Here is a 72,089-nt window from a genome sequence, read left to right on the forward strand (position 1 = left end):
GGTGAGTTCCAGGGCCACGCTCTCTGCTGGAGACGTGGTGTAGCTTTGCATTCCAGGGGAAGGTCTCCCACCTCGTTGCCCTCTGTTATAGGGAAAGCATAAGAGGAACCAGCTCAACAAAGGGATGTGCAAACCACTTGGGCACCAGTATGGATTTGGGTGCCAGAGTTATATGGGAAAGGCAACTGCCCAACACCTAGGGACCTTGGGAAGTTGTAGCCATTCCAACCAGTAGAGGGGAAGAGGCTAAGGATCCTGTGGGAGACTAAGTTTGATGCAGCACCTCCTGCCAGGAGAGGAGAGATCCCAGAGAGCTCATTCTCCAGGCAAAGCAGAGCAGAGTCTTAGGGTCACTTTGAAAAATTCTGCAACTTGTGCCAGGTGGAAGAGGAGAGAAGACCACGGAGATGCTTCAACTGTCTTATTTCCCTTAATTCTACAGTCTGTGTGGGGCAAATTCACTGCTTAACCTTACAAATGTCCTCATTCTCCTTATACAACAACATCCCCTAGACCTATCTGAAATAAAATAAATTAGAATTAAAAGAATAAGGACTATTAAACGTAAAAAGAATAAATAAAGTCTTCTAATCTAGTAGTCCACGCTTTAAGTCATTATCGAACAAGCAGGGAACAATCGGGCAAAAGAAAAAGAGGAAGATGTTGATGAGTCAATAGCAATAGAACAAGCTGAGTGTTATTAGCTAAGAATCATCTCCAAAAAACATATGCTGGCCCAGACAGTTTCAGAGGCAAGTTCTTTCAAACCTTCAAGGAATTGAAAATGCCTTTGGTTTTTAAACTGTCCTGTAGGATAAAAACAAATGAAAAATTTCCCGCTTCATTTTACTAAATGAACACAATCCTGATGCCATGGCTGGTGGGAGGATTAATTAGCAGACATGTGCTGGAGCAACCAGGGAGGTAAAAGAAAACTAGGGTGTGGTGTCATAAAGTCACATAAAGAAAGTGTTCCGAGAAGAGTATATGGGTGACAATCACAATAAGAAATTGAACACTGGATTAGCAACATAAGGGTCAATGCTGTCCTTGACAAGCATAGTCTCATTGGAGAGGTGAGAACAAAGGCTGATTGGAATGGGTTGAAGGGAAAATGTGAGGTGAGGAAGCGGAGACAGTGACAAAGGAAAACTCTTTTGAGAAGTTCTGTGAAAGGGGACAGAGAGAGGAGGCAGCAGCCAAAGGATGACATAGAGACAAGGAAGAAACATTTTTTAATGGCACATGCTAGAGCTTGTTTGTATACTGATGAGAGTGATCCAGGAGTGGGAGATTAACTGACGGTAAAGAAAGGAGTGGAGATAATTATAGGAAAGGTGGGAGGGAAACCAGAGGACCAGTGGTCTTGGATAAGAGCAGGGACCTTTCATTCATAGTAAAAGGAGGAAAATAGAGAGTGTGAACATTTAGGAGGGTGCAACTATGAAATGCATAAAGATTTGCAGTAAGAATATTTATTGAAATATTGTTTATAATAGCAAAAAATAAAAAACAAGCTAAATGCCAAAAGAAGCATTGGCTAAATGTACCAGAATGTTATGCAGACATTAGAAAAGATGTTATATACCCACAGCTAACATTTTACTTAATGATAAAGACTGAATTTTCCACCTAAGATCAGAAATAAGGCAAGGATGTCTGCTTTCATCACTCCTATTCAGTATAGTATCAGAAGTCCTAGACAGTACAATAATGCAAGAAAAAGAAAGTCATACAGACTAGAAAAGAAGAAATAAAACTGTTATTTCCAAATGACATGACTGTCTTTGTAGAAAATACCAAAGAATCTACAAAAACATTATTAGTACCAATAAGCGGCTTTAGCAAATCTGCAGGATACAAGATCGGCACACAAAAATTAATTGCATTTCTCTATACTAGCAATGGATGATTGGAAACAAATTCAAACATAAGACCATTTATAATTGGTGGAGGGAAAAGAGAAAGAAGGAGAGAGTTAGGTATAAATCTAAAAACAAATGTACAGGATCTGTATGCTGAAAACTGCCCAACTGTAATGAAAGAAATCAAAGAAGATCTAAATAATTGGAAAGACATAACATGTTCATAGATTATTAAGACTCAACTCAGTAAAGATGTCAATTCTTAAACTGATCTACGAGTTTAACACAATTCCTATTAAAAAATCCTAACAGGATTCTTTGTAGATACAGACAAGCTAAATCTAAAATTTATATGAAGAGGCAAAGTAACTAAATCACTAAAATGATTTTTTTAAGTATTACCTGATTTTAAGACTTAATTGGGGACTTCCCTGGTAGTCCAGTGGTAAAGAATCTGCTTTCCAATGCAGGGGATGTGGGTTCGATCCCTGGTCAGGGAACTAAGATCTCACATGCCTTGGGGCAACCAAGCCCGCACGCCACAACTACTGAGCTCGCGCACCTCAAGGAGAGAGCCCGTGTGCCGCAAACTACAGAGCCCATGCACCCTGGAGCCTGCATGCCACATCTAGGGGGAGAAAAATCTGCAAGCCACAACTAGAGAGAAGCCTGCACACCACAGACAAAAAAAGAAAAGAAAAGAAAAAGACTTACTATGGCTATAGCAACAAAGATAATGTGGTATTGGCAGAGGCATAGACACATAAATCAATGAAACAGAATAAAATTTTCAGAAATAGATCCACAGAAGGATGGCAAACTGATTTTTGACAAAGATGCAATAGCAGCTCAATGGAAAAGGGTCTTTTCAACAAATGTTATTTGAACAATTGGACATTCATAGGCAAAAACATGAATTTCAACCTAAACTTCACACATCATACAAAAATTAACTGAAAATAGACAATAAATTGAGATGTAAAACTGCAAAACTTCTAAAGGAAAACAGGATAAAATGTTTGTGACCTAGGATTAGGCATAAAATTTTTAGATATGACACCAAAGGCACAATTCACAAAAGAAAGTTTTGATCCATTGGACTTCACCAAAATCAAAAATACTTGCTGGGCTTCCCTGGTGGCGCAGTGGTTGAGAGTCCGCCTGCCGATGCAGGGGACACGGGTTCGTGCCCCGGTCTGAGAAGATCCCACATGCCGCGGAGCGGCTGGGCCCATGAGCCATGGCCGCTGAGCCTGCGCGTCCGGAGCCTGTGCTCCACAACGGGAGAGGCCACAACAGTGAGAGGCCCGCGTAACACACACACACACACACACACACACACACACAAAAAAAAAAAAATACTTGCTCTGCAAAAGACCCTGTTAAGAGGATTAAAAGACAAGACACAGACTTGGGGAACGGGGTTGCAAGTCACAGCTGCAAATGTCAGACTTGCACGCAGACTACATAGAAAACTCTCTAGACTCTATAATAAGAAAAAAATCCAATTAGAAAATGGGTAAAAGACTGGAACAGACACTGCACCAAAGAAGATACATAGATGGTCAAAAAAGTCCATAAAGAGACGTTCAATATCATCTATTTGTAATGAACAAAAGTAACTCTACACTAGATCAAAAAACACGAAAACAAAAAGCAATGCCTATTCTACAAATTCACTGGGACACTGTTGAAACCCTAAGTTGCCAAGCAAGATCTCTGTGCTGTGAGGAAGCTCAAGCCACATGGGGAGGCTTCAACTTACAGCCCCAGCCGAGGTCCTAGCCAATTGCTAGACGCTGTCACTTCCATCCATCAAACCGTCCAGGTGAGGCTTCATGCATCTTGAAGCAGATAAAAGTCTTTTCCACTATATCCTGTCTCAATTCAAAACCTGCAAAATCCACGAGCATAATAGTTTTATGCTAAGTTGTGGGGTACTCATTACACAGCAATAGTAACCAGAGCAAACGGGTACTCTTAGTTCTCTCTGAAAAACATACTGACTGCAAATCAGTGAGTATGCTTACTAAACATTTACTACCAAGTATAAAGCTCCTCTCTGTTAAGTACCCTTTCATTTCTTCCTACCAGTTGAGTTTAGTGCTTATGAAGACGCATTGTGTTGTTCCCAAACCTGTTTATGTCAGTTGTATTTATTATTATAATTATGCTATTGAATTAAAAATTATATAAACCAACAAAATCTTGGTATAAAAAGAAAGAGAATTATTATTATTATGAAACTAAGGTTAATGCTTTGAAAAGACTCAATAAGAGGAAATCAGTAAAAATTACTACAGTAGAATTCGTTGTGGATAACTGTAAAATATCGTTGGGGGGATTTTGATACTCCAAAAGGATTCTGCATTCAGATTGCTTTTAAATGTCAAGTTCTCATTTCCCTTTAAAGAAATAAAATATATATGCTGTAATTGACGCATTATATTGTGTGATTTATGTAAGAAAGTAAAGTTGCAATTCCAATCAGTGGACCCATATTTAAAGGAAAGGACTTGGCCCTACATCAAAAGATTGGCAAAGAAATACACTTTTATATGTTTTAAGTTAAAATAAAATGTTTAATACAGCAACCCTTTGACCCAATAAATTCACTCCTGGACATAAACCAAGGAGAAATGAAAACATATGTTCACAAAAGTACTTAGGCAAAGATGTTCATAGCAGCATTTGTCATGATAACCCAAACTGGAAAACCAAATGTCCGTCAAGAGAAGAGTGGATAAACAAATTGTGATATGTTCCTACATGAAATAATACTCAAAAGTAAAAAGGAGTGAGTGAGATAACACGGGTGAACCTCACAGACATGATACTGAGTTAAAGAAGCCAGACACAAAGGAACCCAGACTGTATGATTTCACTTATATAAAATTCTAGCACAGACAAAACTAATCTATAGGGATGGAATTCCGGAAACTTTCTGGGGTAATGAAAATGTTTGATATCTTGATAAGATTGTGGATCACACACCTGCCATTTTCAAAATTGTACAGTTAAGATGTGTATATTTTAATTATGTAAATTTAACCTAAAGAAAATGGAATTTTAAAACTCAAGTAGGGGCTGGGAAGAAAATGAAGTTATAGATGAAGCAAGAAGAGCAAAATGTTGATAACTGTTGAAAAGTATAATGAGGGTGCCTTAAACTATTGTGATTGCTTTTGTGTGTGTTTGGAATTTTCCATAATAATTTTTTAAGTTAAAATGTTTAAGGTATGTGTTATCCTCCAGGATTCCCAGGTTTAACCAACTTTTTTGATGAGCTGCCCAACTCCCTGCCCCAGACAGGGGCCTCTGCTGCACAGATTCCTATGTGCTCTCTCCAAAGGCTGAGTCACAGCACCGGCATGAGGCTGGCACAGGGGAGCTTTTAAAACCACAGCCAGAACTGGGGGTCTACTGCTCTCTGACACATATTCTAACACTTTAAAAATATCTGCCTTGTTTTATAATTGATTCATGTCTTGATACATCATTAAAACTTTAAGTGAAAGGTGATATGATATAACAGAAAAAAAAACCCATGAATTTTGTTATCAGACAGAGCTAGGGTCAAATCTCAGGTCTGACATTTATGTATGTCCCTGAGCTTCCATATCCTTACCTGTAAAAAGAGGGCAAAAACTGTGCACAGACTGCTGTTGTCTCTCCGTTTCGGTTACCCTTTTTTCACAGTAATACAAGTCTTGAGATTTTCATGTGATGTCACAGAATGCCAGCCTTTCTTGTAGATAAGTGTGGCCCTGAAACTAAGGTCTGCCCATGAGAAAGAAAAGAATATATCATGTGACAGCTTCTAGGAATCTTCCTTAAAACAAAACGGGCATACACTTGTTCCTTTTTTGTCATCCCTTTCTTCCATTTTGCTACCTAAGTGTGGATGTGATGGCTGGAGATTCAGCCACCGTCTTGGACACCTTAGAAATAGAGTAGTAATAAGCTGGCAGGAACCTGGGTACATTGAGATAGACACCCTCATAAACCAAAGATCAGAGTTCCTCAGCATCAGCACTATTGACATTTGGGGCCAGGTAATTCTGTCTTGGGTGGAGGGAGGGGGCTATACCGTGCACTGTTAGGATGCTTAGAAGCACCCCTGCCTTCTACTCATGAGATATAGCAGGGGTATCCTCCTTCCCTGACTTCAGGCAACCAAAAATGTCTCCAAATATTGCAAAAGGTCCCTGGGGTAGAAAATCACACCCACGGTTGAGAACCACTGCTAAAGATGAAGGTATACATTTATACAACTTTTCTACAAACGACTTAGAAATAAGCATTAGGAGTTTTTTTTAATGTTTAGACCTTTTCCTCCAGAAACCCTACTTCAAAAAAATAATCAGTAAAGTTATACACACATGAATAAAAAAGACAACCTCATTAAAAAATGGGCAAACAAAAAAGAAGCTTCAATATGACATAAGAGTAAGACGCGGAGATCACGTTCCTCCTCACAAATACACCAGAAATACATCTACATATGGAACAACTCCTACAGAACACCTACTGAACGCTGGCAGAAGACCTCAGACCTCCCAAAAGGTAAGAAACTCCCCACGTACCTGGGTAGGGCAAAAAAAAAGAAGAAACAGAGACAAAACAATAGGGATGGGACCTGCACCAGTGGGAGGGAGCTGTGAAGGAGGAAAGGTTTCCACACACTAGGAAGCCCCTTCGCGGGCGGAGACTGGGGGTGGCGGAGGGGGAAGCTTCGGAGCCACGGAGGAGAGCGCAGCAACACGACTGCAGAGGGCAAAGCGGAGAGATTCCCGCACAGAGGATCGGTGCAGACCAGCACTCACCAGCCCGAGGGGCTTGTCTGCTCATCCGCCGGGGGGGACAGGGGCTGGGAGCTGAGACTCGTGCTTTGGTCGGATCCCAGGGAGAGGACTGGGGTTGGCTGCGTGGAAACAGCCTGAAGGGGGCTAGTGTGCCACAGCTAGCCGGGAGGGAGTCCAGGAAAAGGTCTGGAACTGCCAAAGAGGCAAGAGACTTTTTCTTGCCTCTTTGTTTCCTGATGTGCGAGGAGAGGGGATTAAGAGCACCGCGTAAAGGAACTCCAGAGACTGGCGCAAGCCGCAGCTATCAGCGCAGACCGCAGTGACGGGCATGAGATGGTAAGGCTGCTGCTGCAGCCACCAAGAAGCCTGTGTGCAAGCCCAGGTCACTCTCCACACCTCCCCTCCCGGGAGCCTGTGCAGCCCGCCACTGCCAGGGTCCCGTGATCCAGGGACAACTTCTCCAGGAGAACGCACAGCGTTCCTCAGCCTGGTGCAATGTCATGCTGGCCTCTGCGGCCACAGGCTCACCCCGCATCCGTACCCCTCCCTTCCCCCGGCCTGAGTGAGCCAAAGCCCCCGAATCAGCGGCTCCTTTAAAACCGTCCCGTCTGAGCGAAGAACATAGCGACCTCAGGCGACCTACATGCAGAGGCAGGGCCAAATCCAAAGCTGAACCCCAGGAGCTGTGCGAACAAAGAGAAAGGGAAATGTCTCCCAGCAGCCTCAGGAGCAGCAGATTAAATCCCCACAGTCAACTTGAGGTACCCTGCATCTTTGGAATACATGAATAGACAATGAATCATCCCAAATTGAGGAGGTGGACTCTGGGAACAATGATATATATTTTTTCTTCCCTTTTTCTCTTTTTGTGAGTGTGTATGTGTATGCTTCTGTGTGTGATTTTGCCTGTATAGCTTTACTTTTACCATTTGTCCTAGGGTTCTGTCTGCCCGTTTTTTTTTTTTTTTTCTTTCTCTCTTTTTTTCTTAGTATAGTTTTTAGCACTTGTTATCATTGGTGGATTTCTTTTTTGGTTTCGTTGCTCTCTTCTTTCTTTCTTTTTCATTACTTTAAATTTTTTTTAATAATTTTTTTTATTTTAATAACTTTACATCATTTCATTTTATCTTTTTCATTCTTTCTTTCATTTTTTCTCCCTTTTATCTGAGCCATGTGGATGATAGGCTCTTGGTGCTCCACCCAGGTCTCAGGGCTGTGCCTCTGAGGTGGAAGAGCCAAGTTCAGGACATTGGTCCACCGAGACCTCCCAGCTACACGTAATATCAAACGGCGAAAATCTACAGGAGATCTCCATCTCAACACTAAGACCCAGCTCCATTCAACGACCAGCAAGCTGCAGTGCTGGACACCCTATGGCAAACAACTAGCAACACAGGAACACAACCCCACCCATTAGCAGAGAGGTTGCCTAAAATCATTATAAGGTCACAGACACCCCAAAACACACCACAAGATGTGGACCTGCCCACCAGAAAGACAAGATCCAGCCTCATCCACCAGAACACAGGCACTAGTCCCCTCCACCAGGAAGCCAACACAACCCACTGAACCAACCTTACCCACTGAGGGTAGACACAAAAATTAACAGGAACTATGAACCTGGAGCCTGCGAAAGGAGACCCAAAACTCAGTAAGTTAAGCAAAATGAGAAGACAGAGAAACACACAGCAAATGAAGGAGCAAAGTAAAAACACACCAGACCTAACAAGTGAAGAGGAAATAGGCAGTCTACCTGAAAAAGAATTCAGAATAATGATAGTAAAGATGATCCAAATCTTGGAAACAGAATGGAAAAAATACAAGAAACGTTTAACAAGCACCTAGAAGAACTAAAGAGCAAACAAACAATGATGAACAATGCAATAAATGAAATTAAAAATTCTCTCGAAGGGATCAATAGCAGAATATCTGAGGCAGAAGGACGGATAAGTGACCTGGAAGATAAAATAATGGAAATAACTACTGCAGGGCAGAATAAAGAAAAAAGAATGAAAAGAACTGAGGACAGTCTCAGAGACCTCTGGGACAACATTAAATGCACCAACATTCGAATGATAGGGGTCCCAGAAGAAGAAGAGAAAAAGAAAGGGAATGAGAAAATATTTTAAGAGATTAGAGCTGAAAACTTCCCTAATATGGGAAAGGAAATAGTTAATCAATTCCAGGAAGCACAGAGAGTCCCATACAGGATAAATCCAACAAGAAACACGACAAGACACATACTAATCAAACTATCAAAAATTAAATACAAAGAAAATTAAATACAAAGAAAACATATTAAAAGCAGCAAGGGAAAAACAACAAATAACATAAAAGGGAATCCCCATAGGGTTAACAGCTGATATTTCAGCAGAAACTCTGCAAGCCAGAAGGGAGTGGCAGGACATATTTAAAGTTATGAAAGGGAAAAATCTACAACCAAGAATACTCTACCCAGCAAGGATCTCATTCAGATTCAATGGAGAAATTAAAACCTTTACAGACAAGCAAAAGCTAAGAGAATTCAGCACCACAAAAACACCTTTACAACAAATGCTAAAGGTACTTCTCTAGACGGGAAACACAAGAGAAGGAAAAGACCTACACAAAAAAATCCAAAACAGTTAAGAAAATGGTAATAGGAACATACATATCGATAATGACTGTGAATGTAAATGGATTAAATGCTCCAACCAAAAGACACAGAGTGGCTGAATGGATACAAAAACAAGACCCATATATATGCTGTCTACAAGAGACCCATTTCAGACCTAGGAACACATACAGACTGAAAGTGAGGGGATGGAAAAAGATATTCCATGAAAATGAAAATCAAAAGAAACCCGGAGTAGCAATTCTCATATCAGACAAGATAGACTTTAAAACAAAGACTATTACAAGAGACAAAGAAGGACACTACATAATGATCAAGGGATCAATCCAAGAAGAATATATAACAATTGTAAATATTTATGCAACCAACATAGGAGCACCTCAATACATAAGGCAAATACTAACAGCCATAAAAGGGGAAATTGACAGTAACACAATCATAGTAGGGGAATTTAACACCCCACTTTCACCAATGGACAGATCATCCAAAATGAAAATAAATAAGGAAACACAAGCTTTAAATGATACATTAAACAATATGGACTTAATTGATATTTATAGGACATTCCATCCAAAAACAACAGAATACACTTTCTTCTCAAGTGCTCATGGAACAATCTCCAGGATAGATCATATCTTGGTTCACAAATCAAGCCTTGGAAAATTTAAGAAAATTGAAATCGGATCAAGTATCTTTTCTGACCACAATGCTATGAGACTAGATATCATTTGCAGGAAAAAAATCTGTAAAAAATACAAACACATGGAGGCTAAACAATACACTACTTAATAACCAAGAGATCACTGAAGAAATCAAAGAGGAAATCAAAAAAAACCTAGAAAGAAATGACAATAAAGACACGATGACCCAAAACCTAGGGGATGCAGCAAAAGCAGTTCTAAGAGGGAAGTTTATAGCAATACAATCCTTCCTTAAGAAACAGGAAACATCTCAAATAAACAACCTAACCTTACACCTAAAGCAATTAGAGAGAGAAGAACAAAAAACCCCAAAGTTAGCAGAAGGAAAGAAATCATAAAGATCAGATCAGAAATAAATAAAAAAGAAATGAAGGAAACAGTAGCAAAGATCAATAAAACTAAAAGCTGGTTCTTTGAGAAGAAAAACAAAATTGATAAACCATTAGCTAGACTCATCAAGAAAACAAAGGGAGAAGACTCAAATCAATAGAATTAGAAATGAAAAAGGAGAAGTAACAACTGATACTGCAGAAATACAAAGGATCATGAGACATTACAACAAGCAACTATATGCCACTAAATTGGACAACCTGGAAGAAATGGACAAATTCTTAGAAATGCACAACCTTCCAAGACTGACCCAGGATGAAATAGAAAATATGAAGAGACCAATCACAAGCACTGAAATTGAAACTGTGATTAAAAATCTTCCAACAAACAAAACCCCAAGACTAGATGCCTTCACAGGCAAATTCTATCAAACATTTAGAGAAGAGCTAACACCTATTCTTCTCAAACTCTTCCAAACTATAGCAGAGGGGGGAACACTCCCAAACTCATTCTACGAGGCCACCATCACCCTGATACCAAAACCAGACAAAGATGTCACAAGGAAAGAAAACTACAGGCCAATATCACTGATGAATATAGATGCAACAATCCTCAACAAAATACTAGCAAACAGAATCCAACAGCACATTAAAATGATCATACACCATGATCAAGTGGGGTTTATCCCAGGAATGCAAGGATTCTTCAAATATGCAAATCAATCAATGTGTACACTATATTAACAAATTGAAGGAGAAAAACCATATGATCATCTCAATAGATGCAGAGAAAGCTTTTGACAAAATTCATCACCCATTTGTGATTTAAAAAGTACCCTCCAGAAAGTGGGCAGAGAGGGGACTTACCTCAACATAATAAAGGCCATATATGACAAACCCACAGCCAACATCGTCCTCAGTGGTGAAAAACTGAAACCATTTCCACTAAGATCAGGAACAAGACAAGCTTGCCCACTCTCACCATTATTATTCAACATAGTTTTGGAGGTTTTAGCCACAGCAATCAGAGAAGAAAAAGAAATAAAAGGAATCCAAATCAGAAAAGAAGTAAAGCTTTCACTCTTTGCAGGTGACATGATACTCTACATGGATACTCCTAAAGATGCTACCATAAAGATACTATAGCTAATCAATGAATTTAGTAAAGTAGCAGGATACAAAGTTAATGCACAGAAATCTCTGGCATTCCTATACACTAATGATGAAAAATCTGAAAGTGAAATCAAGAAAACACTCCCATTTACTATTGCAACAAAAAGAATAAAATATCTAGGAATAAACCTACCTAGGTAGACAAAAGACCTGTATGCAGAAAACTATAAGACACTGATGAAAGAAATTAAACATACCAACAGATGGAGAGATATACCATGTTTTTGGATTGGAATAATCAACATTGTGAAAATGACTATACTACCCAAAGCAATCTACAGATTCAATGCAATCCCTATCAAACTACCACTGGCATTTTGCACAGAACTAGAACAAAAAGTTTCACAATTTGTATGGAAACACAAAAGACCCCGAATAGCCAAAGCAATCTTGAGAAAGAAAAATGGAGCTGGAGGAATCAGGCTCCCTGACTTTAGACTATACTACAAAGCTACAGTAATCAAGACAGTATGGTACTGGCACAAAAACAGAAATATAGATCAATGGAACAGGATAGAAATCCCAGAGATAAACCCATGCACATATGGTCAACTTATCTTTGATAATGGAGGCAAAATATACAATGGATAAAAAACAGCCTCTTTAATAAGTGGTGCTCTGAAAACTGGACAGCTACATGTAAAAGAATGAAATTAGAACACTGCCTAACACTATACACAAAAATAAACTCAAAATGGATTAAAGACCTAAAAGTAAGGCCAGACGCTATCAAACGCTTAGAAGAAAACATAGACAGAACACTCTATGACATAAATCACAGCAAGATCCTTTTTGACCCACCTCCTAGAGAAGTGGAAATAAAAACACAAATAAACAAATGGGACCTAATGAAACTTAAAGGTTTTGCACAGCAAAGGAAACCATAAACAAGACCAAAAGGAAACTCTCAGAATGGGAGAAAATATTTGCAAACAAAGCAACTGACCAAGGATTAATCTCCAAAATTTACAAGCAGCTCATGCAGCTCAATATAAAAAAAACAAACAACCCAATCCAAAAATAGGCAGAGACCTAAATAGACATTTCTCCAAAGAAGATATGCAGATTGCCAACAAACACATGAAAGAATGCTCAACATCATTAATCATTAGAGAAATGCAAATCAAAACTACAATGAGATATCATTTCACACCAGTCAGAATGGCCATCATCAAAAAATCTAGAAATAATAAATGCTGGAGAGGGTGTGGAGAAAAGGGAACACTCTTGCACTGTTGGTGGGAATGTAAATTGATACACCCACTATGGAGAACAGTATGGAGGTTCCTTAAAAAACTACAAATAGAACTACCATAAGACCCAGCAATCCTACTACTGGGCCTGTACCCTGAGAAACCCATAATTCAAAAAGAGTCATGTACCACAATGTTCATTGCAGGTCTATTTACCATAGCCAGGACATGGAAGCAACCTAGGTGTCCATCAACAGATGAATAGATAAAGAAGATGTGGCACATATATACAATGGAATATTACTCAGCCATAAAAAGAAATGAAATTTTATTTATTTGTAATGAGTTGGATGGACCTAGAGTCTGTCATACAGAGTGAAGTAAGTCAGGAAGAGAAAAACAAATACTGTATGCTAACACATATATATGGAATCTAAAAAAAAATGGTCATGAAGAACCTAGGGGCAAGATGGGAGTAAAGATGCAGACCTACTCGAGAATGAACTTGAGGAAACAGGGAGGGGGAAGGGTAAGCTGGGACAAAGTGAGAGAGTGTCATGGACATATATACACTACCAAATGTAAAATAAATAGCTAGTGGGAAGCAGCCGCATAGCACAGGGAGATAAGCTCAGTGCTTTGTGAACACCTAGAGGGGTCGGATAGGGAGGGTGGGAGGGAGGGAGATGCAAGAGGGAAGAGATATGGGGATATATGTATATGTATAACTGATTCACTTTGTTATAAAGCAGAAACTAACACACCATTGTAAAGCAATTATACTCCAATAAAGTTGTTAAATTAAAAAAAAAAAGGGCGAACAATCTGAGTATATATTTCTCCAAAGAAAGTGAAGGGTCAGTAAGGACTTAAAAAGATTCTCAACATCATTAGCCACCAAGGAAATGAAAATCAAAACCACAGTGAGGTATCACTTCATATCCACTAGGATGGCTATAATTTAAAAGATAGACAATAACAAGTGCTGGTGAGGATGTAGAGGAATTGGAACCCTCATACACTTCTGGTGGTAATGTAAAAATGGTATCACCACTTTGGAAAACAGTGTGGCAGTTCCTCAAAAGGTCAAACATAGAGTCACCACACCACCCAGCAATTCCACTCCTAGGTATATACCCAAGAGAAATGAAAATATATGTCCACACAAAAATTTGTAAGCAAGTGTTCATAGTAGCATTATTTATAATAGCTAAAACGTAGAAATAACCTAAATGTCCATCAACTGATCAACTGACAAAATGTGATATTATTCATACAATAGAATATTATTCAGCATTAAAAAGTAATGAAGTACTGATATCTGCTACAACATGGATAAACCTTGAAAACATTATGCTAAGTGAAAGAAGCCAATAAAAAAACCCACATATTATATGACTCCAGTTATACTAAAAGTCCAAAATAGGCAAATCCATAGAGACAGAAAGTGGATTAGTGGTTGCGTGGGGCTGGGGAGGGGGCATGTGGAATGGGGAGTGACTGCTGATGGGCATGGCGTTCCTATGTGGGGTGATGAAATGTAAAACAATTGTTCTAAAATTAACTGTGCCAATGGCTGCACAAATTTTTGAATATACTAAAAACAATCAAAGTGTATGCTTTAAATGGGTGAATTGTATAGTATGTGAATTAGTAAAGCCATTATAAAAATACTCAAAACATCAACATCAACAACTGTAAAAAAGATGCATATAAAGGATGTATACTGGTGGGGCTTCCCTGGTGGTGCAGTGGTTGAGAGTCTGCCTGCCGATGCAGGGGACACGGGTTCATGCCCTGGTCCAGGAAGATCCCACATGCCGCAACGGGAGAGGCCACAGCAGTGAGAAGCCTGCATACTGCAAAAAAAAAAAAAAAAGGATGCATATAGGTGTAAGTTATTTTTAAGATTTTAAAAGTAAGAAAATACCTAAATGCAAAGCAAAAAAAAAGATGGTAAAATAAACGATGTTGAGTCATTTAAGTAACCATTGTAAATCATTTTCTGAATACTGATTAACACAAAGAAATCTCATGCTATAATCTTAAGGGGAGAGGCAGAATATAAAATCTGCACTTAGACACACACAGAGAGAAAATTTATAAAAGAAAATCCATAATCAATGAAGAATGGCTAATATTGGGTGGTGGGATAAATGGTGGTTTTTATTTTCTTCTCTTTCTTCTATAGTTTCTATATTTCCTATACTACATGTATTTTATAATCAGGAAAATTATTTTTTAAGGATTGAGAAAGAAAGTTTATTTGCAAAACTTACTTGAGATGCATAGACTATAAGAGCTGAATTGAAAATTATAGATCATGTGATAAAAACTTCTAACTTTACTGCTGAGGTAATTTTACTGAAGAGGCTAAGTGCCTTGGCCCATTGTCAGCCATCTTGTCAGAGTGTGTGAAACTGAAACAGTTTCTCTCCTCTTCTCTCCTCTTCTTTCTCTCTTGATGATGCCGTACACAGATACACAAACACACACACTCACAAAAGTAGCTCAAAAAAAGAAAGAATTGAAGGCTGGACCTTGAGGGCATTATGCTAAGATAAACAAGTCAGACAGAAAAGACAAATACAGTATGATCTCCTGTATATGTGGAATCTTTTTTAAAAACCCAAATTCATAGATACAGAGAGCAGATTGACGGTTAGCAGAGGCATGGTGTGGGGTGGGGGGGGTGAGGGTGGTCAAAAGGTTATGAAATAAGCAAGTCCTGGTGATATCATGTGCAGCATGGGGACTAAAGGTAACAATACTGTGTTGTATATTTGAAAGGGGTTAAGAGAGTAGACCTTAAAAGTTCTCATCACAAGAAAAAACTTTTGTAAACGTGTGATGATGGATGTTAACTAAACTTATTGTGCTGATCATTTTATATACACGTATCGAATTATGTTGTACACTTGAAACTAATATTATGTTATATGTCAAGTATACCTTAATTAAAAAAAAAAGAAGTAAAAATAATTTGAGAGATTTCTTTCCCCAAATTGAATTCTGTTCTAAACTCCTATAGGTTTATATATATAAAAAAAAAAAAAAAAAACCCAACAATCTCTGTCCTAGACCATTAGAGGGCAGTCACAAGTTAAAACAGACTGCACCCTAAGCACAGTGGATAAACTACAATGAGAATAATCATCTTTTTTGGCATCGGAAGCAGACAAACATGATTAAAATCATGCTGACCTTGGGATGACCGTCTTCAGCTTTCTCTGGCAAGCTCTGGCTAAAAAAGTCTTTTTGAAGTGGGGCGTTCTGGTTCCCATCCCACAAGAACAAGAAATGGATGATGCCTCAGGGAACTGCCCCAGCAACAGCTCCCAACTTTTCCGGAGCAGCAGCCCATAATCACCTCATTTTCCTGCTCCAAGTGTTGTCAGAGGGATTCTTCCGCCTTTGGCATCCAGGGAGGTAATACAGATGGAAGGCTGGAAGAATGACCAGCTGCTGATGCCGTTCCTCGGGCTCCCAAGACCTCCAAACAAAAAGAAGAGAATCAGGCAAGAAAGAAGAGCTCAGTACTCCTCAGCAGAAACAAAAGTTCTGTGAAGTTTGGCAAGCCTCGCTGTTCCCAAATGATTCCGAGATGATGGTGAATTTGGAAAATGGTCAGTGTTGAAATCGAGACACGTGGGCCTGGTTGCAAAGCCCAATTCCTCCCCTCTCTCCAGGACATGTGAAAGTGAAAACTACAAAGTTGGGGGCAATAGTGTTCACCCCTTGCCCTTACTCCCAATTAAAGAACCTTATCCAGACAGTTAGGGCTATACTATAGTGCTTTAGCCTACAGATGCTGGAAGAGGACGCACGTTCATATCCCAGCTCTGTCACTCACTGGTCAGGTGAATCGGTATGAGTTACTCAACTTTTCTGTGCCTCAGTTTCCTCATCTGTAAAATGAAGGCAATAATAATATGATTTCCTACCTACTTCCTAAGTTATTATATAGGAAGGATTTACATAGTCCCTGACACATTATTAGTACTCAACAAATGTTAGTTATTATCTAGTGCTAGTGGTGATGGGAATAAAGATCTTAAAATACAGAATTTTTCTACCCTCATTTCATCCAGTCCAACATCTTAGGGCTTTTCCTATGAGGAAATGTTCTCTTAAAGACCCTCAGAAAGCTTGTTAGATAATCAATCATTCAAATCTACCCAGAATTAATACATTGGAAAAACCCCTATATCACACAACTAAAAATTTATCTCTAACATCTGCCCCAGGTTTTATTAGCTGAACTGCATTCCTTTTCTCACCTAAGCTGCTGGTTGTAGAAGTTCTTCCCCAAAGGCCAATTTACCAGAGATTGAAGTAAAGGTTTTGAAACACAGTATCTACACTTTTATGAGTTGCTCCATCAGTAGTTGAAATGCCAAGTAACTCTCCGTAATTGATATAGGCCAGGACAAACAAGAATTAATTAGTGTGGCTCGTTGTATTTTCCAGAGATGGTCACAACAATATTTCCTATTACGTGTGATACTTCTCCCATCAAGAGGTGGCGTTTGTGTTCCCTCCCATTGAATCTGGGAGGGCTTTCAAATGATGCCATGTGACTTCCAAGGTTAAGTCATATAAACAGTATGGCTTCCTCCTAGTTTTCTCTGGGATGCTCATTCTTGGAACCCAGCAACCATGCTGTGAGGAAAACCAAGCTGCATTTAGAGAAGCCATGCGTAGGTTTCCATCCTGCAGCCCCATCTGGGGTCCCAGGCAGCAACTCCCATCCATTGCCAGACACGTAACTAAGCAACCCTTCAGATGATTCTAGCTCTGGAAGCTGAATCATTTCCAGTCATTGTGTCTTCCCAGCTGAGCCCCCAGATATCATGGAGCAAAACAAACCTTCCCACTGTGCCCTTTCTGATGCACAAAATCTGTAAGCACAAGAAAATTGTTGTCATTTTATGCTACTAAGTTGGGCATCACTTATTACACAGCAATAATAACTGGTACAGCAAGCAACCATGATTGTCTCACGTTTAAGTAGATTAGCCTTTAATGTCTGTAAAATACCCCCCACTTTGCTGATATCATAAATTCCACAATGAGATGCTTACTCTTTGGGCTTAAAGTTTTACCCCTTTTGAAACATAGAGTGAAGTGTAGTAAGAAAGAAGCCCAATGTCCCAATCCAGGTGCTACCAACTATTAATGGTACGACTTGGACAAATCACCTAATATGTGGGGCTTATGTTGCATCCCTTTTCTCCAGATCCAGCCTCTACCCTTCCCCCTCCCCACCCGAAACTTGGTATCTCAGGAGATTAACCTTATGACTTACATCAGTGAGCTTCCAGTTGGCTATGGCCAATGGGAGGCACCAGCAGGAGGCCCAGAAGACAGCAGGAGAATGAAGTTTGGGTATCATTCCAGTAAAGGTAAAACACTCTTGTTTTTCCACTCAACCCTCTGTCTACTCTCAAGTAATTCTGATCACCGACTGTGCAGGGAGATTTTCCCACAGCAAGCAATTCTTGGACACCCGCTGGATGTCCTACAATTCAACTCAATTCTGACACTATCTACCTGAAGAGAGCATCAGATTCCACAGGTTAAGGGCTCAGTCCCTCAAGACTGCTCCCACTTCATATGTCAATTGCAAGTCCAGGCTGTTATCTGGGCTTCTGACCAACTGGCTGTAAATCAGAAGTTCCCACAACCCCTCCTCAGGTTTGATCATTTGCTAGAATGGCTCACAGAACTGAGGAAACCAGTTTACTTACTAGATTTCCAGTTTATGTATAAAGGAATACAACTCAGGAACAGCCAGAAGAAAGAGCTGCATAGGTTAAAGTATGTGGGAAGGGGTGTAGAGCTTCCATGCCCTCTGTGGGCACAACACCTTCCCAGCACCTCCACACGTTCACTAACCCGGAAGTTCTCTAAACCCCATAGTTATAGTTCATATTTTATGGAGGCTTCACGAGAGGCATGATTGATTAACTCATTGGCCATTGGTGATTGAACTCAATCTCCACCCTTCTTCCCTCCCCAAAGGCTGAAGAGCGGGGCTAAAATTTCCAGCTCTAATCACATGATTGGTTCCCCTGGCAACCAACTGTCATCTTTAGGGGCTTTCTAAAAGCCACCTCCTTAACTTAAACTCAAGTGCAGTTGAAAGGGGCTCATTATGAACAACAATTGACACATTTGTTGCTCTTATCACTTAGGAAATTCCAAAGAATGGGAATGAAAATGAAATATATATTTATCATTCTAAACCACAGTATCGCAATTTCCCTCTGCCTCTCTATAGAGTGGCCACCACCTGGCAGCATCTCTCAGCCAAAGATTGCAGTTCCTCTGAGGCAGTGCTTCTTACACAGTTCCCTTTCTCTCTCTCTCTCTCTCCTAGTATTTGGCCCTTGCCCAGCCCCTTCAGGCCTTGGGGTAGAAAAAGCGCCCCTCCAGCACTAGCTCTGATGACTTACCTACACCCTTCCCACACATTTGCAATGAATTCCTTGAATTGCTCAAACATGTCTTTTGTTTCCTCTTGGGATACTGACTGATAAGGAGTTTTTGATTCTTCATTGTAAAATGGAGATTCCACCCATCCAGGCTGCTTCAGAGATCGAGCAAAATAATCAATGTGACAGACTATGTCAGGTCCAGGCTCAGTTACGTCCAGTCACAAAAAACAAAAACAAAACAAAAGCACACTGAGTATTTCAAACAGAGGGAATTTAAGAGAGGGAATTGGTAACACCAAAGTTGAAAGGCTGAAAGAGCAAAAAGAGGATACTAAGTAACCCAGATATCAGTAACTGCAGGGCTGGTGGAACAAAAAGGAGGAGGTGGTGCTTCTGGGAACTGGATGCTTAGAGGGGGACCCCTGCATGGTAATGCGCAGATACCTAAAGAGGGCTTTGTGGGGCTGGTGCTCAGATCCTTACAGGCTGCCTCTTGATTGGTGCTGAGTCTGGCTAAAGCTGTTCTCTCTGCAGAGTGATGGCAACAGAAGTACAAACATGAAGAAATTTCCCTAGCCCCTTCTACCTCCTTTTACTCTCCCAAATTTGCCTCCCCTAGGCAGAATCTAACCCAAAGCCAGCTGGTGTGAGTGTCTTAGGACTCGAGTTTGAAGCTTCCCCAGACCATCACCATAGATCAGAGCATAAAAGGTGGAGCTTAGGACTGAAAGACACCAGGTTAATAATCAGTACATAAAAGCGTCCTGTATTATAGTTGCTATTGTTACCCATAACTGAGAAAATATAAGTAGATATCTATACTTTCAAATGGTCAAATTTTCCCAGTCTTTTCCTCAGAGAAGGTCTAATAAGAGCTATGATATTATAGTCCACTTTCTAAGCTTACCGAGGTTTTAAATGTTCTATCCTCTGCTTTCCTCCAGAACATAAAAATGTCCCATAAATTCCAACCAAATATCCCAGAATCCTTTTAAAACTAGAGCAGCAGCACATAATCTTTGCTGCTAAATGCAATCTAAATGCAAATGACCTTCTCAGAAAAGATAAGTGCCACGAAGCATTGGCAGTGCCTAGAACATGATGATGTCTTGGGGAAGCACTCTTGACCAATGCCAGACAATGCAGGGTCACCAGCTGGCATGATCCTCCCCCAACTCCCTCAAGAGTTGAAGGACAGAAGTTCCCTAACACACCACCTCATATGCATTAACAATTAAAGCCCTCAGTCCAGCAACCCAAGGGCTGGAGCCTGTAAAAACTCATTTCTACAGATACCAACTCCTGTATTAGAGCAATGGTTTTTGAAACTACTTTTAGCAACATATTTTCTGTTTTTATTTTTATAAACACAGTCTTCCACAGAATCCCAAATAAAATTGAAATAGAAAAATCTGGTGCTGCATTAGCTGAAATGAGGGGTCCCCAGAAACTGTCCTGATGTAGCTGTTGCCCCACCCCTTCTCCTAGACAGTTTCCTGGGTCTCTGAGGAAGCCAGTTTGAGAACCAGTGAGCGCCCTAGGACTACAGCAGTCTTGATAAAGTTTAGTAATTTCAAACATTCTTTAATATAGCTATAAAAGTAGATTACTAGGTACAATTGTTCCCAATATTCAAAGAATCAGAGGCTTTCTTCTCACCACATTATACTATAATCCCATACAGAAAATTTTCCAGTTTTACCTATAGACACCCTCACCTTCTCCAACTATTAAAACCCCATTGCACAACACATGTTTTTACATCACAGCTCTCCCAAAGATCTCCAGACTTGAGTAAAATTGCAAAACAAAGTTGAATTTTAAGTACTGGGTCTGTGACATGGGCCCTCCAGCTTCAGGGAGGTGACAGGTACTGGTCTGTTCCTGGGTCCTCTGTGGCCAGTGCAGAACTTGGTGAAGAAAGCAATGTTGGGTGGCACATCAGCCCACCAGGACTATGTGATGTTGGCATTCTGCTTGAGGTAGTCCATGTAGCGAGTCAGGAGCATCTTCTGAAACACACTGCTGTAGAAGGCCCATGACGGGATCAGGCTCAGAATGCTTGCCTTTAATAGACAAAAACATAAGTGTCTGGGAGAAAAGAAGAGCAAGGAAGTTGCAAGAAAACATCTCAATTTATATTCATCATCTTTAAAAATGTATATCTGATGACTGAAGTTAAGTCCCAAATCTTTTAAGTAGTTGTTAAGATAAATAGAGTTAACACTGTTGTATGTTATATATGAAAGTTGTTAAGAGAGTAAATCCTACGAGGTCTTATCAAACGAAAAAAAATTTTTTATTTCCTTAATTTTGTATCCATGTGAGATGCTGAATGTTCACTGAACTTACTGTGGTAATCATTTCATGTAAGTCAAATCATTTTCATGTACACCTTAAACTTATAGAAGGCTGTATGTCAATTATATCTCAATAAAACTGGAAGAAAAAAATTCTTTTAAAGAGTTAATGAACGGAAATGAGTCATAGCAAGGTGTAAATTATTATCATGGAGTATTTGCTTTGAAAAGGGGGGGGAAGCCTCAAGTTGAGGCACCAATGCCTAATGCTTTTCAGGCAAGAGGCACAGGCCTTGGAAGGTTCTTGCCCTCAAGTTACACTTGTGTCCTATAAGGCAGGTCCAGGCCCCCAGAAGTAATCATTTTGTCCACAGTGTGATTCAGTTAATCCAACATTCCTCAGTCTACCTACAAAACAACAGAAGTTCAACTAGAGGAAAACTTGAGCCTTGTAGGCAGCTTGAACCTTCAGATTTTTGCAATCCTCTGAGGTATCCCAAAGCAGGAAACTAAAGGTGGTTCCTGGGAACCAGAGTAGAGCTCTTCTTCCACTGGCCAAGTCTATGAATCAATGCAACATCTTCTTCAGGAACTTCATTTTTCTCCCAGACAGAGCTTTTTTTATTTCGCAGCAAAATCAAGCCCTTCCATTAGCTTTGTCTTGAACTAAATGTTTGGGCTTACTGAAGTCAGCCATAAATGAAATAAACTGAAATCCCAGGTCCCCAGAAAATGTTCTAAAAGGCCCCCTCTCCCATCCCCATCTTTATCTACCTTCTTCCAACCTGGAGACGCCATGTAGAAGGAAACAGAAAATGGACTTAAACCCTTGCATCACTTTTACCAGCCAGGTGGTCTTGGGCCATCTGATCCATCTAAGCTTCATCTGATCTGATCCAGCTCTGAGCTTTGGTTTCCTCAATGTAAAAGGGGAGCCAAATGTCCTGTCTCACAAGATGTTTAGGAGAATTAAATGAGGTAGCTATGAAGCCCCAAGTTCCACACAGATTCTTAGGTAGAGGCTCCAGTCCCACCTCAACTGCTGCCCCAAAACTCCTTGAGGGTAGAGAGCATCCTGTCTTTGCCTCACCTCTTTGAAATAGAAGACTTGCTTGTTTACTGGTTCATTCCACTTGATTACCCATAACTTTAGATTCAACGATCTTTCTAAACCCTGGCACATTCAAAATTGGTTTTAATGGTTTTAATGATTGATGTGTTTTCCTTTGTTTTCTCTTTTGCTTCACCAGGCACAAAGACTTTTTCCTACTGTTTTTGGCATCTGTTTACCAGTAGAGATTAGAATTTGTTACATAAGAAATCAAAGAGAAAAGTAAAAAAAAATAAAAAATTCACCTTTTGACATCTAGAATTGGATTACAGTATGTATGTAGCAAGACAATTGTCTTGCAAGCCATGCTATTGTCTCAAGAAAACATTTTCTAAATGCTAATGGATTCCATTTAAAACATCAATATCCTGGAGGACTAAAAGTATAGAGTTCTGCTAAGAGGAGAAGAGGATGTCTTATCCACTGGAACTACCTAAATCCCTCTGAGATGAACAGGATGTGACCCCGGGAAAGCATACAAAAAGTCTGTACTTTTTCTGCCCTGGAGATGGTGGGAGGTACAAGAGAGAAAGAGGAAGACGTGGCCAGATGTGTGTCCTCTGATATGTGTGTCCTCTGAGCTTACGCTGGAGGGCTGGGGGCCTGGGGTGAAGGATAGGAAAGTGTGATAAATAAGTAATGGTAGCAAAGGAGGGTTTACTGCCTCCACTCTTCTGGAGTGCAGCCACAGAATATTATCTCAGCGTGGCGAGGTAAGTGCTGAGACTTGCTTTTCCAGCATCCCTCAGGTTCAAATTGGTGCTGATGCAGAGTAGAGAGCCAGAGGGCCTCTGTGAACCAAAGTTGCAGATGGACAGCTGGCCTCTGGCTGGATGAGGGAGGTAGCAGAGATTCAGGCATGTTCAGCCATCAGTAGCTGGGGAATGCATTGGCCTAGCCAAAAGGACAGAAGGAGTTATCCCCACACCCCCCACAGACATAAACCAGCAAGGTGAGCCACCATCAGATAGATTAGGGACCCAGCCACACACACTTAAGGACCAGCAGGAATTCATAGGGACTCTTTCCCCAGTGTCATTTTAGTGAGAGAGGCCAGAAGAAGGGACACTCAGGCAAGACCGAACATTTTTCTCTAAATAATGGACAGCCTATTTCCTAAATGGACAGTTTAGATGATCAGATCAAACTAAGTTTAAACTCATTAGACATTCCACTAATTTGTTTTCGTGCCATGCAGCAAGTAGTGGTCTGAAGAAAAACCAGATCGGCAACAGGCAAAATAAAGATCTTATATTCTTTCTGCTTGTCCACTTTGCACTGTGCGTTCAAACGGCGATTCTGCACGTTGTTGAGATTCTACAGTAAAAGTAGCAAGTAATCAGCTAAGACAATTCAGTATCTCTTGCCGGAGTCTCAGTACTGAGTCCCAGGAGACAGCTGAATGCTTTGGGAGGATTTAGTGCATTGACCCATGAATCTCTCTAGCATCAGAAAGAGAAAGAGAGAAATAAAGAAGACTAATTCCCAAGGTAGAAAAACGTATGAGGCAGAGGAGCAAGTTGACATATGAAGGGAAAGTAAAGATCTGTCTAAAATTCTTTGGTGATGATGGAAACAGAACTACCCTGACACTGTTTGTTTTCAGTATTAGTGTGAAACTCAAGTCTACCTTTGTTTCCTGTTTGTGTTTTTTCCTAAAAGCAGCCCAGGGATGGTAAGAACTCCTCATGCCCTATACTTCAGACTTTATTTCCATGTTTGATGAAGTCCGTGGTGTACAGGAACCAGCTTGTACTTTCTCACGAGAGCCAATCGTGAACTCTCCTCCTGAATTCATGTGCAGTGACAACACACTGGTAACTTAACATCAGTCATGGAAATCAGCAAACGCTACAAATCAAGGTGTTTTGTTTTATTTTGGGGTTTTTCCCGGAGAGTTAAACATTTCCTGGCACAGAGGGCCAAGGACATCGACAGCCCCTACAGGGAAGCACCCTGTGTTTTGGCCTGACCTTCACAAAGCTCTGGGAGCCGCCTTACTTTCTGAGGGCAGAGGTGAGGCGGCCAAGGGTGAGATTTGCCAACTTCAGAGTTATCTCTAGGCTGGGCACCCAGCGCTTCAGCTTCTCCTTCCCCTTGCTAGATACACCTTTTCACAGGCTGGACTACCCTCAGCAGTATACCTCTGGCATCATTATCCTTGCGTGACAGAGAACGGCTGAACGCTCCAACAGCAAGGGAGAGCTGACTAAGCCCTGCTAGGGCCCCCTGCTTGTCTGTCCTCCCTTGCTTCAAGAAAGGAGAAGTTATCAATTACCAAGATTTCATGGGCGAGGCAGCCACAGGTTTCGTCTCCAATCGTGACATATTTCAGTGATTCTTTAACAAACTCATCAGCAGTCTTGGTTATCATGTTGGTATTTAGATACTTTGTCATCGGGGTTGAAACAGCATACGGGGTGAGCACCTACAATGGGAAATAAAGACCGTAACACAGGAGCAATCTGCCCAGCCCTGAGAAACTAATACCCATTTTACCATCCCTTCATGTCCCAACTCTGTTCTCCCCCTAAAAAGTCTCAGGCTACTATACGATAATAGAACAGTTAAAGGTGTAGAAGGAGCACAGAGCTGGGAATCAGAAAGGTCAGTTTCTGGCTTAACGTGGCAACTAACTCAAGATGAGGCCTTAGCCACACAACACCAAGTGGTTCAAATGCACACAGGGTGAATGAAGAGCTCTGTCTTACAGCACGGTTCCCCAACTTAGAAAGTGAAAATGCAGGACACCCAGTTATATTTGAAGACAAACAATGGAAAGATTTTTCAGTCTAATTATATCCCAAGTATTGCATGGGACACACTTATTCTCAAAAGATTATTTGTTATCTGAAATTCAAATTTAACTGGATGTCCTGTGTTTTACCTGGCAACTCTATCACAGAAATGTATTTCTAACACATATAACCAAATTGGAGCACTTTCAAGTATTTTAGATTCACACTTCGGTTAGGAGCCAGGAGTGGCACATACCTCATAATCTTTCCTGTCATGGTAAGAAAAATAAACAACAGCACACTGTACCCTGAAAACCCAATACCATGTTTCCACTGGTGGTCTCACCACCTTGTGGCCTGGCATGAGGTTTCATAATGGGGTTTCTTACTTTATTCCCAGACACAGAGACCTTGGCATCTTTAGGGAAAAAAAAAAATCCATGCTTGTTTTCTTTTTCTTCACATCACCTTTGAAATTTTTGTCACATCACGTTTTTTTTCCTCATCATACTTGAAATTACGTTGTTTCATAATTTAATCCAATGTATGTCAGTCAATTCAATTCAACTGGTTCTCATGGAAATGAATGCAGTTATTAATTTGCATAACATTTTCTTCCAAAGAGCTCAAAGTGTATTCTTAGAAAAATATAAGAAGCTTGTATTTTCAAACCCAGTTTTCAGATAGGGAAATAATAAAAAGTGTTTCCATTCTTACAGTGAGTTTTGGTTGACAAAACACCTTTATGTATAAAACAAGGGCTCAATAAATATTGGTTAAATTTGCATACTTATTTATTCATTAGATCGTCACAGTAACCCAGAGAAGCAGCTATTATAAACCACTTTTTACAAATGGGGAAACAAACTCACAGAGTTTAAGCAAGCTGTCCAAAACACTCAGATGATAGATGGCAGCACTGGGATTTGAAAATCAAACCCAAGAGTACAGTCCATACTTCCTCAGGAATTTTACAAATATTTATTGAGCACCAATTACATGCGTGTTTGGAGAGACCAGTTGGTTTTCAGAATGTCACAGTGTCTCTTCCAGGACTTGGAGCAGCTCTGAGCCTTCTGCATGAGGGAAGGGGCTCCCTCCCCCTTCCTCACCTCCTCCCACACCTTCTGCCCCACAGAACCCACTAACTTAGCAGCTACAGCATCTCTGGCCCACAGTTATCAAGATCGAGATGATGCTAAGACTTGATACTCAACACTAATATTTAGTGTTGTTCACCAAATATTTCTAGTTCTTCTTTCTTCCAGACGCATGATAGAATTGTACTTTCTGGGTCCCTATGGTTGGGTGGGACCATGTGACCAGATCTGACCAATGAGTATGAGCAAAAGTGACATGTGACTTTTTTTTGGCTCTGTTAGGTCTTTGTTGCTGTGCACAGGCTTTCTCTAGTTGCAGCGAACAGGGGCTACTCTTCATTGCAGTGCACGGGCTTCTCATTGCAGTGGCTTCTCTTTGTTGTGGAGCACGGGCTCTAGGTGCATGGGCTTCAGTAGTTGCAGCATACAGGCTTCAGTAGTTGTGGCTCATGGGCTCTAAAGTACAGACTCAGTAGTTGTCAGAGCCTCTAATTATCAAAGCAAGTCTCTTGAACTCCTACCACTTTTTCTTTGACATGTCAACTGACAATATCCAAGATGGCGGCTGCTCCATCAGCCTGGGTCCCTGCGTCACTACAGTGAGCTAATTCCCTCTGACAGTTCACAGTGAATGTGTAGCACGAATGAGAAATCTATCTTTGTGGTTTTAAGCCAATGAGATTTTAGGGATTCTTTTTTACTGCAGAAAACTTAGCATATATAAGGTAGAGCTGTTGCAAAAGGAATCCGTCCTCAGCTGGGAGTTGGAGAATGGATAGAAGGGAAGAATCTCTTTTAGGTGAGACTTTAGTTCAGCAGGGCAGAGAATGGGACTGTAGTCTCTTGACAAGTCTGTTACAATCACTCACTACAACTGGGAAGATGATGTTATTTACAAAGCTCCTGCTATTAACTCACATCTGCCAGTTGAATAAGCTTCATCCTATAGCTGGTTAATTTATACTGAGATACTCTCACCTGGGTATTTTAATTGAAAATCAGTATGTGCAGCAGTAATTTTAAAAATATAACCGAGTGTGCCTTTTTCATCCCTAATAGTATGTCATAGAACTTCTTCCCAAACAGTTAACCAAAAACCTCTGTAAACTGTTTATTCCAGGTTCCAGAAACCACTTAGAGTTAACTGTGTTGCTGAAGGAAGCACGTCATATTGCTCAGCCTACAGACAGCAGTGACAACCCAGCTTTGTTTACAGTTAGGACAAGGTCAACTCCATGACCACTCTGTCATTGTAGGGGAAATGGAGAGCAGAGCACCTCTTCCCCAAGTGCTCAAGAACCAGGGTGTGGAGATCTCTATGTTCCATCACAGATGAACAGCCCCCAGGCGAAGCACCCTCTCCCCTCTTCCAACATTGACCAAGCGCTCAGTTTTCTTTTGTTCCTTCTCCACAATTCCTCCCACATGAGCCTGTCTCCTCTATCTAGGTCGGAGAGTAAAGGATGCTTAGACAAGAACCTACTTCTGTCCTGATGCAGCATTGGGTAGCAAGTGTTTCTGAGCACTCACTCATCCCACCCCATTTCCTTCTCCAGCACCCAGGGCATGGTGAGGGCAGCAGCAGGCAGAACCACGGTGGCTCCACTGCCACCTCTATGGTCATAGGAATTCACATGGTGTCATCCAGACCCCCTCTCCTGGTCACACATGCACAGCCTGTCCTGCAGGAAGCAGTGGCCCAGGCACCATGGGGATCCAGAGTTCCCATTCCCAAGGACTCAGAACTGTTGACCTTACCTGGATAATGATTCCTTTCTCTTTATATTCTGCTTGCAGTGCCTTGGAAAATGTGCACACAAAAGCCTGGAGCAAGAAGGAGAAACACCTAAGGACTTGATTCTCTGTCAGAGCCAATTCACTCAGATTTCAAAGGACACCACAGGGAGCTTATCTTCTTCACCTTAAAATGCAGCAGTTTGTCTTAATGGGAGTTAGAACTTCATTTCTTGGTCTGGGAAGAGCTCCCGCAATGAGAAGGAACATAAGTTTTGTAATAAATACATACCTAGGGCCACTGCGTATAGATACCCTACCCGGGGGAAGCTCTGCCTTGTCTAGAGCACCCACAGTTCCAAAGATTTGTTTCATGGCTAGGGCAAGAGGACACCTGATGAGGCCTCTGGGATGGAGGGAAACTACAATGTTACTTGCTGGCCAGAGGAGCGCCGGGCTCCCAGGCAAGGAAGTGAGTGGGAGCCGGAATTCCATGGGGGCTGCGCTTGCCCGGCTGTGCTTCTGCGAGGCTTCACCAGCCCAGGGGCAGCATCTTTTTCTAATTTGCACCCAGATACTGGCTGACTCGTTCCTCCCTGTACCTAGAAGAGTGTCTCTAGGCAAATCAGTCCATCGCCTTGCCAGATGATCCAAAGGAAAATGCTAAATGGGAAAAACAAAAGGAAGAAGGAGAAGGAGGCTTGGACCACATCTGTCACTCACCTTGGAAGCCGAATATGTAGAGTACAGAGGCCAGGGAAAGAGGGCCGCCCCGGAAGATATGTTCAAGATGAGACCTTTCCGCCTAAAGGGCAAGAAACAAAGTTTCAATTGCTCTGCTGCCTGATGACACCTTGAGAAGGAAGAAAATAGAGGGGCTCATGGGAACGCTGGGAAACTTCCATCCTCTCTAGGTTTCCATGTGTGCTAAGTGTTCTGCTTCCAAGAACTGTGAGTGGAACTTCACCTCAGTCATGAACTACACCACACCGTGATGTCACTCGGCAGTCAGTGGACTTCAAGAGCTTGTGAATGGAAACAGGGGCTCTGCTACAGCAAAGGTCCACCACCAAAATGCAGAGAACCAACTCAGCTCAGACAAGACTCAAGGGGGAAGTGGTCCTTCTCTCTCAAATGTGACCACATGAGCTCAAGGTCCCTTCTGACTCATAAAGATGACCCACAACAGGACAGATGTCATATGCAGAATCCTGTCTTGGGTGGAATTTGACTGTCCATCATCTGCTCACACAGGCACTCCTACACAAGTCTCTGGGGTTCTTACTTACCCTTTTGAAATTCAATATCCTTAATCCTTCCCAACTAGATGGATTCAATCCAGAAAAATTAAGAAACTGCAAATTGGAATACAAGGCCAAGCCCCTTCTTTCTCTAGGTAAGATAAAACTATGGACCATTTGCTTTTAGTGAATACCACCTGAGGAAAACCAGCTCCCAAATGGTCATTGTAATAGGGTGATTTAAAACATGGAATAAATAGAGACACTGATGGGGTGGTGATTTTTACCCCAAAACTGGAGTATTCATTCTGACAAGAGCTGAAATGCATAATAACAAAGAGATGGTCTTGGTCTCAGGCCAACTTCTGAAGTTTCTTTTATACTCACTGTGAGTTATTTTTTCGAACACAATGTCTGCTGAAACTGCTGTTCTCTTCCTCCCTCCAGTATATGCTACATTTGACCTGCAAATATGCTTATCTGCTTGCAAAGCTGGCCTGGTCCAACCATAATCTCCATGTCTTTTCATCATAGTTTTATCATTTGTTAAAGCAGCAGCAGATGAACACTATGCCCCTGGTCCCCAAGTCAGCTGATTGCCAGGCCAGGCAGACCATGGCTTTTCCAAGGAAAGACCTTACCTTGATTCCATGTGTTTCAGAATCAGCTGTGTCATCTATAAGAGAAGGGCAAAGTTAAGCCCTGACAAAGGAACTATGTAGCAATGTGCCCTGGGGACTTAGCAAGTAGGTGCTGGAGGAAACTGGAGAAACAGGTTCATCTTCTCAGATGGCCTTGAAAATCTGCTGACACTCATTGGAGGTAATTCTGACAACACTAGAGTCTAGCTGGAACCCATAAAAGACAACTTAGACAAATGGCAAACAGTTCAGAGGCCTCTGGTTTCTTCTTCATAAAACTGAAGCCTTCCTGGAAAATGAAGGGAGTGAAAAACTATGGAAATTGGCTTATGTCTGTGGGACCAACACTGAGGCTCCCCAGATACCCTTCATTCTGGGAGAGAGGCAAAAGTAGTTTGGCCATTACAAAACTCACACAGGAGTTAGAATTAGGGGGCTGTCAGGAAACCTAACAAGTGTCCATGTGTGTCTCACATACAAGGTATGAGATGGAGAAGGACATCTCTTCAGTTCAACAGCAGCCTCATTGGCGGCCTGCAGGTGGTCTGTGAAGTAGCTCCCTAGATACAACATGTCTGCTGGTCTGTTGGAATTACAACAGCGTTGAAAACTCCCTTCCCCACCCCAACCTACTGTCCCTGGAAGAAGTCTTCCCTGCCAGTTCTGGAGCTTAAATATTTCATTAAGCAAGTTTTTCATGTCATAATTTTAAGGCACCCATTTTAAGAATTAAGAAAGAGGCAAACCCATGGACTAAAATGTTCTTGAAAGTACAATTGAGTGGAATCAGGCCCTGTCTTGGGAGCAGGTTTGAGACAGAGAGCATCCAAACAGATGGGGAGAGGCAGAGAAATAGAGGACACTGGGGACCAGAAGACAAGTTTGCCTAATTTTTCATGCTGTCTAGGGCCCTGCATTTCCTAGGAAGTCCCCTAAGCTCATCCCTGGGAGCCTCCAGATAATATTTTCACTGCTCTGGAGAAGCAGCAGGGGTGGGAGTGGTGAGGGCTTCCTAGGCTGGACTGCCTTCTGAAACCCTGGATTTTGAGGGAGGTGAGAGAAGCATGAGGAGTAGATCATGTCAACACCCTTTCCTTGCTTCTCCCAACTTCATTAAGGATATAGTTGGAGCATTGTTGAACAGCATTTCTCAGTCTCCCAAAAGCCTGACTGGGTGAATGATCCCAATTAGAGATACAACACTGGACTTTGTGGGTCCCTGTCTCAAAGGTTCCAGTATTTAGTCTCTTATCCCACGTTCCCTTTGCCCTCAAACTCATTCTCCCATCTCTGTGCTTGATAGAGAACTCTAGTGTTTCCAGATGGTTCCTTTGGAATAATTAAGTGATACTAGTCATGCTTCCAACCAGCGTGGCCAATTTGGGCATTGCATACTTAGAAGCTAAACTTCAATTTGTTTTCTTTGTTACTTAAGGAAGTTAGTGTCTACCAAGATATAAAATAATTTTTTTGAAAATCAAAGCATTTCTCTGCTAAAAGAGTCAGAGGGTTGTCAAATGCATTTGGGAAACCCTGTGATCAAATGAACCAAGACTGAAAGATCAATGTATCCATTAATGTGAAAGATTTTAGTGGTAAGGCTGCAGACAACAGTGGAACATATAAAACCTTCAATTACATCAGCTGGGGATTTTAAAAAGCCATTGATTGCTCAGCATAAAAAGAATGTATGTACCAATAAAAACTGAGCAGGAAACTATAAAATACCAGTATACTTACAAAAACAAAAAAAACAACCAATGGTGAAAATAATTTTTGTCAGCTCAACTCTAGCCACATGAAAAACATTTTTTTTTTGGTCTGTTCAGCATCCATCCCCTCTTTTGATGTTGATAGGAACCTATTTTCCTCTGGGAAACCAGTTCTCCCCGTCAGTCCATGCTGTGAAGACGAGATAGCCCCCCGCTGCTCCCCAATAAGGGTCCCGGTTCCATGAAATCAGTCCTACCTGAGTCATTGCTGAAGTTCCATTGGACCATCCAGAGTGATTATGAGGGCTGCCAGGCACAGCTGTGAACTTTGTGTACCGAGCAACGTGCCCAGCTGTGGGGGTGAGTGTGCGCTGAAAGCCCAGGGTTCACTCACAAGCCATTTAGAGGACTCTCATCATCCAGAGGGAAGGGAAATATTGTGTTCACACAAAGGCATCATCTACCCACCACGCATGGGGCTATGTCCACTCTTAAGCAGCACCTTTCTCCAAATTGTCTGCACAGACAATTTGTCTCCCTTTTTCTTATTCACACAAAGACACAGCATAGGATAGCTTTGTGGTACTCATGCCTATAAACGCGTATGCAGTTAATTCTAATAAAAGGACCTGAGTGCTGAATGGCACCTGCCACATCAATTAGTTCAATACTCTTTTAATAGCAGATGAAGAATCTGATGTTCAAAGGGGCTAAATAGCAGGCCCAATGCTGTCCAGTAACTGATCTGGGATCAGAATACATATGAACTTGAACTTCACTTCAACAAATAGTTTTTGAACAACAAGAGTCTATAAAATCCAAGCCACACCCTCCGTCCTTTTTCCACACTGAGTGAGCTTTCCTCCGTTTACAAAGACTCAAATCACAAGAAGATACTATTTTTTTTTAAGTTGCTTTGGAATCCTGAATAATTTTCATCATCATCAGGCCTAATATGTTCTGACATGTGACAAAACTGAATGCAGAAAAAGGATTCAGATGCTAGGGAGAGTGAATGCACTGTATTTTCTTGATGAAAACAGACAAGACAATTAAAAGGCTACTACATGGTCTCTCATTTCAATTTTAAAGGACAGTTCAATTTTAAAGAATTCTGCATCTACAGGGAAGGGGCCAATTCTCCTGAGTTGCCAGATCCAACAGCTACTACATTTTAATGCACTGAGCACATACATTGATCACGTACCTTCACTACCGAGGTGATGTTACAGTGGACGAGGCTCTGTAATAAAAAATCACAATCATGAATCAGCCAGATCATCTGAGAACTTCTCTTGGAAAGTGTTCAGTGCTAAACAACCAGGAAGCGGGCAAAAGTGTGTGTCTGAGTGGTTGCCGCAACCTGCAAATTAGGCTCCTAGTTGATATTCAGAATGCACTAGAACAGGGAAACATCTGACATCCACACTATGATTCTATAAGAATGTGATCTTGAATAGAAGTCAATTAAGAGTTTCCGGGCTTCCCTGGTGGTGCAGTGGTTGAGAGTCCGCCTGCCGATGCAGGGGACACGGGTTCGTGCCCCGGTCCGGGAAGATCCCACGTGCCGCGGAGCGGCTGGGCCCGTGAACCATGGCCGCTGAGCCTGCGTGTCCGGAGCCTGTGCTCCGCAACGGGAGAGGCCACAACAGTGAGAGGCCCGCGTACCGCAAAAACAAAAACAAAAACAATTAAGAGTTTCCTTGAAAATTTCAGCAGGAATACGGAAACAGTTTTTCAAAGGGAGATGGTTAATTTCCAGCTGAAGGATGGGAGATTAGTATATGTGATCTAGAAGACAATAGCATAGACATTAGAAAGGTGAATGGTTGTATAACACAAGGTATACAGGTACCCGGCTACAGAGGGCAGTTAAAGAAACTGCTAGAATCACCCAAGACAGACAGAGGAAAAGAGGGTCAGACACATAGACAAGTACAAATGCAGACGTAAATAAAGAGAAGCAAGAACGGAACCCGCTTAATGGAGAGACACCAACTTGTGCCAGAAACAGGGACCGTGGAGTTAGACGTGTGGCCGGTGAGGATGTTCAGCAGGGTCCAAGGAATCTGGCATTATTTGTCCACGCAGTAGACGTGGGGCCTACACAGAATCTTAGGAATACTTGCAGGATCAGGGAATAGAAGCATGCTAGCCTGTTCAGAATTGTTATAACCCCACTACTTCAAAGGTCAGGGCCTGAGGAAGTGTCGAAATATAGTGCCTTCGAAGACTGTTAAACGCGTAGTAAATTTGCTCATGGCCAGCAAGGGCAGTCATGGGTCCGAGTCAAGCTGGCTGAACTGACAACAACCCCAACCACAGAGTCTGTGCGAGGGGCTGCTATCACACTGAAAGTGGAATGAATCTTATTACCTGGGAAGACAAAGAAAGCCATGAATACAAAGCTATGAATTTGTTAGGCAGAATTACCCCCTTAGAAAGCAAAGTGCAGATCCCCGAAAGACTGGCACAGGTAAATTTTGGTGTGTGGAGAAGAGGGAAGATGTCCTTATCCTAGAGATAGTCGTGAACAGCAGTACCCTTGACTGTGTATCAAGTACTCAGGCGAAAAGAAAGGGAGACCTCCAGTCATCCACCTGGAATACAGAATACAATCCCATTACCCCCTCCTGGCCCTGGTGATTACCCAGCCAGGGTGCTCAGGACCACGTGAGAGGAAAACATCCACAGAAGAGTATAGGCCTACCTGGATGTCATCCGGCGTGTTAAGGAAATGACGCGGGAGAAGGTTTGGAAGCATGCCGACATTGTTGACTGACCAAAAGAGGCAAAATAAAAAGATGTCAGAAGAGCCCATGGCAAATGTCTATTGAAAGCCTTAAAAATTGTCATATTCAACCCAGGAATTCTTGGGAAGTTTTCCAAGGAAACGTGTACAAAAGATTTATATACAAGGTTGTTCATTGCAACATCATTTGGTAACAGTGAGGAAACTGGAGAGAAAGAAATTGTGGTCCTATAATACAATGCACATAAAATGAATCATGGGGGTGGGATGCAATGGAGTCATTCAAAACTATGACTGCTCAGAGTTTTAAAAACCTGGGAGAACACTAGTGATGTATGACTTTTTTTAATGTTGCAAAACAGTACATACGTTTAATCCTGATTTTGAAAATATGTGTGTATGTATCTGGAAGGATATATACCAAGATGCTATCTCAGGCTGTCAGGATTTCAAGAAATTCATAGCTCTTTTACATGCTCATCTGTTCTTTCCAGTTTTCCTGCAACAGGTTTTACACTTTTATCAGTAAAAATGTAATTATTCTAGAAATCAAAATCTTCTTTCTATGTACAATACAAGCACTGTACTGTGATATGGTTACAAAACAGATTGTCTATAAATTATCTCAGAAAAAAATTGTATCTCATTTCCCAAATGAGAAAATCAGTCCTCAGATAACCACACTGACTCACTATTTCATGGATCAATTGCAGTGATGTTTGTTTGCTAAACTAATTCCTTTAGACCAAAGTTTCCGTCTTCCTGCCAAATGTCAATATCAGTTCAGTGAAAGAAAAATATTTTAATACTAGGAAATATGGTTGGGAAGATTGAAATATGTAGATTTGCTACATTCCAAAGTCATGTACAAATTTGTTAATCCAGTAATTCCTCTTGAAGAACTGAACTTTAATATTTGGTTTAATGCTACAGCTTATAGTCATGGGTTAAGTTTAAGCTACTATTGAATAATCAAGTATCACTAAGATAATTGTTTCACTGATTTATTACAACACGCTTTGCATTTTATAATTTACTTACCTAAAATTCCAATTTCTAAGTCTTTAAGTTTTTCTTTAATATACTCATAGATGTCATCTTTGGTAAAATCTGCTTGTATAATCTTCACACTACTTCCTATCGTCCACTCTGCATTAGAGACAACAGTTATTTTTTAATGAACAGGAGTCCAAATCCCCCTCTTGCCCACGTCCTCCCAATGCTCCTATACTACCTGAATAGACACTTAAGAGCACAAGCCCATCACCTTAATTAGAAACAAGAAATAGCCTCGGGGGCTTCCCTGGTGGCGCAGTGGTTGAGAGTCCGCCTGCCGATGCAGGGGCCGCAGGTTCGTGCCCCGGTCCAGGAAGATCCCACGTGCCGCGGAGCGGCTGGGCCCGTGAGCCATGGCCGCTGAGCCTGCGCGTCCGGAGCCTGCGCTCCGCAACGGGAGAGGCCACAACAGTGAGAGGCCCGCGTACCGCAAAAAAAAAAAAAAAAAAAGATAGAAATAGCCTCGGATAAATGCTGGGATGTGTTAAAAGATTTGTGAATGATGGGATACTAAGAGTTACTACAGTGACAAGTAAAGACATTATAACAGACTTAATGCAGTGATTCTCAAAGCAAGGTCCACAGACCACAGCATCAACATCACTGAGAACTTGTTAGAAACACAAAATCTCAGGCTCCACCCCAGACCTACTGAACCGGGAAACCCTGGGAGATGGCCTGGTGATCTGTTTTCACATGTGCTAGGGGTGACCGTGGTGCATGCTCAAGTTTCAGACCCCTGGACTAACGGCTGTAAGAGCAAAGTGCAATGCCTCTGCTCAGTGAGTGTCAGGTCCTCGTCACATACACTCAGAAACCCTTTGTATTTGTCCAACGATTTAGCATTTATAAAACATTTACATGTACTATATATATATATATATATATATATATATATATATTTTTTTTTTTTTTTCAGTACGTGGGCCTCTCACTGCTGTGGCCTCTCCTGTTGTGGAGCACAGGCTCCGGACGTGCAGGTTCAGCAGCCATGGCTCACGGGCCCAGCCGCTCCGCGGCATGTGGGATCTTCCTGGACCGGGGCATGAACCCATGTCCCCGGCATCGGCAGGCGGACTCTCAACCACTGCGCCACCAGGGAAGCCCTCACAATATATTTTTTAATCCTCTCAACAACCTTGTAAAGTAGGTATTTTCTCCATTTTTCAGAGGAGAAAATTAAGGCTCAGAGAAGCTTACTAGCTTGACCAAGGGCACCCAAACTCTGCTCCCTCCAAGTTCAATCCTCTTTCCACTGTTTTATGTGAACTTGCCTTGTGCAGGAGCTCTTTCTTAGATATAAAAGCAATGGGCAGATCTCACCAGCTGCTGCCTGCTTAGCTCTGCAATTAGACCCAATATTTCTGGGGCAAGTGATCTTAAGGCAAAGTTTGGGGGCAGTTCAAAGACACTACTTGTTTTTCAAAAGGACGATAAAAAGTACACTTTAGCACTGTAAGGGAAACACTGAAGAATGTCCTAGTCCTGGGTCAAAGTTATTTCTGATATCCAGACAGAAAACAAAAGCAGAATTCACTGGTTCAAGGGCACTGAGCCTCCTCGTTGCGACTGCTCAACCCCACACCTCCCACAGCCTTCTCTAAGCCCAGATTCTCTCCAGAGAAATAAGGCTCTCCCCCAGACAGCCTGCTATGGTCTTCACGAGTCTTCATAGTTGAAAACTCATTCCTTGGAGTTCAGGAATTTATCAATTACTAAATTAGTAATTATTATTAAAATGCAAATGCCCAGAAAGGGATAGGATGATCATTATTAACTAAGAACATGTCAGAGTGGATCATAATAATAAAGCTTTATAATATAAATGCTGTCTCTTGGGGTTGCATAATGTACAACTTTCAAAACCATACGTGGCAGCCCTGGATCAAATCTTTTTTTTTTAATCTAACAACTAGCAGTAAGCATTGTCCCTCACCCTACTGCAAGGAGTACAGCATAGACATAGGGAAGTGAAGTCCCAAACACAGATGCTGCTTTTCTTTGTGTGTGTGTGTGTGTGTGTGTGTGTGTGTGTGTGTGTGTGTGTGGTACGCGGGCCTCTCACTGTTGTGGCCTCTCCCGTTGCGGAGCACAGGCTCCGGACGCGCAGGCTCAGCAGCCATGGCTCACGGGCCCAGCCGCTCCGCGGCATGTGGGATCTTCCCAGACGGGGGGCACGAACCCGTGTCCCCTGCATCGGCAGGCAGACTCTCAACCACTGCGCCACCAGGGAAGCCCAGATCCTGCTTTTGAAGGGAGTAGCAGAAGCAATCAGACAGCTGAGGCCTCTGGATGAGGGAGTCTGATTCTAGATATGGAGACGCTAGACCAAAGAAGAGAGTAGACCTGTTTGTGGGGTGAGTCTGCCCCTGCTTCATGCAGCCTGAAGAACCCCTGGTGAACTAAACTGAAGTGAACTAAAGCCACTTATATCCTGCACTTAACTTTGTAAACTGGGCTGCCCTAAGGAGGCTGGTACCCCAGCCTCCAGAGAGCAGACGTAGGGATGCTGACAGGTGTCTCTACGGGCAGGACAGGAGCAGACTTGGCTGGTGGGCTCCACAAACATCTCCCTTATTTCTTGGGGTCACTCACCAATCTCCGCAGCAATGGCCTGTAGTTTTTCCGGTGTCCGGCTGATAAGCACGACATTGAGTCCCTGTCTTGCTAACTGAGGGTAGAGACGGGAAAACCAAAAAGGAGGTGATAAGCAGACAGGGAAGGTTTGTTACATTAAAGGTGAGTTGGGGCATCACTCAGTTGGTCACAGGGTGATGTGCATGCTTCTCCTGAGTTTAAATATGCAGAATGTGACAAAGGTTTCTGGGTTATGAGTAAAACAGCCACACTGGGCCAGGCTAAATGTGACATAACAGTAGTTTATTTGCATGTGTTTATTATGTGCCGGGAATTATTATTCTAAGTGCTTTTTTGCACAGATCCACAATCTGAATGCCCTCCTATCTAAACCACCTATGATCAGATGTGTGGTGGAATTCAGAATTTGGAGGATTTTATACTATAATTTATGTAACAGGGCCTAGAGTAGCATCCCATAATAAAAAACAATATTTCTGCAGCGACCTGGTGAGCTGCCTCCTATTCACAAGAATGTTCTTCCTGTGGTTCTCTTCACTTGGGCACAGTCATGGACCTGAGCCCTTTCTTTCTGTTTTCTGGCTCCCAACAGGACAGAAAATGGAATAGGAAACTGGAGGGTAAACGGATGCTTCCCTGAGATCAGAAGGAACTCTCTTCAGATTGGACACTGTTTCGACTCATGGAAGCTGAGCGACAGTGTGCAGAAGTGGTGTGCTTGAACATAGCATAGGAGACAGGTAAACGCAGTGTGCTGAGTTGTCATGGACAGGCCCAGACTCCTCACACCTAAAAATGCTACAGGTGAGAAAAGATAGAGCTTTGCCTGAAGACAAATGGAAAAACCCATGTTCATTTAAACAGAGACACGTAAAATAGATAGCTAGTGGGAAGCAACCGCATAGCAAAGGGAGATCAGCTCAGTGCTTTGTGACCACCTAGAGGGGTGGGATGGGGGGGGTGTGAGGGAGGGAGACTCAAGAGGGAAGAGATATGGGAACATATGTGTATGTATAACTGATTCACTTTGTTATAAAGCAGAAACTAACACACCATTGTAAAGCAATTATACTCCAATAAAGATGTTAAAAAAAAAAGACAAAAAAAATTAAAAAAAATAAAATAAACAGAGACAGACAACATTTGAGTTAGTGACAAAGGTCCCAGTTAACTGAAATCCTTCTCTATGGTTTTAATTAAACGAAACTGTTATATTTTTAAATTGTGGTAAAATACACAGGACATAAAATTTACCTATAGGGAATGTCTCACAATTATGGAATGTTTCACAATTTGTGTGTCATCCTCACACAGGGCCCATGCTAATCTTCACTGTACCACTTCAGTTTTAGTGTATATGTTGCCAAAACAAGCACTATGCCAGATTTTAACAAGGAGTTCTATTATAGAAAACACATAAGAAGCTGAACTGAAGACTTCACTATATGGTCTCCAATAGCCAATATTCAAACGTGTGGTATCAGAATCATTCAGGAAGACGTCAAAAATAAACACCAATTCCCACCACAACCATCCAATTAAGAATCTCTGGAGCTGAAGCCTCAGTATTTACATCTTTTTCTATTTTGATTTATTAAATTATACTATTAAATGCACAAGCACATTCTCACTGTGAAAGCTGTCACTAAGCCACACCCACGGTTCCATTTCCCCACCACCGCTAGGCTCCCGCTGTCTTTAGTTTGGTATTGATCCTCCTTTCTAACTTTCTCTCTGCACCTACATGCATCTATAAGTACATACAGAAATAGAAGTTTGTTTTGTGGGATTTCTTTCTTTTCACACTTTATAAATGGCATTATAAGCTTGTCTTTTTAACTTAATGATGTGTCTTATCTCTAAGTATTGTATCTATTTCTACGTCAGTCCATGCTGAGCCACATTTTTATTGCTTCATAGTGCTCTATAGTTCACTTTTGGGTGAGCATTTAAGTTGTTTTGAAGTTTTACTATTACCAATATTGCTACAGTGAAAACCCTTCAATACTGCTCTTTGTATATACAAGTGAATTAATTCCTAGAGTAGATAGCCAAGGAGAAGTGGAAATGCTGTGTTAAAAGGTACATGCTTTTTAAATTTTCACAGTATTGGCAAAATATCCTCCCTTAAAACTGTACCATCAAAAATACAGTTTCTACTTCTCCACACTCTGGCCCATATATTATATTAGCAAATTTTTCAACCTAAAAGTCAAGAAATTACATCTCTCTACTGTTTTGCTTTGCACTTTTCCAACTATCAGTGGGACTGATTTTTTTGGTATGTTTATATGTGAATTACCAGCATATACCCTTTTTTATTAAATTTTTGTTGAAGTATAGTTGATTTACAACATTGTGCTAATTTCTGCTGTACAGCAAAGTGATTCAGTTATACATATATAAATTCTTTTTTATATTCTTTTCCATTATGGTTTATCATAGAATATTTTGTTCATTTGTTTTTTTTTTTTTCTCTTTTTGTGACTGGTTTATTTCACTAAGCATAATGTCCTCAAGGTTCATCCACATTGTAACATGTGTCAGAATTTCCTTCCTTTTCAAGGCTGAATAATACTGCATTGTATGCATACACCACATTTTGTTTATTCATTCATCATCAATGAACTTTTAAGTGCATCTTCTTTTTTAAATTTTCCCAGTATGTTTATTTTTTTTAATTTTTATTGGAGTATAGTTGATTTACAATGTTGTGTTAGTTTCTGCTGTACAGCAAGTGAATCAGTTATACATATACATATATCCACTATTTTTTTTAGATTCTTTTTCCATATAGGTCATTACAGAGTATTGAGTAGAGTTCCCTGTGCTATACAGTAGGTTGTTATTAGTTACCTATCTTATATATAGTAATGTGTGTATGTCAATCCCAATCTCCCAATTTATCCCTCCCTACCCTCCTTTCTCCCCTGGTAGCCATAAGTCTGTTTTCTAAATCTGTGACTCTATTTCTGTTTTGTAAATAAGTCCATTCATACCATTTTTTTTAGATTCCACATATAAGTGATATCATATGATATTTGTCTTTCTCTGTCAGACTTACTTCACTCAGTATGACAATCTCTAGGTCCATCAGTGTTGTTGCAAATGGCACTATTTTGTTCTTTTTTATGGTTGAGTAATATTCCATTGTATATATGCCCATTGACAGAGGAATGGATAAAGAAGACATGGTACATATCATAGAATATTGAATATAGTTCTCTGTACTATACAGCAGGACCTTGTTTATCCATTCTGTATATAAAAGCATACATCTGCTAACCCCAACCTCCCAATCCATCCCTCTCCTAACCCCCTCCCCCTTGGCAACCACGGCTCTGTTCTCTATGTCCCTGATTGTTTCTGTTTCATAGATAGGTTCATTGTGTCATATTTTAGATTCCACATACAAGTGATATCGTATGATATTTGTCATTTTCTGACTTACTTCACTTAGTATGTTGCAACTCTAGACATACAAGTGCTATGCTATGATATTTGTCGTTTTCTGACTTACTTCACTTAGTATGTTGCAACTCTAGACACATCCATGTTGCTGCAAATGGCATTATTTTGTTCTTTTTTATGGCTGTGTAGTATTCCATTGTATATATGTACCACACCTTCTTTATCCATTCATATGTTGATGGACATTCAGGTTGTTTCCATGTCTTGGCTATTGTGAATAGTATTGCTATGAACATAGAGGTACATGTATCTTTCTGAATTATAGTTTTGTCTGGATATAACCAGAATATACCCGTTGCCCATTCTACTGTTGGGTTGTCATTTTTTTATAAGTTTGTAGGAGCTTTATTTTTACATATACTTGGTATTAATTATTTGCCTAGTATATATGCAGTAATTACTTTCTCCTTTGTTTATGGTGTTCTTTCCATACATTACATAACATTAATTCTAATGTTACCAAGTTTGTGAATATTTTCCTTATTTTTTTTTAGAATTTCCTTTATGATTTTCCCTAACTTCAAGGATATAAATACATTTTCCTGTAACACTTGTAGTTTTTTATTTTTTGTTGTTGTTGTTTATTTTTGAGAATAGTGTGAGGTTGAAATCATCTAGCATTATTTTTTTCAAAATGGGTGGCTCATTGTTTTGGCAACAATTTTCTATTTGTCCATCTTTTCCTGATGTGAAATGTTTATGCCAAATTCTCATATGTACGTGGATCTGTCTCTAATCTATCTGTTCTGTTCCACTGGCCTATTTGTTAACTTCTATGCCAGTGCCACTTCTGATAATCTTATAATAGGTTTTGATATCTGGTGTCTCATACAGGAAGTCCCTATGATTTATTATTTTCTTTCAAAATGTTCTTGTGTTATCTTCTTAGTTTAATTTTCCAAGTAAATGATAAGATTATATTTTTTAACATTTTATATTGAAATTAGAGAGATTTAAGGGAAAAGTTGCATCTTTGCATTAATCAGTTATCCGTACTATGCCATGTATTCAGATCTTATGCATTCTTCTAAAACTTTTAGAAGTTTCTTCATGTAAATCTTGGACATTTCTTGTTAGTTTGCATTAGTTGGGATAACTTAAGCTGCTGTAACAAATAACTCCAAAATTTCAGTGGCTTCACGTAATGAAGTTTGGTTTTTGTTTTGTATAACAGACTCTAGTCCACACAGCCCTTCAGGACCCACAGCTGAGAAAGGCATTTCCACCTTCAACACCAGGTTTCTAAGATTGCCCTAGCTGTTGATATCCAGCCAGTACAAGGATCAGAAGAGGGTAGAGAAGATATATCCCCTCCCTCAACCACCTTGACCAAGAAATGACACACATCGTTTCTGCCTGATTTCATTGGAAAAATGTCACATAGCCCCAGCTATATGTAAGGGAATCTGGGAAGTTCCCTGGCTGGATAGCCACTTACTAGCTACAACTTTATACAATGGGAGAATAGGGATTTGGGGGGAAACTTAGCTGTTCCTGCCACCAATATCCTATGTTTATCTGTTGCCATTGTGAATTAAATTACTATGGATAACTAAATGGGGTCAATTTATATAATGGAATACTATACAATACTGAAAATGAATGAACCAGGTTCTACACACATCAGCATGGATGAATTTCAAAAGCACAATATTGATCAGTAAGAAGCAGATTACAGAAGACATATGAATCAATTTATATTAAGTTCAAAACAAGTGATGCAACCAAATGTTGTTGAGGGATACACGCATGTGTAACAACTTTTTTAAAGTAAGGAAATTATTAACACAACGTTCTTAATAGTGCTTACATCTGTGGGAGTGAGGAGGGGAAACACAAAGGCATGACATGTGCCTATATGACAAACTTCAAGGAAACTGGTGATGCCCTATTTCTTAAGTTTGGTGATAAGAGACACTGTACTCATTTTAATTTTTTTCGTAACCACACTTAGATATTATGTACACTCTTGTTTGATACATCTCTCTCTCTCTCTCTCTCTCTCTCTCTCTCTCTCTCTCTCACACACACACACACACACACACACACACGTGCGCGCGCACACACACAACCATGACATACTACAATGAATTGAGGATACTCAAAGCCTGGTTCAGAAAGTATAGGGTTGAAGTGAAGACACACAGGAACAAAGCAGTGAATCCAAGGAAACATAAAAATAATTAAAAGCTGATGCTTTCATTTAAGGGAAGATGAAAGAGAATAAGCTTAGAGTGCAGCTGGAGTAATTTAGACTAGGGTAATTTAGACATTAGGAAGAAGAATTTCCTTCCTGAAATGGCATAAGACACCATCATATATTGACAGTAAAGGTGTGATAATATTCAAGAATAGAGCAAAGCAGTTGGTTTTTCTTGGGTTGGGCTAAGGCAAGGGATTTTAATGCAAGGGGCCACACTGTGCCATTACCTGTAACTGACAGGAGCGCTGTCTTGAGAAGCATTCTAACTGCCTTGCCTGTCACACTGGAGCTTGTAGCATCCATACCATCCCAGACGTTGGGGGTGGCACTAGAATTGCCCAGATATGGAGCAATTAAACCAGACAATCTTTAGTCATATATTTTGCTTCTAGCATTCTGTGGGCAATAATAGCCAAGAATGCATGTTTATATATATTAAAGTGACAAAAAGTAAGTTTTATAATGTTTACATATATATGTATATAAGTATTAAAATTTATAGTAATATAAGATGGGTTAAAATTGGTTCAATCATATAGAGGACCATCTGGCAATGGTATCCAGTATTTAAATGCACATACCCATTGAGCCAGCCATCTTACTGATAGGGATGTATACTTGGATATGTGTAAGTTTATCTTCAAGGGTGTGTCTTGAAACATTATTTGTAACTACAAAAACCAAAAGTAACCCTAGTGCCCATCCCTAAGAGGCCGATAAAAGAGACATAGTACATCCCTGGGATAGGATAACCCTGAAACCATTAAAAAGAATGAAGGCCATCTGTATGCCTTTGCTGTGGCAAGATCTCCATATTACATTATTTAATGGACAAAGCAAAGTTTAGAAGAGGGTTTATGGTTGTGTGAAGCAGGATCCCATCTGTGCTCATGTGGGCAAAAACTAAACATACAGGTGTGAATTCTACTAGGAGACTATAAATTACTTTCCTTCTTCCTGGGCATGTGACTAGATGACACTCCTGGCCTTTCTTGCCCTATGTCTGGCCATAGGACTGAGTGCTGGCAGTGGGCTGCAGGACACAGACATGCTTATGACCCAGCTCCAACCTTGAAGAGTAGCGCAAAGGCTTATAAGATAGACAAGAAGCAAGACAGAAGGAACTGGACAGAGCCACCCACTAATCAGGAAAGTCTCTGGATTGTTACGCTGAAGTTACTCTGTACTATCAACATCCATGTCGACAGGTAAGTATGAATATAGCCATGGTTTTCCTTTACCTTTTCTGAAAAGAATCTCAAGACATTGTGAACACTGGTGACCTTTACAGAGAAGGGCCAGGTAAGGGCAGGGGTGAGGGAGGAGAGGCCTTTATTTCCCTTTGTATGCTTTTCTGTGCTGCTTGAGTTTTCTCATTTTATGCCTGTATTATTTTATCTTTAACAGAAATTATCTGGGCAAAGAGATGATGGCCTTTTTGCTGTTTTCTTCCTTATACTTCTTTGAATTAAAAATGTATACATAAACATCATTAGCCATCAGGGAAGTGCAAATTAAAACCCCAATGAGATATTACTACACAGCTCTCAGAATGGCTAACATAAAACATAGCAACACCAAATGCTGGTGAAGATGTGGAGAAAATGGACCACACATACAGTGCTGGTGAGAATGGTACAAACAATCTGGGGGACAGTTTAGCAGTTTCTTAAAAAACTAAACATGCAACTATCATACCAGCCAGCAATTGCACTCCTGAGCATTTATTCCAGAAAAAATAATCTTACGTTCACACAAAACTTATATACAAATGTTTATAGAAGCTTTATAAGTATTGCCCAAAACTGGAAACAATATCCTGTAATAAACCATAATGGAAAAGAATATAAAAATGATGTATATATATATGTATAACTGAATCATTTTGCTAAACAGCAAGAAAGTAACACAACATTGTAAATCAACTATACGTCAAGAAAGAAATAATGAAAGAAAGAAGGAGGGAAGGAAGGAAGGAAGGAAGGAAGGAAGGAAGGGAGGAAGGGAGGGAGGGAGGAAAGAAGGAAGGAGGGGGTGGGGGTGTTTATAAAACGGCCACACAAGGGGTTCTTGTGGTGGTGGAAATGTTCTGCATCTTGACTGTATCTATGTTGATATCCTGAGTGTGATGTTGTAGAATAGCTTTGCAAGATTGGGTAAAGGGTACATGGGATCTCTCTGTATTCTTTCTTACAACTGCATATGAATCTATAATCATCTCAAAATTAAAAGTTTAATTTTAAAAAAGAAGCTAAAGGAAGCTAAATAAATACAGGGAAATTAGGTAACAGTGCTTTTTAAAAGAGAATTGGGGATGTGAAGTGAGTAGATGCTGTATGGGGCTGTATTGTGCTTAGCTGGGGCTGAGATGAGCTGGGAGGCCAGAGGGGCTGGTGCTGCTTGGGGTCAGCTGGGCTGCTTTTTGTACAGACCAGGGCAGCTGCACATGCTCCTAAGGACTGGGCAGAGCTGACTAGAACCCTGAATGGCTGGAACCCTGGGAGGCATTAAATATTATGTCTTTCTCTGACCTAAGCCTTTCTCTGACCTAAGGTTGTTCATAATCACTGGGTTTTCTTGTTGCCTCCAGTAATTAGAGATAGATTTTGGTTACAGATCTCCTCCCCAACAACCAGCCAGCAGATGGTGTGTTATAAGATTTAAACAAGCCTCAGACCAAATCCTACCAACAGAAACATTCGTTAGTAAGCTGGCATCTAAATAGTCATGAACCTATTCTTATAGCTCAGTGGAGTCCCAGCTTTCTGTCCCTTAGGCACTCTGTGAAGGCTCATCCCAGGCAGATATGATAATGTTCTGGGGGCAGAGTGCAGTCAAACTTCTAGCAGGGTAGGGTGAGAGAATCCCCCACTGTCAGCAGGACATGGGGCCAAATCAGTTAAAGGCCAAGAACACCACTCTGCGACGCTCACAGATTTTACATCCTTGCTCACAGGAGGGCAGAAGTACCTGTACAATATCTCTAGCTAATCCACATATCTTGGAAGGCACTTCCTCAGGAAAATTATTTATAACATCTCTTAGGCTAAAGGGCAAACCCTCTAATGAAAGTCAGGTTAGCTAAAGCACAGATATTGATGAACTCTAATTTAGCATCTTTAAAAATTAACTAAAACCTGGATTTAGCCAAGGTCCTGGCAAAAACAGCACACTCAAATTGGGTAACTAGAAGAGAGTTTAATAAAAGGATGATTTACAAAGTGTGACTAACGTGTAGAGAACCCACGAGATTCTGGAGCTAATAAGGGCAGAGCTGTTGTCACCTGTGAACCTAAAAGGGTTGGGGGATGAACAGTTACCAGAACCAGAGGGTGGAGAGGGCTGCCTGACAGAGCTGCGGCCTTCAGCAGAGGGATACAGCCAGCCCACGGAGAGAGAGCAGAAAGGAACCCAACCTCACACTCCTCTCTCTCTCTCTTACCTGTTGCCAGTGTCTCCCAACCCCCACCAAACCCCACTGAAACCAGAAGCCATCTGAGGCCCTTGGTGCAGGGCAGCCTCCTAGGGCACACAGCAGGGCGAAGAAGGGCGGAGGGTGAATCCCGAGGGGCAAGTAGAAGAAACTCAACACACACCACCTCTAGGTGTGGTGCTGTATTCCATTCCTAGGTAATCTACCCAAGAGACATGGAGGGACTTCCCTGGTGGTGCAGTGGTTAAGAATCTGCCTGCCAATGCAGGGGACATGGGTTCGAGCCCTGGTCTGGGAAGATCTCACATGCCGTGGAGCAACTAAACCCGTGCACCACAACTACTGAGCCCGTGTGCCACAACTACTGAAGCCCGTGCGCCTAGAGCCCGTGGTCCCCAACAAGAGAAGCCACGGCAATGAGAAGCCTGTGCACCACAACAAAGAGTAGCCCCTGCTCGCCGCAACTACAGAAAGCCCGCACACAGCAACGAAGACCCGATGCAGCCAAAAAAAAAGGAGAAATGGAAACATATGTCCATGAAAACAAGCATATAAGAATGTCCACAGCAGCATAGTATATAGCCAAAAAATGGGAACAACCCAAACATTCATCAGCTAGTAAATGAATAAACAAATTGTGGTATATCCATACGATGGAATATTATTCTGCAATAAAAATGAAAGAACCACTGACATATGCTACAACATGGGTGAACCTCAAAAATCCTGTGCTAAATGAAGGAAGTCAGGCACTAAAGACTACATATTGTGTGGCGGCATTCCTATGAAGTGTTCAGAAAAGATTAGTGGCAGCCTAGGACTAGGGATGGGAATGGGGGATTAACTGTGACCAGTTGTGAGTGATCTCATTACGATCTTATTAGGATGATGGAAATGTGCTAAAACTGGATGGTGACGATGGTGAAAACCTTGGTTAATTTACTAAAAATCATTGTACCATACACTTAAAACAGGTGAATTTTATGGTACATGAATTATATCTCAAGAAGCTGTTTAAAATAAAAAACTGATTCCCGTGCATATCATATTATACATGCTGAAGTATTTTAAAGTAAATTATATTCAGTCTAACAGCTGATCTTCAGCCATAAAGTATTTTAACAAGTCCCACCCCGGGCCTGGATCCTATCTAGTGAGGTTTCACTTTGTAAAAGGACAATCAATCAATATCTAGACGTATATAGAATGTAATTAAGGGTGATACTCTGCATCTGTTGTTCCTTTAAATAGTTGATTTCCTAGTATATTTTTAAATGACATAAAAAGAAGTTTACTCAGACATTTTGGCTGGAACACAGTTATGGAAAAGAAATAAGCCACAGAAAATGTCTCAAAGACTTTTGTGTCAATTTTGACTGACCCTAGGTAAAGAAAGCTTCATTCAGACCAGACTGAGTAAAGGAGAAGGTGGGAAACAGGTTCTCTAAGAGAAACTCATCTTCAGCTGAGCCCGTAACACACTTTCCCCTGAAAAACAACCACCACGGAAAAACTAAACCAAGAAGAGTGAACCCCAAGGTGAACTATGGACTCTGGGTGATAATGACGTGCCAGTGTATGTTCACTGTAGCAAACTTCCCACTCTGGGGTGTGTGTGCGGACAGGGGTATATGGGAACTTGCTGTACCTTCTGCAAGATTTTGTGGTCAATCTAAAACTGCTCTAAAATATAAAGTCTATCTTAAAACTTTAAAAATAAATAGAAAATTAAAAGATAAAAAAATAAGAACTGTCCCATTTTAAGGCCAGTGATATCATGAAGTCTTCTCTTTCTCTCCTGGAAAATTCCTCACCCCCACCTCCAGCCCTCATTTTCAGTCTGGGAATCTATCAAAGGATGGCTAAAGAATTAAGCACCTTCTTCTCACAATTCACTTCATCAGCCTCCAGAGGGGGAGATTGTCCATTAAATGGAAAACAATTTGCATTTTCAACACAAAGGATGCTCTCTGCCTTGTGTGCTTCCAGCCTCTCCTGAATTGTGCCATTTATCTCAAGAGCCATAGACTTTTTTTTTTTTTTGCGGTACGCAGGCCTCTCACTGCTGTGGCCTCTCCCATTGCGGAGCACAGGCTCCGGACGCGCGGGCTCAGCGGCCATGGCTCACGGGCCCAGCCGCTCCGCGGCATGTGGGATCTTCCCAGACCGGGGCACGAACCCGTGTCCCCTGCATCGGCAGGTGGACTCTCAACCACTGCGGCACCAGGGAAGCCCAAGAGCCATAGACTTTTTAAAGGTTCCATGTGAAGTGGTCTGAGCCAGGAGGGGGGCACGGAGAACACTTGGTGGTCTGGGCCAGCATGTTCCCTTTGTCCTTTTGAGCAGGGCTCAATCTTCTTTCTAGAATGTCCAGGCTGACAGGCTCCATACGTGGGTTTTGCCACCACCCCCCTTCAGGGAATTAAGCCCCAGAAGCACGCCCTTTCCCAGAATTCCCTGCCAGGCACTGTGCTAAAAGAAGAATGACTGCTGCTGTGATGAATAGACCATTTTCCTTCTGCTGTGTGTTAGGGCCTAGGTCAAGGAAGGTGCTTGTCGCTGCTAATCTATAACAGGTGGTGGGAATGCCAGGGAAGACAGGGCTTCTTCTGTGTGGCAGTAAATAAAATAAGGGGCTTGAATTCAGGTGCCAAAGGAATGGAAATGGTGTGAAATACAGAGTGAAGCAGAGGCTTCAGAGGCATGAAGACCAGGCCCATTCTTGTCCTTCCTCCTCCAGCCCATCCCTCTCCACAATTTTTTTCACGCTGCTTCCAATAATGCTTGAAATTCCTTTAAAAGGAGGCAAAGTCACTATTGCCACTCTAAATACAAATACAGATTAGGTTAAAATGTAATATAGAATAGGCTACTGGAAAGTTGGAGTCAAAGTCCCTATTTCTACCATGAAATGCAACTAAAACATGCAACCTGGACATAATACATAAAATAAATATAAGAAGACTCCAAAGGATAGTGAGAAGATCAGCTATGGGCCTTGAGACCTGAGGAAACCGGTGGTGAGTCTCCTGGGTTTTCTTTTTGCCTCATATATCCCAGACTTATTGCTGGAGAAGCTGGATATTCAGAAACACCAACAGTGCAGACATAAAAAGTCCCAATAAAAGCCTGCTCTCTCTAACCAAAGAACCAAAAACTGGCAGCCTAGCAAGGCAGAAAACTTTAGACAATAACTGTCGTACTCCAGACAAACAACTCAAAAAAAACAATCTATGTTCCTATTGCCACCCCTGCCTCCAAAGGCTGAGTGGGGAGCTAACACTTCCACTCTGGTGAGGCTGAGTCCTAACAAGGACTCCAACCCCCTACCAGGTTGGCATCAGAGAAGGATGAGCAGGGAGCTGGAACTTTCATCCCAGCCACCCCACCCACCATGTCAGCAGAGACCTGAACTTCCACTTCCACCTGACAGTGCCAGAGCACCCCTTCTGCTCTCTCCCCTCTTCCTTCCCCTGGGATGATGACAGAGGAAGCCTAGTGGAGATTCAGGACTTATACCATCACCGCAGTGATAGTGAGACCACCTCCTCCAAGTACTGCTTGTGGGGAGCAGTAAGGATGCACTCTTGCCCCGAAAATCCAGAGTGGCTTATGAGAAGCCAGAACTCCTACACCCATCCAGCAGTAACAAGGAGGCAGCACCCCCCAAAGGAGGCCAAGTAGTAAAGCTGGGCTTCTACCTCACCTGGTAGGAAAAAGCACCCCCTCCTCCCCCTGTTGAAGCAATGTCAGTACAGACCTAAACCAAAAGATTTAAATATGATCCAGAGTCTCATAACATAAAACCAAAAATGTCCAAGATTCAATTAAAAAAAAAAAAACTCATCACACCAAGAATAAGGAAGATCTCAATCTGAGTAAGATAAAAACAATGGACAAATGCTAACACCAAGATGACAGAGATGTTAGAATTATCTGACTAGAATTTTAAAGCAGCTATCGTAAAAATGCTTCAGAGAGCAATCACAAACACAATTAAAACAAATGAAAAATAGGACATTTCAGCAAAGAAATAGAAGATATAAAGAAAAATGAAATGGAAATTTTAGAACTGAAAAATACAGAAAGTGAAATTAAAAACTCAACGGATGGGCTCAATAGCAGAATGGAGAGACCAAGGAAAGAATCCATGAACTTAAAGATAAAAAAACAGGAATTACCCAATCTAAACAGAGAAAAAATACACTGAAAAAACATGAACAGCATCTCAGAGACCCACTAGACTATAAGAAAGGTCTTGCATTTGTGTCATTAGAGTCCCAGAAGAAGAGAAGAGGGCTAGGCAGCTAGACAGAAAGAATATTTGAAGAAAGAATGAATGAAAAATTTCCAAATTTGTGAAAAGGTATAAACCTACAGATTCAAGAGACTGAGTGAATCTCAAACAAGATAAACCCAAAGAAACCCACACCAAGAAACATAACTAAACTCCTGAAAACTGAACACAAAGAAAAAAATCTTGAAAGCAATGAAAGAGAAACAACACCTTACCTATAGGGGAAAATGATTTGAATAACATCAGACTCATCAGAAATCATAGAGGCCAGAAGGAAGTGGCACACATTTTTCAAGTGCTGAAAGGAAAGGATTGCCAACTATAAATCCTATATTCAGCAAAATTATCTTTCAGGAATGAAGGGGAAATGGAGACAGTCTCTGATGAAGGAAAACAAAGAATGTGTCACCCGCAGAGCTACTGTAGAAGAACAACTAAAGGAACTTCTCTAAACAGACAGGAAATAACAAAAGAAAAAATCTTGGAACATCAGGGAAGAAGAAAGAACAATAGAAAGAGTAAAAATATGGGTACGTACAACACATTTTCTTTCTCAAGAAGAGAAAGAGAAAAGCAATATATGGGAAAGAAAACACAGATTAAATATCCAATAATAATAGTGGCTAAACTTGGAGAGCTTGCTCTATGCAAAGCATTTTGCCTGTCTCATCTCGTTTAACTTTTACAAAAGCCCAGATGGAATTATCATCACCTCCAGTTTATTGATGTGGAAATTCTGCAGTGAGCATATTGGAGGCAGAGTTTGAACGGACATCTGATCCATTCCCAACCTCGAATTCTTAACCATTACAATCCATAGCATTCCAGACTCTGAACTGCTTTCCTTGAAGCAGCAATTAACAGGGAGACAAGAACAGGCTCTCTGGGAGAGAGGGAATCCTGCATGACAGAAAGGTAGGGATCCCAGAAAATTGTTTAACACAGCCTTAGAAAAGAACAAAAGGAAACAAAGAATAAGATTCTACAAGAAGAGCAAAGCAAGAATTAGTCTAGAAGAGAAACAGAGTTTAGAATTTGAAGACTCTTAGGAGACATCTTTTGTGCTCATAAAGACCTGGAAGCCCAGAAAGGATGTGTAACTTGTCCAAAATCTGCAGACAGTTAGTTTCTGGATGAGGACTGGAACTCATAGCTCCTGACCCCCAGGCCATTGCTTTTGGAAAGAGTAAGGAAATGAATTGCCAAGGGGAATCCGCACATGGGTCTCCTCTAAGAAGAAAGAAAAGTGTCTGAGTCTTAAGATATCAAGGGGGCCATAGGTATATCAGGTCAGCATGAATTTGAGGAAAGAATCTGGAAAATCATAAAGAAATAACCTGAGTTCTCCAGAGAACTGAGAGATAAAATGAAAGATGAAAGATAAGACCCTTTCCAGAAAACTGGTCTAAGGTGAAAAAACAGTTATATAAGAGGTGATATAGTTTTAACACAAATAGCTAGAAAAACTTTCCTTCTGATTTGGGGTATGGAAGATACAAGACTTGGGAAAGGGTTTGGCACATGGTCTTTCCAACCTCAACACTCAAATATAACCACTCATCTACTGAGTGTTGGGCACTACTGATCATCAGAAAGTTGCTATATACAAATTAGGATAAGAGCAAAGATGAACTCTTTAGCTGGAATTAAAAAACAGAGTTGAAGTAGAAGGTCAGTACCAAAGAAATTATCTTCAGGGCATGGAGGATGGGGGGTAGACCCAAAAGACCAGCACTCGGAGCTTTTAAGTGGTATGGTTCAGCTCTGTTAACTAAAAAGAAAACCAGAAGTATCTATCAGGTACCTCCAATATACCTTGCAATGTTCATTTCACAGAAGATGATTTGACCTCTCTCATGACACAGGCCTTTAGGAACAAGAAACCACATGAGTACTACACTATTGTTGAATGTAGTTTTCATAATTGAAGTGCTTTTCATTATGTTTTTAAGGTGTTGATTTTTAACAGCCATCCTCATAATTTCTAGGATTCTATTTCTTCTATTGTATTTTACATGGTGCTAGAGGTTAGTATAATAGGCACAAGGAAGAAAGAAAATATATAGGAATTCCAGGAAACAATACTTCATTAGTGAAAATGTCGAACTTGTAATAATACTAATAATAATGGCATACAAAACTACATAAGCTGTAAACACATTTTTAGAAAAGCGTAACTACCTACTTATCTATCTATCTATCTATCTATCTATCTATCTATCTACAGAGAAACAAAAACCCTGGAAGGAAACACTCAAGGACACTAATCACACTCCAGTGACTCTCAGCCCTATCAGATTCTCTCTTTATATTTTTTAATGCCCATTAATCTTCTTGAAGTGAAAGTTTTATATATATATATATATATATCTCCTACCTACACAAATGATTTTTAAATCAACATATGCCCTAGCTATAATGTAAAGGGTAAATAAAAGGAAAGTAGTTTATAATTTTTTTATTGCTTTAAGTATATAAATGCTTATGGTACAATTACCCTAGGAAATAACAGTGTCCCCATAAATTCCTAAAACAACTCCTAAGGGGAGATACTGCCACCTTTGAATATCATTGTATTTTTTTTAAAAGGTAGCCAGGCGGTGAGATTATGATTTTTAAATTTCCTTTTTTATAGAAAATAGTTTCCTTCATAAGGGAATGTCCATTGCTTTTATAATCAGAAAACTAGTGTTTGGGGTGGGAGTCATGTGACTATGATGTGTTTAATAAAAGGGGAGGAGAAAGTCTCCAGGGACACAACTTACCTCGAATGAATAAGCTTTCCCAATCCCATCTCCTGCTCCAGTGATCACTGCAAAAAGCAGAAATGGTTTTAAAGGATAGAATTAATCTTTAAACCCCTTTCTTGCTGGCTACATGTTCTTGCAGGCCTACTCTCTAGGACACAATATTCCAAAGCACTGCCCTTCTGCTCTCCAGCCCTACTCCGCTCAACTGTGAAGTTTCCAGCCTTGACTCCCTTCACTAAATGTTCAAAATGAAGCATTTTTTTCTTTTTTTGGATGGGGTCTGGGGGGAAGGGTTGGTGAGGCTATGAAAAACATGCTCCAAAATGAAACAAAGAACATTAGCCAGCGAACATTTTATTCAGACCCCAGAAGGGTTTAGACATTTCTAAGCCTTAATTCATCAAGGACAAGCAGTGTATGCTATTATCTCTCTACCCACACACCCAATTATCACTGTAAGGACATTTCAAGATTCCTACTAAAAGTTGAGTTCTCCCCACTTCCTATCCTCACTCTCACAGGACAGCAGCAATCAAAGCCCATTGAAGATAAAGAACTTAACAAAGAGGAAAATACAGAAATGCAAAAAGAGGATGCAGTGACATGAAGGAACCTAAAGAACTTGTGCTCACTGGATCTATTGATTAATAGATAACAATGAGATGGGCCTTCTAGTCCTTTTATAGCCAACAGCACATACATATTTAATGACTGAGCTCTAGGGTAAACTTCATTCGTGTGAATGTCACAATTTCAAAACACAGTACAATTCAGTATATACATATCTGCAGTTTACCTTTGCACCAACAATCGGAGGATATGCTTTCCAAAAGTGTGTACAAAAGCTATGTATACATTTAGTTTACTTGAGAGGGAGAGCAGACCAAGCTAAAAAACTTCAGGCAGTGCTTCAGGCAGAAGCACCCTCATTGTAATAATTACCAGTGATTTTACTTGTTTATTTGGGTACTTTTAAGTGACTCCACATTTATGACTTGTTTTACTCTGTAGAGGTACTTTGCTCAGGGTTGTTGTCTTCTGCCTCACCTTCCCCTCCATCACAGGCATCCTCAAATTCACCCAGTACAAGGCCTGAACTACAGTCAAGATAACATCAATAAGTGGCTGGTACCTACTGAGCGTTTACTTTCTGCCGTGCATTATATTTTTGGGTTTTGTTTTTAGTCACTTGGACCTTATTATTTACAAGTTAAATTACACAGCATGAGATGGACTGGAGGGAGAAGAGGGGAGGAAGCTGGCTCCTGAGGTTCCTGGCCACCTCCACCCCCTCCTCGGTGCGTAGCAAAGTCTTCAGTGCTGCCTCTGCCCCAGTGTCCAGGTCAGGCCTCGGAACACAGCTTCCAAGCCAGAAATGAGGTTCTGGCTCTGACACCCCAGAGCACCAGGGCTCCCACTAGCAGCTTCTTCATGGCGGGTGGTGGGAATGTGAAGGCATCAGTTTGTCTAGGTGAGGGTGACAGATGAGGCTGCTGGAATTCAGGGAGAAAGTGGAATAGGCATTGTAGGTCCAATAAAGCTCTTCCGTGTCCGGCTTACAGAAATGCAGAAAGACCATGTGGATGGGCAACCCCACAGCCACATCTCATCTGATATTCAAAACAAGCCTATAATTCAGGGAACATCATTTTCCTTAGTTTATATTTGAGGAAGCTAAGGGAGAGAAAGTTCTTAACCCAATCAAGGCCACACTGCTAAAAGTGATGACTACAGGATTTGAACCCAGGCTCTGACTTTAGGGTCACAAATCTATAAAGAATATCAGTGATGGGACTTCCCTGGTGGTGCAGTGGTTAAGAATCCACCTGCCAATGCGGGGCACGGGTTCGAGCCCTGGTCCGGGAAGATCCCACATGCCGCGGAGCAACTGAGCCCGTGCACCACAACTACTGAGCCTGCGCTCTAGAGCCCACGAGCCACAACTACTGAGCCCACGTGCTGCAACAACTGAGGCCCGCATGCCTAGAGCCCGTGCTCCGCAATAAGAGAAGTCACCACAATGAGAAGCCCGCGCACCGCAATGAAAGAGTAGCCCCCACTCGCAGCAACTAGAGAAAGCCTGCACGCAGCAAGGAAGACCCAGCATAGCCAAAAAAATAAAAAGAATACCAGTGACAAAATTAGGAAATCAACCACATATGACCGCACATGCACTTCTTTTAGAACGTGTGTCCTCAGAAGGGCTTTGCCGTACACTGATGGGCAGAGCACTAAGCCCCTCAGAGCACAGGCATTTGGATCTGTGTGATGCAGAGTATTTGGATCCAGAACATTCAAGTTCAAACTGCTTATCAAGTTCACTGGAGACATCATACTGCCCTGAGAGGGAGTGCTCACACACACATATCCTCTCCCTCTCTCTCTCTCTCTCTCTCTCTCTTTCCCCAGATTAACAAGTAACAGTTAAAAACGCATTTTATTCATGCCAAACAATTTTCATAGAGTAATTTTTTTAGCTTTGGAAAATAAGGATACAGGATGCCTAGTTAAACTTGAATTTCAGGTAAACAACAAATAATTTTTTCGTATAAGAATGTCGCACATAATATTGGGGGTGTCATATACTGAAAAATGATTCTTTATTTATCTGAAATTCAAATATAACTGAGTATCCTGTATTTTACCTGGCAGCCCTATAAGGCTGTTTACAATCTTTCCTATTTAGCCTGGCATTGTATTTCTAAAGCCACACAAATTCTTATTTTTTTTTAAATCATTGGATTTCTTCGTGCCCAACCGTAGTGTAAAACCTGACAGTTGGGTTTTTGGTTTTGTTTTTTTCTTTTTTGTAATGCAAGTGCCTGACTTTGATTGCCAATGAGGCATCAACTTCAAAGAGGCATCAACTTTAAAGATGGTGATTTCTAATAAAAGCTATGCTGGCCACACGATCATGTAAAGAGCCAGGCCATCTCCCCCAAATGAGGTTCCTTTGTTTTAAAAATCTTGATTGATTTCAATAACTGACCATTTGGACCACTTGTTTTTTCTCTTCCTGTGCTTTAAATTCCTGCTTTTATGTTTTAAATTCACCATTAAAGAGTGAGCGTGTGAAACCCTAGGCCCCCACCCCAGAATAAAATAAAAGCAGAACTCCAGGCCCATTCACTCTCTCTCTCTCTCTTTGCGCCCATGACCTTGCTATGTGGCACCAGGTGTCCTACATAATTTCCAGGTCCTGAAAGTAATAAACCTTTATTTTTTTTTTAAAGTGTCCTGATGGTTATTGCTGAAAACCACCTTGCAATCACAGTAAGAACCACAAGGGCCAGCCCGACCACAGTATTGGTTATTGATAGACTGACACCAGCACATAACACCAACTTTGAAATGCAAACTTAGCATTTCGTTCAAGGAGATGCCGAAACCATAGCCTCATGTCCTTCACCTTAAACTCAGTATGGAGCTGAAATTCTGCATGGCAGTTCCAGGAGCTAAATCCCACTGGGAGGCAGCAATTAATCAGTCTACTTGGGACACAAACCAGACCCAGATTCCATATAGAACCATTTTAAAAACATGTCTCCACAGAGATCTTTATTGCCTTGATTTTGTATTACCCTCACTTCTTGAAAGGACTCAGAGAAATTTTTTTTTAATAAAATGAATTTAAATTATTGGACTTCAGAATGTTGAAACACCCTTTAAGAAAATGGAAGCACCCTGGGCTTTTGAAAATCTGAAGAGGAGGATACATAATTTTCTGCAGCATCTATTACTTGTATCATCAGAAACTCCAAAAATAAGAAAACCCAACTAGTGAGAACGAGAGGAGAAGCACACAGGCAAGGACTGAGTCACATTGTTCCCTAATTATCCTCTTGATGCCCCACATCTCATTTCTCAGACAATCCTAATTTCATTCGTGCTTTCCAGCCTCCCACATTAAAATAACCCAAAGGAATTACATCTTTGCTCTCAAAAGGAAAAGATGCAATATATCTTTTGAGACCTCAGTGATAATAAGCAAGAACAACAAAAAAAACAAGAGATGGAAAACTTTCTTTACCTGCCCACTGTCCCATGGACTTCAAGAAAGACCTTGGCGAAACTTTCCAGAAGTGCAGGAAAATACATTTGGAGAATCTCACGCATTTCACCAGGTGGACCAGGCACACCAGCAGCCCTACAAACATGAAGAACTGTGCCAGAACCTCCCCCATGATGGCACTGCAGCAGATGCTGTTTGGGACCTGGTTGGGGCCCTCACAGCCTCCAGGCGCGAGCGTGACTCCTCCGGAGGAGTGTCAGTCAGTCCCCTTCTGGAGTCACTGGGCACATTCCAACGCGTCACTGTGTCGAGGCTTTCAGATTGGAGTAACTTCTTTACACAATCCTCTGATTCACAGGCTTCGGAATAAAATATTGTTTCTAATATCTTTACAGCACTGTTGGGCTTTTGTGACACAGGGGAGTTGGTGAAGAAGTGGACATAAAGAAAGATAAAGGCTGGACAAAGAAAAATGGCAGCCCAGCATTCCCTCCCTGAATTTGGAAGCTAAAAAAGATACTTAAAAGTATGCAAAATCCGATAAGTCATTCATTCACTTATTCAGCAAATATTTATCGACTGCCTACAGGTGGCATCACTCTTTGAGGCGCTGGGAATATATAATAGTAAACACGGCCAGGCACTGCCATGGGGGAGCTGAGATTCACAGTCAATGTGCGAATAAATAAGATAATGTCAGATATCAGTGCAGTGAAAACGTGCTACGGAGTGACTTGTTAGAGCGACTAGTGAGCACAGGAAGAAATTCTGTGAAGAGGTGGTATTTTGAACTGAAATTTGAAGGAAAAGGAGACAGCCCTGCAAAGATAGGTTCCCCCCTCCAGGCTGAGGGAACAGCTAGTGCAAGTGACCTGAAATGAGAAAGATACATGTATTCGAGGAAAAAACAGCACTACATAGAGGAACTGGTCGGTAGAGAACAAAGGAAGGAAAGAATAAAGTAAGGTGAAGGCATGGGGAGGAGCCAGATACTCCTGGTGAGGAGTTTGGACTTTATGAACAACAGGAAACCACTGAAGAGACTCAGACAATGGTGTTATCTAATCCGAGTCACTCTGGATGCTGAGAGAAGATGACCTTTTGGAGGTGGGGATGGGGAGTGGTCGTGACACTGAAGCAGGGGGAGCGAGACTATGACAGTCATCTGAGAAGAGTGCCCCCATGTTCATCCTTTGGCCCCCTTCTCCTTCTGTCCACACTTACTCATTTGGTGACGTTACCCAATCTCTTGACTCTAAGGACGCTGTGCACTGAGGACCCCCAAATATATAAGTTCAGTGGTAACCCAGGCTGTTCATCCAGACTTGCATTTCCAACTGCCTAATTAACACCTCCATTTGAATGCCTGTCATCTCATGCTTAAGTCTAGTACTGGTTTCTGATATTACCAGCAAATGTCAAAACTTGTTCCCCTTGCAGACTTCCCTATCCCAGAACATGGCAACTCTTATGTTCCAGTTGTTCAGGTGAAAAACCTTAGAGATATCCTTGACTCCTCTCTTTCTCTCACATCCTGCAGCCCATCTGTCTCCTGTTGACCAACAATTGTATTTGTTTTCAGTTTTAGATTATGCTAAACAACACTGCTATGGATATTCTTGTATTTGTACTTTCCCACACGTGTGCATGTCTCTCTCACACACACATACATGTGATTGCAGGGTCATACATGTTATACATGTACAACTTCAATTTTACTAGTGTGTCAGTCCCACTCAGGAGACAAACCACACAGCAATTTGAACACGGACTATTCAATATTAAAAAATTATTTGGGAATTAGCTACTAAAAGGGCATAAAAGAAAACTCAAAAGAATACTCAAAGGCTGAAGAAGAGTATTTAGGAAACAAATGAACTTGGAAGGTAATTCCTGGAGCCAAGGCTGGGATTCAGACCTCACTGGAGAGAGTGTGGTTGCAGCCAACTGGTTGGTGATGAAGTTCTCTGGGTTGCCCGAGACAGAGCTGCTCACAGTCAGGAGGATAAGTCTGGTTAGCAGGGAACTGCTGCCTGGGACCAGAAATCCCCACTGGGAAGCTGACAATACTTGCTGGAAAGCTACTGGGGGGTGGGGGGGGTTGCTGTTGAACTCCCTGGGGTGAGCCCTACTGGGGCTCAACTGGAAAAAACTGACATTTATTTTTACAATATTGAGTCTTTCAACCTACAAACTGGCATATCTCTCCTTTTAGGCCTTCTTAATGTCTCTCAATGACGTTTATAATTTCCTTAAAAATTCTTGCTCTTATACAAATTTATAATAAGAAAAATATCGAAAATATGCAAAAGTAGAGAGACTAACTTAATGAACCCTCACTTACCCATAGGTATAGGTAACCATGATGACAGTTAATAACAAAATTAACTATCATTTCATGTCCATTTTTACTTTGTATATACCCATTTTCCCTACTCGCAAACCCCTATAATGGGAAGGACTCTTTAAAAGAATAACATAAAAATAATGCAGTTATTACAATTTAACAATTAGTAGTAATTCCATCAAATATACAGTCAGTATTTAAATTTCCCTGATTGTTACATACATATTTTTAAGTTGACTTTTGAATCATTTTCTTCTTAAAGGACTACACATTGCATTAAAGTCATATGTCTCATAAGTGGTATAGGTTTTCTCTCCCACCCTTTAAAAAATGTTTACTATCATTTATTTGTTTAAGAAATTAAGTTGTTAATCTTATAGAATTTTCCACGTTTTGAATTTGCTGATTGCATCTCCATGGTGTTTCTTCACATGTTCCTTTGTTCCCTATATTTCTTCTAAACTATTTAGATCTAGAGCAGAGGTCAGCAAACTTTCACTTTAAAGGGTCAGATAGTAAAGATTTTACTTTGGGTTTAGTGGGACATACGGTCTCTGTTGCAAAACAGACCCTGGCCATTGTAGTACAAAAGCAGTCATAAGTACTTAAATGACAACTCTATGGATAGGATGAACCTCAAGGGCATTATGCTAAGTGAAGTAAGTCAGAGAAGAAAGATAAATACTATATGATCTCTCTTATATGTGGAGTCCTTTAACGATGTGTGTGTGTGTATATATGTGTGTGTGTGTATATATATATATATGATATGTATATATAAATAAGCTCATAGTTAGAGAGCACAGATTTGTGTTTGCCAGAGGCAAGGGGTGGGGGTGGGAGAAATGGTGCACTTTTTGTGTTTGTCTTTTTGTTTTGGGTTTAAATAGATTGAATTTTTTAAAAGGGAGGGGGTTAGGGAGAAATATGTACAGGAGTATTGGGAACCATGGGTAGTTAAGATGTTCCCATCTTCTCCAGTCTTCAGAGATTATTAATACCCAAATGACAATAGTCTACGTCTCTATTCTACTGCCATCAAAGAGTTCAGTATTTTATTAGGTTTTCCTCCTCATGTAATTTTAGGGAACCGTTAAGGAACCTGTTGCCCCAATCCTCCCATTCTAGCCAAGCAAATCTGGTCTCTGGCTCTGGGACAGTGCTTTGCTCTGCTGGTCACTCCTTGCCGTCTTTCTCCTTTTCCAGGCTGCTATCCTTCTTCTTCTTTCTAAGGGAAAATAAAAACATTTAGTTATAAGACAACTTAATCTAGATTTAGGGGGAAAAATCTAATATTGCAGGTCAATAATTCTGCTAGTTATACTCAATCTATATGCCCAAACAGAATAGGTAATGTCTCAGCCTAAAGCATTTTCATATACATGATGGGGAGGGGTAATGGTAGGTGTATTAGCATCACTAAAAGAGTCATCAAAGTGTTGCCTCCAAAATTAAAGGACAGCCTGCTCCCTAAAATACGGAAGTTCATTGCAATCCTCCAAATGATAGTTTTTCAACTTGGAAAAATTTAAGATCTTGTCTCCACCAGCTATAGAGGAGGCAATGTAAACTCTGTGGATCAAAGAGAATTTCTGTAACAAGTGATGTGATTCCTGGGTTTTGTTTGCATATACAGAAACAGTAATGATCAACTTAACCGAATATATACTGAAAGAACAACCTGAGAGATCTTTGGTAGGGAAACTGTGGAGTTCCCTGATGACTGAAACTTCCTAACTTGAAAGAGCTATGAAAAAGAGAAGAGACTATAGATAATTTCATATATATGTGGAATATATAATATTGGGAAATAGAATCTAAAAGGAAAGACCAAAGCACAGATAGCGTGACTGTCTTAGCCGGGGTTCTTTCTGATATGAGGACCTTGTGAAGACAGTTATTTTGGGAAGTAATTCCAATGAGCAGGAGTTGGGTTGGGACCAGGAGATTGAACAGGAAAAGACAGAAAGACATGAATATGTCATTGAGCTGGTCACTGCTGTGAGTGACTGAGGCTCCATCTGCTGGAAAAGCCTCTGAGAAAATGTAGAATGCACCTCAGATTCTTCTGCCTTAAGTAAAAAAGTACAGTAGTTTATCTATTGGCTCCCGGCTCCGTGATCAAGGTTGCCCTGTGGGGTATCACCTCCCTCAGTTCCAGGTTTGCCTGTATGTCAGGTGATGAGCGAGTTCCTGTGGGCTAAGAGGAGCCCCAGCTCCCTGAGAGATAGCAGCTACTGTCAAGTTCTGCCTGCATTCCTCTCTAAACCATGCCGTTTTATTAAGCGTTTTACAAGGATTACCTGTCTTGTTTAATTATTACTCTTCCCATTGAGGGTTGGTTGGCAAAGCAGATATTGTAGATCAGCCTTCTCAGCACAACCACATCTGTCCCCAAAGGAGTGAGAGGCTGAGGTGTTTGATAGATACGAAAACAACAATTACCGTTTTCACTAAGGCCTGGAAAAGGCCAGGCCGATGCCCATCCTGCAGTCCTATGCCTCTGCTTTATTTTTCTTCTGAGCATATTATTTATTGGCTTATCTTATTTGCTTGTGGTTGGGTCTCCTGCCACTACAATGTAAACTCCTTTGGATTGGGACTTTGTTTTGTTAGAGCAAAAGGAAGTAGTCAATAAATATTCACTCTTTAATGAAAAAGGAAAACGAACGTTTATTGGTGTGGAAGCAATGAAGTTAAGTTCCCGTTAAAGAAGTTTTGGTAAAGAGGTGATAGACACTGGTACAGGTAAGGGGCAAGTTGCAGGGTCTCAGGGAGCAGGGATAGATCTCAACTGGAAGCCTATAGCATATGGAGTTAATGAAGAGGAAATTTTTAAAAAACTGAAAAAGGCAAAGATGGGAAGGGGTTCCTTCACAATTGCCCCATTTATCAAATGTTTGTGTGTTTATTATCAAATGTTTGTGTGTTTATCTGTCCCAGCACTCAATAGAGGACAGAATGGTTGGACACAATATGGTAAGATGCAGAAGTGGGAGCAAAGGGGGTGGCAAACTGGAGAAATTCAGAGGAAGAAAGAGGCCTGAAGAAGGCTCTCTAAGATGTTCATAAGGGCCTGGCCTTCTCCCTAAAGCATCTGTGTAAGTGAGCTGTGGTATGTGTTAGGGGAAAGGATTACAGGAAGTTTCACACTAGAGAGACCTGAAGAGAATTTGACTTTGTCACCAAGTTTTCAGTAAAAGAGGACAAAACTAACTTTTCTACTGACGCAGGTCATCAAATGTCATCCAAAAATGGAGAGTGGCTTTCACAAAGGAAAAGCAGAGCTAATAATTATGTAAAAATTAGCTCCCTGAGAGTAGATTTCTTGAAAGTGGCAAGGTTTAGAAAACCTGAGAGAAAAGTAGAAACAAAACAACTTATCCTGGGCTTGGGGGCTGTGGATGGTGGAGCTGGGTGCTGTGTATTCAGCCAGTGTCAAACCAGAACTCTTTGTCCGGTGAATCAGTATTTCCTGTCAAAGCTGAACTTGTCAGACAGACCTTCAAAGAGTTCGAGGATCCCAAGAGTCCCAGGAAACATGTGCCCACTCTTCCTTCTTTGTTACAAAGCCCCTCTTCCACTGTTGTCTGTGGCTACATTTTCTTGTCTGTGGGGCACGATGCAGCTTGGGAGGCTCAGGCAGCTGAAGGCTGGAATCAGAAGAGACATTCCTGACTCCACACACCCACTGTTCCTTCCCCTTCTTTAGGTGTCAGAACTCTGGGGGACCAAATCCTGGGCTAGCGTTTCTGGCCCTGCCTAAAACCCTCTGTGTCGTTCAAACAAACAATAACCGTTGTTGTGTAAGTGACATAAGTCAAGCCAGAAACATGCAACCCAGAGAAGTATATTTTACGTTTTGATTTCTTCTTTCCTTTTGGCAAAAACTTGTTGTTCCCATCCCTGCCGGGGCAGATATAAAGTGCTCTTAGTGTGGAGTGGAGAGGGGCCATTCTGCTTTAGCCTGGTGCCTGTCCTGGATGCCCCCTGGTTACAAAGACACCTCCCCGTGGGAAAGCAGTGTGGGTCGGCCCAGGCTTGCACAAACGAGGTGCTCCAGCTCCCACGCTGGCTCCCAGATCAGCCAGAAGATTTTCAGCCAGGGCCAGATCTCCTTAGCACAGAGTGACTGGACTGCAGATTTGATAAGACCTCACTGCATCGCACAGTGCATAGAGCCCTGTGTCTGAGGTTGAGGTAAGGCTGAATTGAAGGAATACTTTTTGACTAGTAGAAATCACATGTACTATTGAACAGATTATGAAATTGGTATCATTTGTGACATCATCTTTTCCCAGGCTGGGAAATTCGTTATTTTAAATTTCTCCCTTTCCTTTATGTTGTAGATAGAAGTGGTCACCAAATCCAACATTACAAACAACCCCTCTGAGTGATTCCTTTCCTTTTCATGCCCTGCCATCTCCAAACACTACCCATCGTCTGGGATGCAGCTGGGAGGGAGGTGAGCATGGGCTCTGGAGAAAGACATTCCAGATGTACATGTTGGCTTTGTCGTGTAACTTGGACAAACTAAACTTTCTGTCCCTCAAGTTATTATTATAAAATGGGATTGAAAATACTTCTTACTTTGCAGGGCTATTGTGAAGATTAAATGAAATAACATTTATAAAAATGTTAAGGGGAGACCTTCAAGATGGCAGAGGAGTAAGACGTGGAGCTTACCTTCCTCTTCACAAATACATCAAAAATATATCTACATATGGAACAACTCCTACAAACACCTACTGAACACTGGCAGAAAACCTGAGCCTTCCCAAAAGGCAAGAAAATCCCCACGTACCTGGGTAGGGCAAAAGAAAAAAGAAAAAACAGAGACAAAAGAATAGGGACAGGACCTGCACCTCTGGGAGGGAGCTGTGAAGGAGGAAAAGTTTCCACACACTAGGAAGCCACTTCACTGGTGGAGACAGGGGTGGGCTGGGGGGAAGCTTCGGAGCCGCGGAGGACAGCACAGCAACAGGGGTGCAGAGGGCAAAGCAGAGAGATTCCCACACAGAGGATCAGTGCCGACCAGCACTCACCATCCCAAGAGGCTTGTCTGCTCACCCGCAGGGGCGGGTGGGAGCTGGGAGCTGAGGCTCGGGCTTCAGAGATTAGATCCCAGGGAGAGGACTGGGGTTGGCTGAGTGAACACAGCCTGAAGGGGGCTAGTGCACCACAGCTAGCTGGGAGGGAGTCTGGGAAAAATTCTGGACCTGCCGGAGAGGCAAGAGACCATTGTCTTGGGGTGTACGAAGAGAGGGGATTCCTACTCCGTGTGCCCACAGATGGCAGAGCACCGCTTAAGCGAGCTCCAGAGACAGGCGCAAGCCGCGGCTACCATCTCGGACCACAGAGAAGGACATGGACCGCTAACACTGCTGTTGCTGCCACCAAGAATGCTGTGTGCAAGCGCAGGTCACTACCCACACCTCCCTGGGAAACTGTGCAGCCCGCCGCTGCCAGGGTCCCATGATCCAGGGACAACTTCCCCGGGAGAAGTTGCACCTCAGGCTGTTGCAATGTCACGCTGGCCTCTGCCGCCACAGGTTCCCGCCACATTCCAATTGTGACTACCGTACCCCTCCCTCTCCCCGGCCTGAGTGAGCAAAAGAGCCATAATCAGCCATTGTTTTAACCCCGTCTTGTCTGGGTGGGGAAGAGATGCCTGGGGGTGGCCTACATGCAGAGGTGAGGCCCAAACCAAAGCGGGACCCTAGGAGCTGTGCGAACAAAGAAGAGAAAGGGAAAATTCTCTGTGCAGCCTCAGGAGCAGTGGATTAAATCCTCGCAATCAGCTTGATAAACCCTGCATCTATGGAACACCTGAAGAGACAACAGATGTTCCCAAAATTGAGGCAGTGGACTTTGGGAGCAACTGCAGACTTGCGATTTGCTTTCTGCGCCTCATATGTTTTTGGTTTTATGTTTATCTTAGTTTAGTTTTTAGTGCTTGTTATCATTGGTGGATTTGTTTATTGGTATGGTTGCTATCTTCCCATTAAAAAAAACTTTTTAATTATTATTATTCCTTTTTTCTCTTTTTGTGAGTGTGTGTGTGTGAGTTTCTTAGTGTGATTTTGTCTGTTTAGGTTTGCTTTTACCATTTGTCCTAGGGTTCTGTCTGTTTGGGTTTCTTTTCTTTGTTTATTTTTTGTTATTGAGGTTTTGTTTGATTTTCTTTTTTTTTTTTTTTTTTTTTTTGAGGAACGCAGGCCTCTCACTGTTGTGGCCTCTCCCATTGGCTCCGGACGCGCAGGCTCAGCGGCCATGGCTCACGGGCCCAGCCGCTCCGCGGCATGTGGGATCTTCCCAGACCGGGGCACGAACCCATGTCCCCTGCATCAGCAGGGGGATTCTCAACCACTGTGCCACCAGGGAAGCCCTGATTTTCTTTTTATGAGCGTGTGTGTATTTTTCTTTGTGTGATTTTGTGTGTTTAGTTTTGCTTTTACTATTTGTTTTGGGCTTCTATCTGTTCTTCTTTTTTTCTTTCTTTTCTTCCTTTTCTTCTGAGCTGTGTGGCCGGCAAGGCCTTGGTGCTCCAGCCACATGTCGGGCCTGCGCCTCTGAGGTGGGAGAGCCGAGTCAAGGACATTGGACCACCAGAAACCTCAGAGCCCCACGTAATATCACTCGGCGAGAGCTCTCCCAGAGATCTCCGTCTCAACACTAACACCCAGCTCCACACAATGGCCAGCAAGCTCCTGTGCTGGATGCCCTATGCCAAACAACTAGCAAGACAGGAACACAACCCCACCCATTAGCAGAGAGGCTGCCTAAAGCCATACTAAGTTCACAGATACCCCAAAACACACCACCGGATGCAGCCCTGCCCACCAGAAAGACAAGATCCAGCCCCACCCACCAGACCACGGGCACCAGTCCCCTCCACCAGAAAGACTACACAAGCCACTGAACCAACTTCACCCACTGCGAGCAGACACCATAAATAACGGGAACTACAAAGCTGCAGCCTGTGTAAAGGGGACCCCAAGCACAATAAGTTAAGCAAAATGAGAAGACAGAGAAATATGCAGCAGATAAAGGAACAAGGTACAAACCCACCAGAGCAAACAAATGAAGAGGAAAGAGGCAGTCTACCTGAAAAAGATTTCAGAGTAATGATAGTAAAGATGATCCAAGTCTCAGAAACAGAATGGAGAAAATACAAGAAATTTTTAACAAGGACCTAGAAGACCTAAAGAGCAAACAAACAATGATGAACAACACAATAAATGAAATTAAAAACACAATAGAAGGAATCAATAGCAGAATAACTGAGGCAGAAGAACAGATAAGTGACCTGGAAGATAAAATAGTGTAAACAACTACCACAGAGCAGAATAAAGAAAAAAGAAAGAAAAGAATTGAGGACAGTCTCAGAGACCTCTGGGACAACATTAAATGCACCAACATTCGAATTATAGGGGTCCCAGAAGATGAAGAGAAAGAGAAAGGGTCTGAGAAAATATTTGAATAGATTATAGTCAAAAACTTCTCTAACATGGGAAAGGAAACAACCACCCGAGTCCAGGAAGGACAAAGAGTCCCATACAGGATAAATCCAAGCAGAAACATGCCAGGACACATATTACTCAAACTATCAAAAATTTTTAAAAAAGAAAAAATATTAAAAGCAACAAATAACATACAAGGGAATCCCCATAAAGTTAACAGCTGATCTTTCAGCAGAAACTCTGCAAGTCTCCTCTATTTACAATAGCCAGGTTATGGAAGCAACCTAAGTGTTCATTGCAGATGAATGGATAAAGAAGATGTGACACATATATACAATGGAATATTACTCAGCCATAAAAAAGAACGAAATTGAGTTATTCGTAGTGAGGTGGATGGACCTAGTCTGTCACACAGAGTGAAGTAAGTCAGAAAGAGAAAAACATATACCATATGCTAACACATATATATGGAATCTAAAAAAAAAAAAGGTTCTGAAGAACCTAGGGGCAGGACAAATAAATAAAGACATAGAATTAGAGAATGGACATGAGGACATGGGGAGGGGGAATGATAAGCTGGGATGAAGTGAGAAAGTGGCATAGACTTATATATACTACCAAGTGTGAAATAGATAGCTAGTGGGAAGCAGTCGCATAGCACAGGGAGATCAGCTCGGTGCTTTGTGACCACCTAGAGGGATGGGATAGGGAGGGGAGGAGGGAGATGCAAGAGGGAGGAGATATGTGGATATATGTATATGTACAGCTGATTCGATTTGTTATAAAGCAGAAACTAACACACCATTGTAAAACAATTATACTCCAATAAAGATGTTAACAACAACAACAAAAAAGAAATTCTGCAAGCCAAAAGGGAGTGGCAGGACATATTTAAAGTGATGAAAGGGAATAAACTACAACCAAGATTACTCTACCAAGCAAGGATCTCAGTCAGATTTCACGGAGAAATTAAAACCTTTACAGACAAGCAAAAGCTGAGAGAGTTCAGCACCACAAAACCAGCTTTACAACAAATGCTAAAGGACCTTCTCTATGCAGGAAAGACAAGAGAAAGAAAAGGCCTACAAAAACAAACCCAAAGAAATTAAGAAAATGGTAAAAGGAACATACATATTGATAAGTGATAAATGTAAATGGATTAAATGCTCCAACCAAAAGATACAGACTGGCTGAATGGATACAAAAACAAGACCCATATATATGCTGTCTACAAGAGACCCACTTTAGACCTAGGGATACATACAGACTGAAAGTGAGGAGATGGAAAAAGATACTCCATGCAAATGGAAATCAAAAGAAACCTGGAGTAGCAATAGTCATATCAGACAAAATAGACTTGAAAATAAAGACTAAAACAAGAGACTAAGAAGGACAATACATAATGATCAAGGGATCAATCCAAGAAGAAAATATAACAATTGTAAATATTTATGCACCCAACATAGGAGCACCTCAATACATAAGGCAAAGGCTAACAGCCATAAAAGGGGAAATTGACAGTAACACAATAATAGTAGGGGACTTGCACCAATGGACAGATCAACCAAAATGAAAATAAATAAGGAAACACAAGCTTTAAGTGACACATTAGACCAGATGGACTTAATTGATATTTATAGGACATTCCATCCAAAAACAACAGAATACACTTTCTTCTCAAGTGTACATGGAACATTCTCCAGGATAGATCATATCTTGGGTCACATATCAAGCCTCGGTAAATTTTAAAAAATTGAAATCGTATCAAGTATCTTATCCAACCACAATGCTAGGAGACCACATATCAATTACAGGAAAAAACCTGTACAAAACAGAAACACATGGAGGCTAAACAAAACGCTACTAAATAACCAAGAGATTACTGAGGAAATCAAAGAGAAAATCAAAAAATACCTAGAAAAAATGACAATGAAAACCCAACGACCCAAAACCTATGGGATGCAGCAAAAGTAGTTCTATGAAGGAAGGTTATAAAAATACAATCCTACCTCAAGAAACAAGAAAAATCTCAAATAATCAACCTAACTTACACCTAAAGCAATTAGAGAAAGAAGAACAAAACAAACCCAAAGATAGCAGAACAAATCATACAGGTCAGATGAGAAATAAATGAAAAAGAAGTGAAGGAAACAATAGCAAAGATCAATAAAACTAAAAGATGGTTCTTTGAGAAGATAAACAAAATTGATAAACCATTAGTCAGACTCATCAAGAAAAAAAGGGAAAAGACTCAAATCAACAGAATTAGAAATGAAAAAGGAGAAGTAACAACTGACAATGCAGAAATACAAAGGATCATGAGAGATTACTACAAGCAACTATATGGCAACAAAATAGACAACCTGGAAGAAATGGACAAATTCTTAGGAAAGTACAACCTTCCAAGACTGAAGCAGGAAGAAATAGAAAATATAAACAGACCAATCACAAGCATTGAAATTGAAACTGTGATTAAAAATCTTCCAACAACAAAAGCCCAGGACTGGATGGCTTCACAGGTGAATTCTATCAAACGTTTAGAGGAGAGCTAACACCTCTTCTTCTCAAACTCTTCCAAAATATAGCAGAGGGAGGAACACTCCCAAACTCATTCTATGAGGCCACCATCACCCAATACCAAAACCACACAAAGATGTCACAAAAAAAGAAAAGTACAGGCCAATATCACTGATGAACATAGATGTAAAAATCCTCAACAAAATACTAGCAAACAGAATCCAACAGGACATTAAAAGGATCATACACGACGATCAATTTGGGTTTATCCCAGGAATGCAAGGATTCTTCAATATATGCAAAACAATCAATGGGATACATCATCTTAACAAACTGAAGGATAAAAACCATATGATCATCTCAACAGATGCAGAAAAAGCTTTCAACAAACTTCAACACCCATTTATGATAAGAACTCTCCAGGAAATGTGCATAGAGGGAACCTACCTCAGCATAATAAAAGTCATATATGACAAACCCACAGCCAACGTCATTCTCAATGGTGAAAAACCGAAAGCATTTCCTCTAAGACCAGGAACAAGAAAAGGTTACCCACTCTCACCACTATTATTCAACATAGTTTTGGCAGTTTTAGCCATGGCAATCAGAGAAGAAAAAGAAATAAAAGGAATCCAAATCAGAAAAGAAGAAGTACAGCTGTCCCTGTTTGCAGATGATATGATACTACACATAGAGAATCCTAAAGATGCTACCAGAAAACTACTAGAGCTAATCAATGAATTTGGTAAAGTAGCAGGATACAAAATTAATGTACAGAAATCTCTTGCATTCCTACACACTAACAGTAAAAAATCTGAAAGCGAAATTAAGGAAACACTCCCATTTACCATTGCAACAAAAAGAATAAAATACGTAGGAGTAAACCTACCTAAGGAGACAAAAGACCTGTATGCAGAAAACTATAAGACCCTGGTAAAAGAAATTAAAAAATGATACAAACAGATGGAGACATATACCATGTTCTTGGACTGGAAGAATCAACATTGACCATACTACCCAAAGCAATCTACAGATTCAATGCAATCCTTATAAAACTACCAATGGGATTTTTCACAGAACTAGAACAAAAAATTTCACAATTTGTATGGAAACACAAAAGATCCCAAATAGCCAAAGCAATCTTGAGAAAGAAAAACGGAGCTGGAGGCATCAGGCTCCCTGAGTTCAGACTATACTACAAAGCTACAGTAATCAAGATGGTATGGTACTGGCACAAAAACAGAAATACAGATCAATGCAATAGGATAGAAATCCCAGAGATAAACCCACACACATATGGTCACCTTATTTTTGATAAAGGAGGCAAGAATATACAATGCAGAAAAGACAGCCTCTTCAATAAGTGGTGCTGGGAAAACTGGACAGCTACATGTAAAACAATGAAATCAGAACACTTCCTAACACCATACACAAAAATAAACTCAAAATGGTAAAAGACCTAAATGTAAGGCTATCAAACTCTTAGAGGAAAA

The 72,089-nt window shown here is 41.1% G+C and overlaps 1 protein-coding gene and 1 non-coding gene across 2 annotated transcripts; both read right to left on the reverse strand.

The window, feature by feature from the left end:
- Positions 1–21,075: 21,075 nt before the first annotated feature.
- HSD17B3 (hydroxysteroid 17-beta dehydrogenase 3) lies at positions 21,076–58,441 on the reverse strand. Its single transcript, XM_030832888.2, has 11 exons — positions 58,288–58,441; positions 54,273–54,319; positions 38,101–38,176; positions 35,491–35,598; positions 34,408–34,475; positions 32,905–32,940; positions 29,986–30,020; positions 28,827–28,908; positions 28,128–28,193; positions 24,810–24,959; positions 21,076–21,186 (listed from the first exon to the last, which is right to left on the reverse strand). Exons 1-11 carry the CDS (start codon positions 58,439–58,441, stop codon positions 21,076–21,078), a joined length of 933 nt encoding a protein of 310 aa, XP_030688748.1.
- LOC115840269 (U6 spliceosomal RNA) lies at positions 39,374–39,475 on the reverse strand. The gene has a single exon (XR_004034407.1). It is a non-coding gene; the product is annotated as a U6 spliceosomal RNA (small nuclear RNA).
- Positions 58,442–72,089: the final 13,648 nt, after the last annotated feature.

The sequence above is a fragment of the Globicephala melas genome, chromosome 6, assembly GCF_963455315.2.
Source record: "Globicephala melas chromosome 6, mGloMel1.2, whole genome shotgun sequence".
Taxonomy (NCBI): Eukaryota; Metazoa; Chordata; class Mammalia; order Artiodactyla; family Delphinidae; genus Globicephala; species Globicephala melas.

What these genes read in the sequence shown, in the direction of transcription:
- HSD17B3 (XM_030832888.2), bottom strand. Translation starts at nt 58,441, where the DNA reads ATGGGGGAGGTTCTGGCACAGTTCTTCATGTTTGTAGGGCTGCTGGTG. An exon ending in ACACGCCGGATGACATCCAG is followed by an intron (nt 32,941 to 34,407) that starts GTAGGCCTATAC and finishes TTTTTATTACAG; the next exon opens with AGCCTCGTCCACTGTAACAT. An exon ending in AGAAAGGAATCATTATCCAG is followed by an intron (nt 24,960 to 28,127) that starts GTAAGGTCAACA and finishes TTCCCATTGTAG; the next exon opens with GTGCTCACCCCGTATGCTGT.